This window comes from Glycine soja, chromosome 11, assembly GCF_004193775.1.
Source record: "Glycine soja cultivar W05 chromosome 11, ASM419377v2, whole genome shotgun sequence".
NCBI classification, from domain to species: Eukaryota; Viridiplantae; Streptophyta; class Magnoliopsida; order Fabales; family Fabaceae; genus Glycine; species Glycine soja.
The window spans coordinates 6,782,504-6,850,997 of record NC_041012.1 but is presented as its reverse complement, the minus strand read 5'-3'; the positions used below and the strand labels follow the sequence as shown (position 1 = coordinate 6,850,997).

The following is a 68,494-nucleotide window of genomic DNA, read 5'->3' as shown; positions in this document are numbered from 1 at the left end:
AGTTGATGCAATTTTGTCAAATAGTAGCTCTGCATCTTCTTCACTGGTCTGTTCTTACTCCTTCTCTTTTTGAGTTTTACAGATATTTTCTGCTTTAAAGATTTTAGTTTTTTTTTTCTGCTTTTGCTATGAACTTTATTTCTCTGCGTTTTAATAAACTTTTATTCCCATTTTATTAAAAATAGAGAGAGGGGAGAGAGAGAGAATGCTATTTAGCGCCCTTAAGGCACTAGTTAAGAAAACAAAAGTGGAAAGTATTCAATGAAAAAGAGAAATTTTTGCATTGAAATTGCAAAAGTCATGTAATACTTCGCAAGTAATAAGAAACACTTAATAAAATATATTAAATATATCTTAATCAATAAATGTCCTTAAGATACTAATTAGTAAAACAAAATAAGTTTCAATGATCCGGGGTTGTGTGTGTGTGTGCGCCTGCACGTGCTTTTCATTTGCTCATGTTGGTGCACGAGTCTATGTTTACAACCTTTTAAAATCAGTCCTACAAGAAATTAAATGAAAACTTTATTTGGAATCTAGAGAATGAAATCGAAAAATTCTGTAATTTTACTGGAAATTTTCTCAGAAATTCTATGTCATGTTGTAAATGTGTAATCTTGTGGACCAACAAATAAAGTTCCATATTCCATTATTCCAGGTATGAAGTGGAAGGAATATGGGAGAACAACTTAAACATATATGTTGTAAATATAACAGGCAAATTTTGGATTTCTTTTATGAAAGTTTCTTTTATTTTATCCAATAGACTAGCTTTTGGTTTTGTACGACGTTTGCCTTAACTTATGCCATGTTTGTTTTGACAGACTAGTGAAACCCCTTCAAAGATTTTTCTCATTAACTGCTTGTGTGCCATTCAACAACCTCTATCTGGATACGAGGCTGTTGCTGATTACGTGAAAAGACTTGGAGCAATGATAGATAATCATTTGTGTGTTCTCGTGGAAAAAGAAGCTGATGCAATCTTAAGAAGATGTAATTTGTCAGAGAAGATGCCGCACTTCCAGAATTCAATCCACAAGGAAGGGGACAATGAAGTGGGTACCCCATTGGCTGAGATGGAGGACACTAGTCCAGCTGTTCTTTCGGAGTGTTTGAAAGCTCTGTTTGGCCTTATCTTGGGAAGTGAAAGTTCCCTGCCGGAATTTGAGCAGATGCAGGTTCCAAGGTTGCGTTCTGAAGCTACTATTGGCGTGGCCAGGTCACTGGCCGAAGCTTATGACCTTATTTATAAGGCTATTATGGATCCCAAGAATGGTTATCCGGACCCCAGGTCGTTGGCAAGGCATCCACCTAATCAGATAAGAACTATATTAGGAATTTAAGTTTTGTCGATTTGTTTAGCTCCGAGTCCGACCTCTTGCTCATTATGTTCATTATGTTTGTTAATTACGTATATAACCTCTCTCTTTCTCATTTGAGATTGTATTGATATACTTACAATAAATAATTCTGTTATCTATTAACTTTTGAGATGCTATATCGGAATTCTATTATTGTTGTTGTTAATGATTATAATTCATTGAAGTTAATCTTATAGTTTTATAAACTTCCCTACACAATATAATTTCTTAGAAAAAGTTATCAAACGTGTCATTTTATAAAATTTGATTGGCTTTTGTTAAATGCACTCCTTTTTTTATAATGTACAATTACGTAAATAACTTTATTCCTCACTCATGTTTCACAGCTCTCTCCCCTACTCTCTGGGTTTCTCGTATTCCCCCACTTGTAGTTTCGCTGCATCTAACGATAATCTTAATACTCAGCAACCTTCAGCAAATCAGAGTTTTGGTCTTCGTGAGATGAACTTTAATTACGTTCACGGTAAGACTAGAATTCAGTTATACATCATTGGTGTCAAATTTACTCGAATTACCGAGATATTCACCAATACTAGGTTCAACTATCAATTTATCCACCATTAGTCTCAAATTTTTATCCACTCAGTTATACAAATAATGAAATTGATATCGAATAGCCGGCATCAATATTTTTGCAATTTGAAACCTAAAAATTTGAACATGTTGGACCTTTCGTGATTTGTAATGATACCCGTTGTGTACATGCTACGCTCATTCCTCTTTTCTGCTCTGATAAATTAAGGAAGTTAAATTGTTCAATCAAACTCTTTGACGAGTGACGACGTGATAAGTTACGGCATTAATAACGTGATTGTTGTCGTTATGTTAATGCTGTTGCATGATAGATTAAAACTGTTAACAGGAGAAAAATGCTAAAACCCAATTTTAGGGGAAAACATGAAATTTGAAAAAAAAATATCAAACATAATTAACGCTTCTTATTTTTTTCATTTAAATAACCTTAAAATTTGCACATGTTTCAATTTCTCTCTTTTGACACTACTTTCGCGGTCGTTCTCACATGTTCCCCACATCAATTGATGCGTTGTCAGTCCTTTGTCGTTAATTCTTTCGGTTTCTGACTGTTGGTTGTTGTTTTGTGATCAATACCAGGTTTTTTTCTTTCGTTAGTCCCAGCCAGTCCTTTTTTTATTAGTGAAACATTGTTATCATGCCAGATTGTTGGCGTAAAATATGGCTCTTTTATCAAACGAGGAAATTTTTTTAGGCTTTTTACATATATATGATTGTTGACTTTAAATTATTACCGAATTAGAAGTGAAACATTTATTATTATTATTTTTAACTTACATTTTTTTACAATTTCAGATTTTTTTTTAATTTATGACTTTAAAATCATATTTTTATTTTATTTTACTACGTTGAAATTGTAAGTTTAATTTATTTATATATTTTACAATTTTGAAGTCGTATTTTTTTTTTCTTTTTTTATGTTTTTTGTTTTAAGATTTTTATTTACTTTTATTTTTTGTTTTGCTTTCAATTTTTTTTAAAATGTAAATAATTTTATTTATTTAATAATAAATAAAATTATTTATGATTTTTTTATAAAATTGAAAGTAAAATAAAAAATACAAGTAAAAATATCTTAAAAAAATAAAAATTTACAACTTCAAAATCGTTAAATATATAAAAAATAAATTAAAAAACTTACAACTTCAAAATCATAAAATAAAAAAAATATAATTTTAGAGTTATAAATTAAAAAAAATTAAACTAAAATTATAAAATTTACAACTTCAGAAAAAAAAATTTACCACTTTTAAGGCAACTCTTACAACTTATTTTATTTTTTATAATAATTCTAACAAATTTTCCCAAGAAAACCGTAAAATATTCATACAGAATTTTCACCAGGTAATCATAATCATTGATATATAATGGTGTAATAATAAGATATATTTAGATATAAAAAAACAATAATTTTTAAAACACTATTTTAATAAATAAATAATTTTAAAATAAATTAAAAAATTATATAATATAATATTTATATTTTATAATATTTTAAATAAAAAAAGAAAAAAATTAAGTAATGTATATTAAAAATTAAATTATAAAATAGTATAGATTGAAAAAAAGAAAAGTATATTTAGGAAAAAACGTGAGAAAGTGACTATATGTATTAATTGATTGTTAATATTAAAAACTCTAGGCAGGGTCCACGCCAGATAGTAGGATAAGACTTATTTGTGAAACTCAGAAAATTGATCAAACCAAACCAAAACAAGAATCAAGGAACCAACCAACCACCCCATTTCAGCTCTCTCTGGATATTGTAATGGAAGCAGGTTTAGAATCAATGGGAGTATCAGAGGCTTGGAAGGCTCATGTGGGCATGGCTCTGGTGCAGCTATTCTATGGTGGCTACCATGTCCTAACCAAAGTGGCACTTAATGTTGGGATCAACCAACTAGTTTTCTGCTTTTACCGCGATTTCCTTGCCTTCACTATTGTTGCTCCGCTCGCTTTTTTTCTTGAAAGGCATGCTCTTTTTTCCTCCCTCTTCCTTCAACCATTTCTGATTATAAGCTATATTTAATCACAAATCATCTTAGAAAATTTCTAATTGGTTGATCGTGTATAAATTTCTGTTTTTTTTTTACTGGTAGTGCATGACTATTAAATTAAAAAGAAAATTATAAAAAGGTCCGTTGTTTTTAATTATTTTTTCTTTCATCCGTTTGTTGCAAAATTTTAAAGATGCGGAACATCTTATATAATATAGAAATAAATATTCCTCGTTGGCATCTTGCCTTCAACTTTGGCAAGTTGATACAAGTTTGGATTTTGAGAAGTCTTTAACCAGTTGGATTGGATGCTCAGACACCTTTGTACGCGGGTCTTCTTTTTGGCACTTAGCAAATGCAGACAATTGGTACAATTCACTGAACATTCTAAGCCGGGTAGTAGCATGGTCCTAATTGTTAAAGATGTAATATAAAACCGTTTTTGTATGTCTTCATCTAAATGGTTAAGTTTTTGGCGAAATAGTTAGGTCATGAATAATTTGGACCTTTCATCTTAAGGGTGTAGTGTAGGGTACGGTACAATCTTACCTCCCTCATTTTTCTAATAAAAAGTTGAATTTGAGTGCAAATTGCGTGATAGAACATGCTAGAGATGCCATATAAAACCATTCATTAGTTTTCATATGAACACGTGCTAGAGATGTACTGTGTGTTTGGTTAACAATTAGAATGGGGCAAATAGACGTTTAACATCAATTTGTGCATGTTTGGTTTGCAGTTGGTAATGCTGTGGCGTACGCATAAAAACAAAATGAACGCAAAAACAAGGGTCTTAATCCGTTGACAAAATTACTTTTGCCTCAAACGTAATTTTGCAACGGATTCCCAAACATGCTCAAAATTTTGCTTCCCACTTTCATGCTTTGGAAAGTGTGAACTCCTGTTTGCAGTGATGCAAATGGTTACCAAACACACCTGTAATAGTTGCTTCATCATACTAATTTTATGAAAATGTACACTTGAGTTTATTGATCACTTTTTCTTCCTACTAATTGGCTTATCCTTGTTTGAGGTATATAATCGTCATCTAAAATCTTGTTTTAGAAATGTGCTACTTATGCTTGTTTGTTGCTATGGTAATGGTTCCAGAGACCTGGCTTATTGTATAAGATGATGACCTGCTTTGCACATTTAACTGGATTACACAGTCAAACTTTAGAAGTGGAATTTTAACCATAAACTTTTCTGTGCTCTTTTATGAGTTGTGCTGTTCTTCTCTTTATTTCGGATGTGCTAGTATCCTAATTATACATTTTTACCATTCTGGCTGTAGACGGACTAGACCACCCATTACCAAGAAGCTACTGATGTCATTCTTCTTTCTTGGATTGACTGGGTAAGATTTCTTGCTATAGTCACTTATTTCCCATTTTCGTGATTTTTTAATGCATACTCTAATTTTTTCTTCATGATTCATGATCAGGATATTTGGCAACCAGCTTTTGTTTCTTATTGGTTTAAGTTATACTAATCCAACTTATGCTGCTGCTGTACAGCCAGCCATTCCAGTCTTTACATTTCTGTTTACTGTGATCATGGGGTCAGTTTCACTCTTATCCATTTCTTCTTGAGTATTTTAAATGTCTATACTATTATATAAAATTTATTTATTAATCATTAATTCATCTTTTTTCTAGAACACAGAGACACAAATGCACAATCATTGGAAATGTGGATATTCTTGAAATTATTCAGACACACCAGGACATAAAATAATGTGTTGCTTAATAAATTTACTCTTGCAGCATAGAAAAAGTGAACTTGCTCAGATATGAAGGTGTGGCAAAGGTTGGAGGAACGCTTATTTGTGTTTCAGGTGCCATATTAATGGTTTTCTATCGTGGTCCAGCTTTGATAGGAGATACAGAAATGGATCAAGTTGCACAAATTAAAATAAGTGCTAGAGGCCAGCCAGAGGCTTCTCGATGGTTAATCAATGGTTTACTTGATCTTGGATTTGACAATTTTCAGCTTGGGGTTATTTTCTTGATAGGGAACTGCATCTGTATGGCTGCTTTTCTAGCCATTCAGGTATCTACTCTACATTTTTGTTATGTTCATTAAGGGAAAAAGTGATCTGTATCACTGCTTCCTCTATTACCCATTTACTAAGCTCCTGCTTCTATGTATTATTGACATGGGAGGTTGAAATGACTCTATTAGTTCTTATTTGGAATTCTCCTTTCCCCACCAATTATGATGATTTACATCAAGATTTACTTTAACGGTTTCTCATTGAGTCTTCTTAGGTATTCCTCTACCTCAAATTATGGGGGAAAGTAGGGTGAGGGCAGATAAGTTGTAATATATTGATTATGCATCCTAAAAACAAAAACCTTCAGAGCACACTTTGTAAACTCTTACTTTTGTTCCCATTTCCCTCCATTCAGAATACACTCTTTATAAATCACACACTTTGATATTGGACAACTTCACAAAGCTTTCACATTTTTCTTTCAATTCTTTGGATTAATATCATTTTGTATTTGTTATCACATGAAATTACTTATTGCCAGAAGCACCAATCTTAACATTAGGTCGTTTTATTAACTGATTTGTTGTGATCTTTGGTTCTTTTATTTGTGAGATTGTTGGCATATTTAATTTATTGCCATTCATTATTTTCAGGCACCATTATTAAAAGAGTATCCTGCAAATCTGTCTGTCACAGCATATTCATTCTTCTTTGGAGTTGCACTGATGGTGGTTGCATCATTATTCATGGTTAATGAGCCAACTGACTGGATTTTGACACAATCAGAAATACTAGCCGTTGTATATGCTGTGAGTCACTGCAATTTTTTACTTCATGCAACCGTATGTGTTTTCTTCTAAACCCTTTGTTTATTGTCTTGTGCAGTTGACAATATCTCAGACATGACACATCACAAACTTCATGCCATCATTCAAATATAATTATAGAAATTACTTTTTTCTACTTTTTTTTATGTCTGATATAAGTTTGAAATTTCAATTCTTGTGTCTATTTTGATTTACTAACATGTAGGTATTAAATAAAAGAAGCAAGCAAAGAACAAATTTTGAGATTAGATGAAAACAGATGTTTGTGTTGCATCTTCTAACTTTAGTTCTGTATTGCTAATATTTTTTTAGCCACTCTCACGCCTAGATGTTTAGAAAAAAGAGGAGAAAATTGTGTCCTAGTTTCTGTATAGCGACCAAGCTAGTTTGATCTCATCTGTATGAATCACATAGATAGGCTTTCCTAATAAACTCAACTTGGCAATTGACCTTATCGGCAAAAGCCACAATACTGCTTCTACCTCGAAGTAGCAATAGTTGAAACTTGAGAATAAGGCGGGATCTTGCTGTGATATTCAGCAATTTGTTCTATCTGGTGAAGCATGATTGATAAATGGAGGGCAAAAATGACTTACTGTCTGACACCAAAGACAAAGATCACGTCAATGTGTCACTGAAAATTGTATTTAAGTAATAGAGAAATGCAAACTACAGAAAAGATTGAAAGTTTATGTTGAGTTCCTACACAGATTTTAATTGATTCACCTTCTAATGGATTATTTGGTGGATTATTAACATGTAGATTTTGACAAAAAAAATATCCTTATTTGTTCAGGGAACTATTGCATCTGCCCTTAACTATGGAATCGTTACATGGAGCAATAAGATCTTGGGGCCAGCTTTGGTTGCCCTTTACAATCCACTTCAACCTGCATTTTCTGCCTTCCTGTCCCAAATTTTCCTTGGCACCCCAATTTACTTGGGAAGGTATAGCTCTCCTACCACTTCAAGTTATTGATGCATTATTTTCTAACTTGATCGCTACTCACCAACTTTAAAGGGTAAAACATTAAAAAAAAAGGAATAAATAATATATATACATTGACGGTATAAAGATTTTTTACACCGTCATTCAATGTTTGTTGACTTTACACCAAAGTTGGTTTCTGATTGGTTGAGTACATTGATAGGAAGTGAAAATAGAAGAATTGAAAGCTTAATAAAATGTCTTATCTAGTTGAACTTATAAAAGTTTCACCTTTTCTATAGTATTGCATTATGATATTATTGTATTTAGAAGCTTATTATTATTTTTATATTTTTATCCATGTGATGTGATGATAGCATCCTAGGGGGATCTTTAATCGTTGCCGGCCTATATATAGTTACTTGGGCATCTTACAAAGAAAGACAGAAAAGTTTTGGAGTTACTCCTAATGGCTCTTGGGTCACTGAACCACTTATTCATGAAAAGAGTGCATACCAGAAGATTGCGGGGTCCTCCAGCGTATCCTCAAACCCAAACTCATCAGATTAACAAAATGAGTTATAGAATGCAATGCGTCGTGCAAAATTGGTCTCATGGTTCTTCAATCTGTTGTTATAATTTTAAATGGTAGGTCTGTATTTGATCATGTAAATGTGAAATCTTGTTCAAGGACTAATTGTCAATGTAAAATGTAACGTTTAGTTTGAAATTTGAAATATGATAGTTATATCTTGACAATTTTGAAATGCAAATTTTTGTCCCCCCGACTAGCTGGATACATCCTCTGAAATTTGATGATTATAGTGTTGGAACTTGGAAGAATGGCCATCAAAAGTCAAATATGATATAGTCAACAATGCTTCTGGTAAACATAGACTACCATTCATTCAGTTGAGAACAATAACTAATAATATTGCTAATAGCCTAATATAGTAGTATGTCATAACAACGGTTTCCCCCCATTTTTAATGTGTTTTCACATTAAATCTTGCGATGCTGTTTTTTCTTCCCCATGAAAACCACTTTATTTAAAAAAGAAATTCACTTTTAAAATTGTAATGTGTTTAAGTTTTAGGATTTTTTTTCTTCTAAAAAATCATATTTCTGATTATTAATAAAACTGCAATTATTTATAACTACTTTTTAAAGTAGAGTGCTTATAAATGTAAAATAAGAAATAACTTTGAGTTTAATGTCAACATAAAATAATAGTTTTATTACCATTTAAATTACTTTAAGATAATTATTTTAAAAATTAACAAACTCACCGTTTGAAAAACATATTATTAGATAATTGTTAAAAATGATATAAAAATGAAAAACATATTATTAGATAATTGTTAAAAATGAAGACTTTTCAATGATCCATTAAACAATAATATCTAGATTAGGAAAATGTCTTCAAGCAATATTTTAAACAATAAAATATTATTTTTATTTTATTTTTTGCATTTGATATTATTATTTAAAAGTCAAATGATAATAAACAAGAAAAAATATTTTATTAAAATTATTATGAAAATTAATTAAAGAAATTTAATTTTACGTTAATACTTTAAATGTTAATGTAATTTCAAACAAATTATTTATTATTTTAGAGATTTCTTGAAAAGCAAAAGTTATTGTAATTAATGTATTCTATTTTTAACATTAGATTATATTACTCAATGCTTATAAATTTCAGTTATTGAAAAATCTTCAAAAATATACTACATTTAATCTTTCACAGAAAACTTGTGACCTTAACTAACTGTTGTCATATTTAAAATATTTTGAATATTAAAATATTAATAAAAATATTTAACTTTAATTTGAAATATGTTATTGTAATGCAATATTTTTTTGACTAATTTTGGTTCATTTTTTGTTTTTATAACATGTTGAATTAATTGTATTTTTTAAGTTTTATGTCCAATAAATAAGAATAATTTTTTTCTTCATATTTTATACTTATTATCTCTGTTTTTTTTAATAAAAAATTTAAAATATATTGGATATTTTTTGCAATTTATTTATTTATTCATTATACATTCTTCAGAGAAAATATTTATACTTTTTATCATATTATTTATATATTAAAATATAAGTTATAATTTAATTAATTATTATTTTTGTTTGTGACTGTGATATTTATACGAAATATTTATCCATTTTATTGGTAATTAATCTTTTGTTAAAAAAGACAATAATTATCTTTAATGAAATCTGTTATCCTAATTATATTTTTCTTATCTAAACTCAATAAAAGACAATACTTGTTTGAAGAGAGAATCCAATTTTACTAATAGCGTTGGTAAGTAATTAAAATTAAATATTACGGTTCACAGCCAATATAAAAAGGTGCATGTATCGGAGGGATAAAAGGTTTAGTATGCTAGCTAGAGTCCTCCACGTCACATACTAGGATAATCCATAAGATTGATCAAAACAAAAGCCAATTATCAAACCCCGCCGAACCAAAAGCAAAGTGCATATTTGAGTGAGTTTTATGGCAGAATCAATGGGGGGTGACACATGGAAGGCCCATGTGAGCATGGCATTGGCCCAGTTATTCTATGGTGGCTATACTGTAATCACTAAAGTGGCCCTTAATGTTGGGGTCAACCATCTAGTTTTCTGCTTCTACCGGAATTTCCTTGCCTTCTTTATTCTTGCTCCCCTCGCTTTTTTTATTGAAAGGCATGCTCTTTTTTACCTTTATCTAAGCTCGTGCTAGAGCTGTAATAGTTGGTTCAAGATATTCAGCCTGTTTGTTTCAGTTTATTTTTTAATAAAATAAACTATTGTTTTAGTTTTCTTATAAGATATGTTTGTCTAAATTACTTTTACAATAGTTTTATATTTTTTTAACAAACAAATTCTATCCGTTTCTTAAATATGCTAGCGTTTTTTTTTTTTGAATTACTATTGTATGAAAATAAACAACACTTTTGTTTATTAATCGCTTTTTTCTTCCTGCTAATTTACTGATATATCATTGGCTTATCTTTGTTTGAGGTACTTAATAATTATCATCTGAAAAATCTGGTTACAGAAATGTTCTACACATCTACTCATACTTGTTTGTTGATAATGGTTCCAGATACCTGACAGCCTGACTTATCGTATACAATGAATCAATAATGACCTGCTTTGCACATTTTAACTGAGTTATACATTCAAACTTTAGAAGTGGAACTTTAACATGAAACTTTTTTGTTCCCTCTTATGAGTTGTGATTTTCTTCTCTTCATTTCTGATATGTGATTATCCTAATTATACATTTTTACCATGCTGCCCTGTAGACGGACTAGACCACCCATTACCAAGAAGCTACTGATGTCATTCTTCTTTCTTGGATTGACAGGGTAAGATTTCTTGCTATAGTCACTTATTTCCTATTTTCGTGATACATGATATGAATGGGATAATATTTTATTGATGCATATTATATTTTTTTTCTTTATGATTCATGACCAGGATATTTGGCAACCAGCTTTTGTTTCTTATTGGTTTAAGTTATACTAATCCAACTTATGCTGCTGCTGCACAGCCAGCTATTCCAGTCTTTACATTTCTGTTAACTGTGATGATGGGGTCAGTTTCACTCTTATCCATTTCTACTCGAGTGTTTTATGAATGTGTATATTAATTTATAAAATTTATTTGTTTATCATTAATTCATCTTTTCTCTAGAACAAATAGGCACATATGCACAATCATAATAGACATGAAATGATGTGTTGGTTAATAAACTTATTCATGCAGCATAGAAAGAGTGAACTTGCTCAGATATGAAGGTCTGGCAAAGGTTGGAGGAACTCTTATCTGTGTTTCTGGTGCTATGTTGATGGTTTTGTATCGTGGTCCAGCTTTGATAGGAGATAAAGAAATGGATCATGTTCTACAAATTAAAAGAGGTGCCAGAGGTCAGCCAGAGCCCTCTGGATGGTTAATCAGTGGTTTACTGAATCTTGGATTTGACCATTTTCAGCTTGGGGTTATGTCCTTGATAGCAAACTGCTGCTGCATGACTGCTTTTCTAGCTATTCAGGTATCTACACCTTTGTTATGTTCATTGAAGGACATTTTTTAAAATAAAAATCCATTAAATGACTGTTGATTATAGGATGAAGCAAAAAAAAATGATCAGTCTCACTTCTTGCCTCTATTATCCATTGATGAGTGGTAACAACACACTCTTTGTCACATCTTTCTATTGATTAAAATTTATTAAAAAATAGAATGGTCATTAAGTGAGAAGTGAGACCCATCAAAATTTACAATTTCTAATAAACTTCAACCAATAATAGAGTGTGTTAGAGAATGTGTTGCTAGTATTTTTCATTACCCATTTACTAAGCCCTGCTTGTATTTATTATAGGTCTAGGGGGCTGGAATGGCTCTAATATTTCTTATTTGGATCTTTCCACAACAATTATGATGATTTACGTCATTCTCTTCTTTAATGGTTTCTCATTGAGTCTCCTCATGTATTCCTCTACACCCTAAATTGGGGGGGTATGGGCAGATCAGTTGTAATTTATTAATTTATGCATACTAAGAACAAAAACATTTGGAACACACTCTTCATAAACTCAGTCACTTATGCTCTCATTCTACTGGTGCTGGTGCTGGTGCTGGTGCTGGAATTAGCGTTATTGTCAGTACTAATGTTGGTCGTGATGCTGGTGCTCATTCTAGTGCTAATGGTAGTACTGGTGCTGGTACTTCACATAGCATTCACATTTTTATTTTGATTAAACCAATCCTTTTGAACTTGTTATCACGTTAAATGACTTATTGCCCGAAGCCCCAATCTTAACCTGATATTGATTAGTTTTTGTTCAGTGTTCACTTCTCAACTTTTGTTAACTGATTTGTTGTGATTTGCGATCTTTCGCTCTTTAATTTGTGAGAATGTTGGCATGTTTAATTTATTACCATTGGTTATTTTCAGGCACCATTATTAAAAAAGTATCCTGCCAATCTATCTGTCACAGCGTATTCATTCTTCTTTGGAGTTGTACTGACGTTGATTGTATCATTGTTCATGGTTAATGAGTCAACTAACTGGATTTTGAAGCAATCAGAAATACTAGCCGTTGTATACGCTGTGAGTCACTAGAATTTTAAATCAATCTCCAATCTCTTGAACCCTCATTAGTCATTGCCGACAATTTGATCCATTTTACTTCGTGAAATCATTTGTGTTTATTGTCTTGTGCAGTTGACAATGCTCACACATGACACATGACACATCACAAATTTTTAGTCACTGTCATGCCTAGCAGTTTAAAAGAAAAGGAGAAATTTTAGATCAAATTCTTTATATTCCCCCCTCCCCTCCAAATTCTGCAACATATTCTTGATGGGGGATTTTATTGTGGAAATAATAATCCAATTTTAGTTGTTTAATTTGAAAACTTGATATAAAGAACTTGGTGGAAGTTTCATCGTAAAAATTAGCCACAAAATCACTAAAGTAGTTTCTGTAAAGCATTTACACGCACATGTGCCCTAGTTTCGTCATAGATAGAAACCAAGCTAGTGTCCTCGTATCACTCCATTGCTGCCATTGTACACCAAAAAAAGAAGAAATATAGGCTTACCTAGTCAACTTTATCGGCATAAGCCAAAATACTGCTTCTACCTGGCAGTAGCAATAGTGAGACTTGAGAATAAGATGGGATTTTGCTGTGATGTTCAGCAATTTGTTCTGTCTGGTGAAGCAGGATTGTTAAATGGAGGCCAAAAATGACTTGCTGTGTAACACAGAAGTCAAAGAGGACGTCAATGAGTCCCTGAATAACAGTGAAATGCAAACTACTGAAATAAAGCAACAAGTGTTTTTTATTTTAAGGCCGGAAAAGATTGAAAGTATTCTATTTTGAGTTCTTACACATTTTTTAATTTATTCATCTTCTAACGGGTGATTTTGATGGATTTATTAACATTTAGATTTTTCACAAAGCAAAATTCCTTATTTGTTCAGGGAAGTATTACATCTGCCCTAAACTATGGACTCCTTATATGGAGCAATAAGATCTTGGGGCCAACTTTGGTTGCCCTTTACTATCCACTTCAACCTGGGTTTTCTGTCATTCTGTCCCAAATTTTCCTTGGCACTCCAATTTACTTGGGAAGGTATAGCTCCTAGAACTTAAAGTTATTGATGCATTCTTTTCTACATCCACTTCATTTTTTGGAACAATTTGACTAGTTAGTTCTTAATATATAAAATGCCTTGTCTAGTTGAACTTAACGAAGTTCCATATGTTTCTGTAGCATTGCATTCTGACATTATTGTATTTAGAAGCTTATTGTTATTATTCTTATTTATTTCATCCATGTGATGATAGCATCCTAGGGGGATCTTTAATCGTTGCCGGTCTATATATAGTTACTTGGGCATCTTATAGAGAAAGACAATCAACTCTTGGAGTTACTGCTCATGCATCTTCGGTCTCTGAACCACTCATTTAAGAATTAAGTGCTTACCAGAGCTGTCACATTTTTTCGGGGTCCTCCAGCGTATCCTCAAACCCAAACTCATTAAATTGGTCTCATCATGATTCTTGAATCAGTTATTGGTAGGTCTGCATTTGATCATGTAAATGTGAAATGTTGTCTGAGGACAGACTGCCAATGCAAAATGTAGGGTTACATCTGAATTTTGAATTATGATACTTATATATCTTCAAAACTATATCTTAATTTTTTAAATGCAATTTTTTGTCCATCGGCTAGATATATCCTCTGAAATATAAGTTCTTAGGATTACTAACTCACTATTTTTTTTTTTAAACTTGACAACGAAATATATTATACATTTTAAATTCTAATATTATTCAAAAAAATATGTATAATATTATTTATGTCTGACTTAACAACCATGTTGGTTTAGTGGTAAGCTATTGTGCTAAAGACACCAATGTTCTCGTTTGATCCATGGGTAGTGAATTTTTGCTATTTTCTGCTAAAAAATAGTGGGAGACCTTGGGGGCTTGGAACTAGTTTAATCCATTTTTTGGCTGGTTTGATGACCGATTTTTTGTATTGACGGATAATAACAAGTAAGGGGTGTTTACTTGTGTTTTTATTTCCTATTTTTTTTCTATATAAATATTTGAAAATAGAAAACAGATGGAAAACAAATTAACAATTTTGAAATTAGAAAATTAATGAAATAGAAGTGAAAACAGGAAAATAAAAGTTATTCACAAACATGAGATGAATTAAGTTTTGATCAAACTAACGAATCTAATTTTCTCTTTTAAGTTTGATTATTATTTTTTATATAAAACACATGTATGTTTCACTATAAACATATCTCAGATTTAAATTCACATTATCTTATTTTCTCTTCAATATATTTAGGATTCAAATTCAAAGACTTATAATTAAACTGAAATAATTATTTCATCTCCTGCTCAATGCACTTGATAATTTTCTAAGATTAATCAAAATATATTATACATTTTAAATTCTAATATTATCCAAAATTAGTCTTTAGATTCTTAAATCTAATACTAATATCTAAAATAGCAGACTGATTAATATTGTACAATTAAAATCTAATTAAGTAAAGAATCACCTAAAAGAGAATTTCCATCGTATTAATTTCTATCATGATATTCTATATAATTTCTCATTAAAATCTAAATCTGACATTTATAATCATCACACTCAGTATCCGATTAAGAAAAAGAAAGATTTAATTAGGATTTCTTTCTACATAAACCTATGTTATCTAAATCCGTTTATTATTAGTTTTCTAAAATTCCCTATTTGCTAATTAAATTCAGATTTGAAAATTTGATTCTAGATTGTTATTACTGATTATGGATCCCTAACTTAATTAGTATAAATTGCAAATTTGTTTAAAAATTAAAATTTTCACTATCTGTTTGACTTGTTATGCATTAAATCTTCAGAATTAAATTCTTTGACTGATAATTAATCTCATAATTTAAAAAAAATCAAAACTTATAAAAATCCCTCACTGTTTTCTTTCCCCCAAAACTGAATACCTCGTACCTTGAAGTCCCATGTAAGAACAATTTTGTAGAGTCCTTTTTATGTAAGAACAATTTTGTAGAGAAAGACTACTCTTTTACAGTTTACAGTTTATTCACAATCTATCCTTCAAAATTTCAACACAATTTACAATTAAAACTATTTATATATTTATTTTGTTTGTGGCTTCCAAACTAAGCATAAGGTTGTTGCCTTGTTGGCATCACTGTTTCAACGAACGAACGATAACCAACCACACCATTTGGTGTTTTTGAAGGTGTAGCAGTTGTTGTGTTGCAGATAGATTCCAATGGCAGCAGTGACAGTGGCAGTGGGAGGAGACATATGGAAGGCCCATGTAGCCATGGCGTTTGTTCAGCTATTCAATGGAGGTTACCATGTCATCACCAAAGTGGCCCTTAATGTTGGCATCAACCAGTTAGTTTTCTGTGTCTTCCGTGATCTCCTTGCCCTTTCCATCCTCGCACCCCTCGCTTATGTCCGTGAAAAGTATGCTCCTTTTTCCCTCTTGTTCTTTTTTTTTCTCTCCTTTGGATGCAATTGAAAGGGATTCCTCCCTCACACCTTCGCCTTTGGCTTTCACCATTTTTTTTTATTGATTCCCCTTTTATAAAGGTGGAATGTTGTGGATTCATTTCCATTTGGTTCTAGGAGACTTTAATCTGTTGGAATTGGATGCTTAAATACCTTTTTTTGTTGCACAATTTTGTTGGTTGGTGATGTTTGCAACACTCTATAAGTCTATGTTTTCGTGATTTACATTGGTTTGTTGAGGTATTTAATTTAATTATATTTTTAAATATGGTTCTAGAAATGCTGATGTGTGTTTGTGGCTAATGAATGGTGTTCCAGAGTTCCATTATTATTATAACATAAGAGAATGGTTGCTAATTTTGATTATGGGAGTAGCAGCATATATTCCTGCTCTGTAGAATTTTAACTTGCAACTTTTTTTGTTCCCTCTTATGTTTTGTCATATTACTCCCTTCCCTCTTTCTCTCTCTCTCTCTCTCAATTGAATGGATATCTTAATCATACCATGTTGACTGTAGACGGATTCGACCACCCACTACTAAGAACCTCCTGATTTCATTCTTCTTTCTTGGATTAACTGGGTGAGGCTCTTGATACTACTTATTTCCTATTTCCACTACATATGAAAGATACAGTGTTTTATTGATGCATGAGGTAACGTTACTTCTTGATTCATGATCAGGATATTTGGCAACCAGCTTTTGTTTCTTATTGGTTTAAGCTATACTAATCCAACTTATGCGGCTGCCATACAGCCATCCATTCCAGTCTTTACCTTTCTGTTGGCTGTAATGATGGGGTCAGTTTCATTTCACTTGTATCATTTATCAATTTCAAGTTGTATGTGCGTGCATCCTAGAACTCAAAACACAAAGGCATGCACTCACTTGCAGTGCAGAAATGTGTATATTAATAAACTTATTCAGATACACTGGGACATACAGTAATCTGTATCTGTATAAACCTTTTCATGCAGTACAGAAAGAGTGAACTTACTCAGATATGATGGTCTGGCAAAAGTTGGAGGAACTATTATCTGTGTCTCTGGTGCCATATTTATGGTTTTGTATCGTGGTCCAGCTTTGATAGGATATGCCGAACTCGGTCATGTAACACAAAATGAAATAAGTGCCAGAGGTCAGCCAGAGCCATCTGGATGGTTAATTGGTGGCTTACAGAACCTTGGGTTTGACAATTTTCATCTTGGAGTTTTGTGCTTGATAGGGAACTGCATTTGCATGGCTGCATTTCTAGCCATTCAGGTATGTATCTTTTTGTCATATGCATTAAGTGACTACCCATTTAGTGATCAATGTCACATTTTGCCTGTTACCCATTTACTATGGCCAACTTCTATGTGCCATTCACCTGGGAGGCTGGAATGACTGAACGTTCTTGCTTATTAGGAATCATCCTTTTCACTTACCCCAATGATAAAAAGCTTGTGATGCTGTTTCAGTTCTCGACACTCCAACTTCACCTTTGTCTCATGATTTAGATTGAAGAGTGTAGACCTTAGCTGTAATTTCCTAATGCTTCTATCGTAAACACTTCTTGCATATCCTAATTCTTTCAATGAACATGTTTCACTTCCCTATAATATCTGTTTCCAGTTAGGGGGGCCAATCAAGGTAAGGTTCCCTAATATTTTTGGTCAAGTGTGTTTGCAGAATTATGAATAACACCCCCCCCCCCCTCTTCCAAAAAACACCTTCCCTGCACCCAAACACACTCGACACTCGTAATAAACATACATACTTGGATAGGATGATTTCTCCATGCTTGTTATCACAGTAAATGACATTGTCACAAGCATCATTCTTCTTAAGTCTTAATTAACATTAGGTCATTACTCATTCCAAATCTCTTCATTGATCAGATTAGTAGTTCTTATTCCTAAACTTAACCAATTCATTCGTTGTTATCTTAGGTTGTTTAATATGTGAAATTTTTATTGTGTTGAATTTATTGCCATTAATTGTTTTCAGGCATCGGTATTAAAAAAATATCCTGCAAACCTATCTGTCACAGCGTGTTCATACTTCTTTGGAGCTTTACTGATGGTGACAGTATCATTATTCATGACTACTGAGTCAACTGACTGGAGTTTGACGTCATCAGAAATACTTGCTGTTATTTATGCTGTGAGTCACTAGAAATTTTAACCTATCTTCAGTCTCAAAAGTCCTTATTAGTTATTGCTGATGATTTTGGTCTACTTACTACATTGAATTATTGGAGCTGTCATCTAAACTTGACCCATTTTTATTGTTTGCATTTTTAAAATTCAACACATCAGTGATCCATTATTGACTGTTGTCTGTTTGATAAAGGAAAGCATTCTCACTTTGTTGAAGTGGGAGTCAATGTCGTAATGGCTCTACTTTGTTAACCAAATTTTTCAATGATTTGGGGCACTACTATTAGTATTATGGAATGTGGAAAATTTTGGAACAAAAGGTTGTTTCTTATATGTGATTAGAGGTGGCGTGTGAATCTCCCTCAAAAGTTTTTTAAAATTATAAGAGTTTATAAAGATTTTTTTTTATTTCTTTAGTACAGCCGCCTTGAAATGCTAAAAATGTTCTGTTTTAGCTTGCCATTGCATGTGGTTTTACAAAGTTATCTTAGTTTTGGGTTTTAATTTTGGATTTTATTTTGATACAAGTTTAACTATTTTTCAAAATTATTTGGTGTCACTTGTTTAAAAATTGTTAAAAAGGTTTCACAGGAAGAAAAACCTTTGTTTGGCATTATAAAGAGTTTTACACTGACAATGGATTATATTTACTCCATTCAACTTTAGTTTTTAATTTCAATTCTAAATCTATTTCTGTTGTAACTTGTAACTCATCTGCTACCTTCAACGAACAATACTTGTGCTTATTCTATGTTACATTTAATGATTGATGGGAATATTTAACTTCTTAAGTATTCCTCAATTTGTTTTATACTTTTACTAATTGTGAATTAAATCAGTTCAAATATTTGTTCATATTTTGTTAATTCATATTAAAAACCTTTTTTATTGACATCTTGTACAGTTGATATTGGCTCAAACGTGAGGCATCACAAATATTGTGCCATTGTTCATATATAATAATCAGTGCTACTTTATGCTATTTTATGTGTCTAATCTAAACTTGAAATTTTGGTTCTGGAGTCTTTGTTAAGTTACTAACATGTAGGTATTAATCGAAAAGCAAAGAATAAATATTCAGGGATTAGATGAGGACAAATGTTTGTGATGTATATGTGCTGATTACTGTTCTGTTTTGGTAATGATTTTTATGACAGTGTTAAAAGAAATCCACAAATCTGTAAGACATGTTCTAGTTTACTTCTTGAAATTTGTATGAACCATAGAAAGGCCACCATTTGTTACCTAAGCAACTAAAGTTGCCGTGTGGCTTTCCAGCATAAAGTCATAAACCACAAAACTGTTTTTACCTAGGGGTAGCAGTAGTTGAGAATAAGATGGATTTTGCTGTTATGGTTCAATGATTTGCTCTGTTTAGTGAAGCAACTGTTAATGGAGGGTAAGAATGACTTGCAATCATGCACTGAAGTACAAGAGGACATAAATATGTCATTGAAAATTGTATTTAGGTAATATGCTGGTAGGTGGTCAACAGAGGAAGGAAAACTACTGGAGTAAAGCAAAGAGTTTTTTTGTTTTTTTAAATGTTAAAACTTGAAATGATTGAAATATCCTATGTCCTTACAAATGTTTTAATAGATTTATCTTCTAGTAGATTATTTTGGTAGTTTTGTAACATGTAGATTTTGCCAAATATTTTCCTTATTTGTTCAGGGAAGTATTGCATCTGCCCTTAACTATGGACTCATTACATGGTGCAACAAGATCATAGGGCCAGCCATGGTTGCCCTTTACAATCCGCTTCAACCTGCGTTTTCTGCCATCCTGTCCCAAATTTTCCTTGGAAGTCCAATTTACTTGGGAAGGTAAAACTCCTATTATTGTTTCGAGTTGTTGATGCATTTCTATTCTAACTTCAAGTGACTACAATGGTACTCACCAAGAATTTGTTTTAAAAGAGAAAAAACTGCAATCCACCCCTTTTTGTTTTCGAACAAGTTATGTAGTGAGCTTAATGAAGTTCCTCCTCTTTCTTAAGCATGGCAGTTTGAAATTAATTTAGAAGTTTCTTATTAATCTTTTTTTGTTTTTTTTTACATCCATGTGAGGGCAGCATCATAGGAGGATCTTTTATCATTGCCGGTCTATATATGGTTACTTGGGCATCTTCTAGAGAAAGACAGGCAACTGTTGGAGTTACTCCTCATAGCTCTTGGGTCTCTGAACCACTTATTCATGAAAGAAGTGCACACCAGAGAGGTCTTGTTTTTTCGGTGTCCGCTAGCGTATCCCCAAAATCATCATCAGATTAAGGAAATGAGTTATTAGATGCCATTCAATTGTAAAAATTGGTCTCATGATTCTCAAATCTGTTTCTTCTATACTTTCAATAGGTAAATCTGTATTTGTGTTTGATCATGTCAATGTATTTCGGGACAAACTCTGAATGTTGTCATGTTATATCTGAATTTTTAAATACATTGTGTTGTATCTGAATTTGGAGAGCAATTTTGTAATGTGAGTCTATATATTTTATGTTCCTTCTCTTCCTGGAATTGTGATATAGCCCTCATACTTAAAGTTGAATTTAACATTAACCCCAAAGAAAGGTGAATTTCGTAAAACTTAATAACAAGCTGATCAATGAAAATAAAATAAGAAACATTTTAGCCCACCTCTCGTTTATTACTTTAATGTTAATGCTGCCAAAGCTAGTGACATGCCATACGCAAAAAGGAATAGACTCAGAGAACCGCAAAGGCAAATAGATTTTGATAAATGCATAAAACAAATTCAAACTAAAAAAATAGAAAGAAAAATTATAAAAAAAATTGCAGCAAAAGGATAGAGTCACATGTTGTACACGTGGCAGCTGATCCCATTAGTGAAAGATTGGTGAGTAATTCTATTAGGTGCAGTAACAGAATTAGGAAAATGCCATTATGGTTGAGGAACTGAGTGGAAAGTATATGTTACTGAAAATGAGGGGGTAAAAGGTGTGGATGCCATTAGTGGAATATTCTCCTCCTTTTCTGTTTTCTTCCCTGATATTCTTCTGCCGTTGTATTTTGCTGATTTTCTGTACTATTCTGACAATAACTGAAGGTTACTGCTATTTGTAGAATTATATCATACTCTATTGTGCAGTTTCTGATTGTGTAGGGATAACATAATATTATAATATTCTGCTGTATACTCACTAGTCAATCCCTAACTGGGTTTAAGCAACTTAAAATCCGCAAAGTAACAAAGCCTCTGCTGACATATAATTGAATTCTTTAACTTATATTGGCGTTAATTATTTTTCTTTAAAATTTTGATAATCAACATTTGAAGTCTTTAACTTAGTAATTTTTACGGGCTATGCTTTGATTTTTTTATATTCTAATTGTCAATTTAAAAAAAATGGTGCTTACTTTAATATACCTTTCAATTGTTAAGTTTTAAAGTAAGATAACTCATGTATATACACTCATTAATGGTTGTTAGTTACTACTTACATAACCACATGTCTTTATTACCATTTTGTAACACTTGATTTTTTAAGTTTCCATTTATATTAAAATTTAATTAATATTAAAATTATCGACATTATAAATTATCATTAAAAGTAATGAGATAGTAAAATAATGTAAAATGTCATTAGTTTATCATTAAAATACTAATATTCAATCAGAAAGTCCTGACTACTTTTTTTAATTTACATTTTTATCATGAACTACAATACTTATCAATCAAACTAATTTCACTGTACCCACGTTACTGTTTCTAAAGGGTGTGCAAGCAAGTTCAAGTTTAGCCGGTGATAACATAACTCCAGTGCCACCACCTTCCCGTGGATGCAGAAGTGGCAAATACGTTCTTCTGTTTTTTTAATTTCTAATCTTTGAAGTTTTGGTCATCAAAGTCGTCGCCAAATTCCACCTAACCAACGCCACGAGATTACGAGACTCAGATCCATTTCTCTCTCCTCTCATCAATGGCGATCAACCCAAACCCTTCCCCCTAAAATCTCACTCTCCGAAATGCCATGCTTGCTCCTCCCCCCCACCTAACCCCACTTTCTCCAATCCATCTGGGCATTCCCCAAACCGCAAAAAGCCATGGTCTTTGCCAAAATCGCATCACTCGTCGCCCCCAATTCACATTCCCTCCCCCACCCTCTCTCTCTCCAGGATCTCTCCTCCTACTGCCACCTCGAACCACCCCTCCACGGCGGAGCCACCACCATTACCACCTCTTCACGCCACAAATGCCTCAGACTCTCACTCTACCTCGCCTCCTTCCTCTTCCTAACCTACCTCCTCTTCCTCCTACTCTACTCCTACTGGAACCACGGCTCCGCCAAGTACTACGTTGTCCTCGACTGCGGCAGCACCGGCACCCGCGTCTACGTCTACCGCGCCTCCGTCCGCTTCAACCGCCACACCACTCTCCCAATCGCCGTCACCTCATTGAGAAACGCCTCGCCCAAGAATAATAAGAAGAAGCCGCCTACCGGCCGCGCCTATGATCGAATCGAAACCGAACCCGGAATCGATAAACTAGTAAACAACGTGTCTGGTTTGAACAATGCATTGAAACCTTTGCTGAGGTGGGCCAAGAAGCAGATACCAGTGCGTGCTCACAGGTCCACTTTTTTGTTCCTTTATGCCACTGCTGGTGTTAGGAGGCTTCCTGTTAGTGATTCTCGGTGGCTGCTTGATAATGCTTGGTCTGTGCTTAAAGACTCTCCCTTTGTGTGTCAAAGGAATTGGGTTAAGATTATTTCTGGTCCTGAAGAGGCTTATTTTGGGTGGATAGCTCTTAATTATGATAGTGGCATTTTGGGGGTTAGGCCTAGGAAGGCTACTTATGGTGCCCTTGACTTGGGTGGCTCTTCCCTGCAGGTCACGTTTGAGAGTGATCAGCAGCTTAATAGTGAGACTAGTTTGTATGTTAGGATTGGATCTGTGAGCCATCATCTTACCGCATATTCGCTACCAGGGTATGGACTCAACGAGGCATTTGGGAAGTCTGTGGTGTATCTATTTAGGAAGGAGTTTGGATCGGGTAATGTGGATGTGGGTAGTGGTGGGAATGCTGAGTTGAAACATCCTTGCTTGCAGGATGGGTATAGGGAGGAATACTCATGTTCTCGTTGTTCATCTAGTAAGAAAGGTGGGAATGGAGGGTTGGGAGGAACTCAATTGGTGCTTGTTGGTGCTCCCAATTGGGGGGAGTGCAGCGCCCTCGCTAAAGTTGCTGTGAATTTGTCTGAATGGACTGATCTTGGTGCCGGGCTTGATTGTGGAGCGCAGCCTTGCGCTTTGGGTGATAATCTGCCTCACCCGTATGGACACTTTTATGTGATTTCTGGATTTTATGTTGTGTATAGGTTTTTCAACTTGACTTCTGAGGCCACGCTTGATGATGTGCTGGCAAAGGGTAAGGGTTTTTGTGAGAAGAGGTGGGATGTTGCAAAGAGAAGTGTTGCTCCGCAGCCCTTTATTGAGCAGTACTGCTTCAGGGCACCCTATATTGCCTCTCTGCTGAGGGAGGGTTTGCACATTAATGATAACCAGATAACTGTTGGCTCTGGAAATATCACTTGGACGCTTGGTGTTGCCTTGTTGGAAGCTGGAAAGGCGTTTTCCACTAGATTTGGGCTTCGTGACTTGGAGTTTTTCCAGATGAAGATAAATCCTCTTGTTCTTGTGCCCATTTTGTTGCTTTCTTTTATTCTACTTCTTTGTGCTTTATCATGTGTTGGCAATTGGATGCCAAGGTTTTTCCGGAGGCAATATCTTCCCATTTCCAGGCATAACAGTGTTACTGGTGCTTCTGTTCTTAACATACCATCTCCTTTTCGGTTCCAGCGATGGAGTCCAATGTACTCTGGTAAGCTATTTATTTACACATGATTAGTACTTATCCAAAAACTTATTAGATGAACTGTCTTGTTTAAAGTTTTTCTGAGACACTTAGAAATTGGTCTGTTTTTGTTGTCCTTTTAGTTTTTACTATTAAATGTGGTATAGTGACCAACATCCATTTGTATATCTTGGATATCACTGTGACTTGTTTTTGTCATGTTCTCATCAATTCTCAAAGCTTGCTGTCATCACAAATGTGTATGTACTCAATTTTTCATTATTATGTGGATGATTTGTGCATATTTTGTAAATCATAACCAAGTTGTGCCTCAAAATAACTTGTGAATTCTGTATATAATTTACATGAATAATTATTTTAGACTGACTTTAAAATCCAATTTACACCTATGATACTGCAGGGGATGGAAGACTAAAGATGCCTCTGAGCCCAAAAATTGCAAGTTCACAACAAAGCCAATTTGGTCTAGGGCATAGTCTTGATGACAACAGTGGTGGCATCGAGCTTATGGAGTCTTCATTGTACCCATCAGCTAATAATGTCTCTCATAGTTATTCCTCAAACAATTTAGGGCAGATGCAGTTTGACAGTGGCAACATGGGTGCTTTCTGGTCCCCACATAGAAGTCAGATGCGTCTGCAGAGTAGGAGATCACAGTCTCGAGAAGACCTGAATTCCTCATTGGCTGAAGTTCATCTGATGAAGCCGTGAAGGTTTTCATGATTGGTTGTGAGTTGTTGGCCAATAAAATTGCAGTGCCCAAGATGAATTTTTTCATGGCATTGAGTCTAAACATCTTGCCATTGTACTGTCATCAGTAATGATGCTTCTACTAGCTAAAGGGGTATCTCAGTCTTTCTAATGTTTTTTTGTCCACCCTCAAACTGAAACTTCTGAAAGATATATATCTGTCCTAGCATTTCAGATATTTTTGTCATGGAGATACTGTAGCTAAAGGTGAAGCCAGATCAATTGATTCCAAATGAATTTGCATCTCCTGGAGATCACTTCTAAACTGGATTGCTCCACCAGTTGCATAGCACAAACAAGCACTCTTAATCTTGGTATCGGCTCATCTGAATTACTCTCCATAGTGTCTTCTTGATGTCTCCATGTTCTGCCTCAGCGGTTTAGTTTTTCTGGTGCCACTAAGCCTTCAGAAGTTAAGTCGAGCATCAAAGACTAACAAGCACAACAAAGGATTTGCTTCATAACATTGAGACTGTTCTTATACCATTCTTTAGAAAAGATGCTTCATTAACTACATTACTACAGAGAATGCCTTATTGTTTCATAGGTGACTCATGATGAGTTGGAAAATCAATTAGAAAAGATGAACATCACGGAGAAGTTGTAACATAGCACAATCCCTCACCCTCTTATACGTTAAAAAAGCTACTGAATTGACTTCACATGTTGCGAGTTACTGAATTGAGTTCACAAAAATGTATTTCGTGCTATTTACTAGGTGTTTAAACAAGTCGAATCATTTTTCCATAGTATAAGAAAAAAAAAAAAACAAGTCAAATCAAACCAAACACCTAAGTTCAAGCTTAGCTTCCATAAAAAAAATTATACTATTCAAGTTTGGTTCGTTTATATAAAGTTTGGACGGCTTGTTTAAAAAACCATAATGTTTAAGTTTGATTTGTTTATCTTATAGCTTTATTTTTTTATTTTCCAAATATATTCTTAATTTTTTTAAGTTTATTAATATACTTAATAGATATTTAAGAAAATAAATAGAATAAAAGAATATTTGAAAATAAAATATAACTTACACAACAGTGTTTGATAAAACTACCTTATAAGTTAATTGAAGTTTATAACTTATAAGTTAGAGCCTAAAAGAATTTAAAAGCTAAAAATTTATAAATTGATTGAATTAAAAGAGTTTGGTTACAGTCATTAATAAGCTAGCTAATGAATATAAATTGGTATAAAAGAATATATTTAATTATTTGAGGTAAAAAGAGATTTTAAATAAATTAGTGAGGATAAAAATGAAAAAAAAAAAAAAACAATGAGACAGGAGTGAACTCTTAATATGTCAACTCAACCTTTTGAATTTATATCTTTTAGTTACATAAATGAATTTTATATATTTCCACTCTTTTTAATGAGTGCCTTTCTAATTATCTTTTTAACGACTCTTAATTAACCTTACTATAAATGTCAATTAATAACCATAAAAAATAATACATCAATGTCATTTTTATTTATAAAAAACATAAAAATAGCTTAAAAATAAGATCAAAGATAATTTTTAATTGATTGTATGATTATTTACATTGAGAGAAGGACTACTAAAAAAGTTCGATACATAATATATTGTTTATGAATTTTATGATATAAAAAAATAATGTGGACAATTAAGATAAACGATATTACCTATTTATCTATTATGATTTAATATTTATTAATTTTATCTACTCTTCCTTTAATATATTTCCGGATCCATCCTGCTAAAAATGGAGTCCAATTCAATCATTGAAGAATGTCCCATGTCTAACAGAGATCGTGCACAATCCATTGAATTTTCCCACAGTCTAGTTGTCAGCAAGTAGGTGATTAAGCATGGAGAATTCCATTTATAATGTATTTAGTTTGATGGTAAAAAAAATCATGGTAATCACCACAAAAATAACTATTTGTTCCTTTAAACAATCATGTGAGTATCAAACCAAACATGCACTTAGTCTTTTTAATTGTTCTCAACTTCCACCCTCTAAATACAAGGCTTAACTCTATCAAATCATCTTATTAAATCAATAATGGAAGTTCATATGAACTCTTCTTTCCTCCATTAGACATGTTTTCTTCTCGCCGTTAGCGAGGCCTACATTATTAGACACCACCTTTTCATATTTTTACAGTAAATAGAAAGAGATAGATTCTGATAGAAAGAAGAATAAAAAAAAAAGTTGAGACAAAATGAGCTATGGGACATAAAGAAAAAGAAAACAGTCGTAAGAATGTGAAGTGAACATAATTCTTTTCTATCATTTTAGCAATTTCTACAGTTACTTATATTCTTTCTTCCAATGTTATTTACTTTTTAACTTGTTTCATGTCCAATGGGTGCGGGAAAGGGTAAAGCTTCCATCATGTGCAATATGTCAAAGGTTGTGGCCCCTTTCTCTTCTTTTTCTTCTTCGTGAAAGTAGTTGTTTGAGGATTAAGGGGTTGTGGGGAAGTGTGGTTTGGGAATTTCTGTATGGGATGGCGCAAGGGTGATCGAAGCTCAAGTTGATGGTTGGGAGAAGGCAAATTACGTAGGTTTTTGTTCCTTAAATCAACGCTTTCGTTGAAGAATATGTGGTGAGTTGGTACTTTTGGCACCGGTGCAGTTATGAGTACCATTTTTCACGTCCACCACAACCTACGATTCACACTATGTATGTTTTCTTCTAATATTCCTCTTGAACCCTGAATTCTAAACATTGAAACACCACCTATGTGTTTTCTTCTATGGCAATAGTAGTAAACCTTAAACCCTAACCGCCAGAACACCACCGTCTAGTTTCTGTTCTTCGAGTTTATTTTCTCTGCCTCTGTTATCCCTTCCTTTGCATCAAATTAAATAACATTACTCATAAAAAGAAAATAATAACACCAAAACACTTCAAAATGAATTTTATTTTAAATTGTTTGTCGTTTTACAACAACATAAATTCATATTTTCTTAAACTTTTCTAATTTCAACATTTTATGAGTTTTTATGTATTGGACAACCTTAAAAAACAATTATTTTAAATCAAATGAAATATTAATTGTATTGAAACCATTCTCTTGTATATTTTACAATAGAAAAATATTTCTATAAATAATGCTGACGAAATGAAGGTGAAAGTAAATAAAAGATTTTAAATGACTAAAATTAGATAAAATAATTAAAGATTAATATCGAATTTTAATTTTATGGAAAATAAAATCCAATTTTAAGAATTTTCTAGAAAGAAAATAAAGGAGGGATGGAGAATGGGTGAGATGTCTTGCAGAAACTAAAAGCAAGATTAAAAAATACCAAAATTTGCTCAACAAGACTAATACATACAGCACCCGCAGCAGAAAGAGGAAAAAAAGAAAATGGAAACGGGAAAATAGGCATCACATGATAAAAATGAAGAACAAGTAGCTGCACGTTTTGGGGAATAATGCTTTCTCACATTCCAAAAACTGTTTGATCAAGTACCCTTTACTTTTGGTATTATCATTCGCTTGAATTCATCAAATATGGTTGGCTGAGAGAAGAAATGAGAATTCATCAATGTTCATAATCATCAGAATCTGAATCTATCTCCTCAGACAATTTATCACTTATCATTGCACTAGGGGCAGATCGATATCGAATAGATTGTAAGAAGTTGAAATAAGCGTACTTAATGTCGAACTGCATATCGTACCCTGCATAAAGTATAACTATCATCAAATTTCTGATTAAAATTGGACATGGAACTGAAAAGAGAAGACTTGGTCCTTACAATAATTTACTGCAATAGTTAATCCTCCGTCATCCACACCCTGTCTAACATGATGGAACCACATACTAGGCCTACAGAAAGGATACTCAACAATAAGATGGTAGAGAATTGGAAGTCTGGGTTAATTCCCACTTAGAATACTCTTCTTTCAAGTAAAAAATTTGATACAATCAAATAAAGCAAAAACAAAAGTTCTCTAACAAGGTTGCCAAAATATTCCCATTAAGTTGAAAGTACCCCCTACATCAGGCCACTCGTGCAATGAGGATGCTTACTCGCTCCTTTGTTTTTTTTAGGGGTTGGGGGAGAAGGGCAGAAACACTTAACACAGAAAATATCAACAAAAATACCACCAAATTCATGCATTCACTCGTGTTGCATGGCAAAAATTTCTAGATAGCAAGCCTCAGTAAATGTTGTATGGTTGACTAGAAGTTTTTTTTTTCCTGATGATTGACCAGAAGTAATTTTATCAGGACATGGAAATACATTTGCTGCATCAAATGCAGAATTTTAATGTTTGTGCTACTGTGGCCATGAACCATTAGCCTATCAGCTATAATTCACTCATTTCATTAAATTGAAGCAATTGATTAGGCAACTGATTTTATTATAAAAAATGATGTGCAAATCATGGAATGCAGGAACTGTGTCAGAGTCAATAGCTCATCAGTTTGGTTCCCCTGATCCTCTCTCAACAACTAGAAGTCCTGTAACACTAAAAGAAACCAGAAAATCTATTATTGAATCATTCACTAAAGGTGATTAGTATGCATGGCAAGGATCTTTAAAAGAGATTATTCAAGTAAACTAGTAAAATGGATCACAATCACTGCATTCATAAAGTTCAGTAGGCATTAGAGAAAACGGATTAACCAAAAAGCATAACGAATGAACAACTAACTAGGAATATAACATAGTTATGTAATTTTAATTAACACCATATGCCCAGTGACCTAATCACAGGTTCAAATTTACTGTCTCAGATGATAAAGAATATCCAGCAGAAGAAAGAAAGCATAGCATTAAAACAAATGCATATGATGCATATACAAAACAAGGGAATCTTACAAATAGAGAACCTCGCCAGCCTTCACAGTACATTCAAACGGCCGAGGGCCATTGAAGTACAGGGGAAACTTGGTCATCTCATTATCCATGGTCTCCAGAGAAGGATAAGGATCCACACTGCACCAAGGCACATACCTTGTTGGCTTCTCAAGTTCCAGATCGAACTCTCCTGTATCCTACAAACCACAACACCCAAATGAAATCAACTCCAAAAGGCAGCACTTTTAATAGCAAAACCCACACCCCATCAACAAGAAAGAAGAAGAAAAAAAAGAAAGAAATACACAATTTGGTTCAAAGTAAATATGAATTATACTTGATATAGTCCTTTAAAATTTCAGTTTAAACAAACCAGTCTCCTAATGATTGATTTAATCAACAGCAGGCAACTTTGCTAAGATGAAACTGCTCGAGTTTCAATCTATACAAAATCAGTTCCAAAAGATGGAACTTATTAACAGATTGACAACTTCAAAACTTGTTAGTGATTTAACATATAAATGATGGAAACATATGGCATGAAAGTAACACTGAATTTATATTTTCTTGAATGAAAAAATGATGGGATGAAAATACCGAAGAATATGAGTAAGTGGCAGCAGGGTAGTCACGAATATACAAGCGATGAACATCAGTAGGTGGCAACAACAGGAAGTGTTTTTCTCCAGTGACAACAGCGTAGAGATTCTCGTAGTGATCCTTATGGAAGGAGGTTCGGGAATGCTGATTACCGATCCAGAGGTTCACAGCTTCGGGTTCGGAGCCAATAGCTTCGGTGGCCCAACCAAAGTGAGGGTCACAGTCATCAGCAAGAGACGAATATTCAGAGCGAAAGCAATCATTTTGTTGCTGCGCGTAAGCGACTAGCTTGGAAGGCTCGGAAAAGGAGATGAGGTCAAGGGCGTGGGGGAAGGGCACGCGCTGCACGTGCGCGGAGGCGAAGCAGAGGGAGGAGCGGAGAGGGGCGAGGGCGTCGGCGGCGCCGGTGGGGGTGAGGTGGACGGAGACGGTGGCGCCGGAGAGGGATTGGGAGAGGTGGGAAGGGTTGGTCCAGGAAGAGAGTGCGGGCCAGTGCGTAATGGCGTTGGAGATTATGCATGGCTTGTTTGGTGTGATGAAGTCTCTCAGGAACTGAACTGGGGTTGGTGGAGACTCTAGTCTCTCTACTCTTCCGCCGTTTCCCAAACTCAAATCCCTCACTTCCCTCCACAGTTCCTCTATCCCATTCTCCTCCTTCATCTTAATTAACAACTCTCACTTTTTTCAGGAACAGGTTTCTCGAGCTTTTTATATGTAACATGATGCGTAAATGTTGTAAACCTTCTTCTTGTGCTGTTTTAGAATCTTTCGAACCCCACCACAATACGTCCATTCTAAACTCTATGGGCTCGTTTTTTTTGAGAGATTAAAGGAGACAAGTATTAAATAGAGTGCAAAAAATTAAATATAAGCCTAGTGTTGGTTCATGAAAAAATGTAAACCTTTTGCGGAGGTGATGGTCTTTAGTTTTAACAATTTTTGTGTGTGTTGTATTATTCCCTTTTAGCAAATTGCTAAATCAAATTTGTTATTTGGCAGAATATACAGACAATGGCATGAAAGCATTTGGGTCATTTGTTGGGGCAAAGACAATCTATAATGGATTGGAAACAACAAATTTGTGGAAGAAAATGTATTTTGTACGAGATTTTTGTCAGCTGCATGATGTACTAGATACAAGTTTGGCTGTGAAACAAGCAAAGGCTTGACATTTAGATGCACATCTTAATTTATCCGAGGAGTGCAATCTCTCAAGTAAAAGCTGTGTGTATTTCCCAGTTACTTGACCGTTTCAACATTCAAGGTCAGTAGGAGTCCATTCATTGACAATGACAAAGGGTGGCAGACCGGGGGTTTTGTCACACCATGTCGCCACATGGCTTCAAATTCAACTAGTTCGTGGTTATTTTGGTGCCATTCACTGAGTTGTTTGCTTTGCAGCGTGGGATGTGCTACTCACCAATGGATGGCAAAGAACCAACCAATGCCCTTGATCCCAAGACATCTTGAGTCCAACTAGCTTCCTCATGCAGCTATGTAATGCAAGTGGTCATGAATGAAAGCCACCAGTCTTTGGCCATGTCAGCTACTCACTGAGTTTGAGGGTGCAGTGTCGCCTATGCAAATCCTATTTGGCAATGGCCTTGCAATAAGCCCATCTGTGACCCAGCCTACCAATTCTCCATCATTTTTTACATGGTTGAATTCCCTTTCCACATAATCCAGAGATATATGCAGCCTCCCACCAGGTTTGGAATCATTGAGGGTTCCTCTTCCTTCAATTCCTGCGTTCTTTTCTAGCCAATAAAGGTAATTGACCTGGAACAATGCCTTGAGCATATCTAGCTGTGAACACTTTTCTTTGAGCACAACCTGAAAAACAGGAAGATGCATTATTAGATCCATATAACACAATGGCAAATATTTAATTTAAAATAACCTTTCAAATTGGGCAAAAAGTAAACTTGATGTACCAATTTGCTAATGCCTCAAGGGGAAAACCATTTGACAAATAAACCACAACAATTTTTCAGCCTCTATAGCTTTCCATTTTTACTTTTGGAGACAGAGAAGTTATAGCTTTCTGCCTCCAATCAATTAGCTTTGAAAAAGTCTCCCCCTCTTCCCCCCCCCCCCCAAAAAAAAAAAACTCTTAAGCATATACAGATACATCTAAACATGAATCAAATGAGAAAAGCGCATCATCCCCACCACACTTTATAGGATGAGAAAAAACAATTCAATGAAAAGGAAAGTCGGTTGTCAACTTACAGAGTATTTTCCCATGTGCTCTGACAAGATGTAGCCTTCATTTTTATAAAGCCCAAAGAGGGCAAGCACATCTTCCTTGCTGTTGACAATTTCACTGAGCTTGGATCCAAGCTGCAGACGATGTTCAATTTCTGCAGCTGCATCTTTTGCTTCAGATGATAAAGCAAATGATTGTGCCTATTACAAAAGTAAACAAGCCAAAATATATACAAATTAGATTGTGCAAAACATAATACCAACCATTCTGACACTTTGTCCATCCTTCTAGGCAGCCTAATTAATTGACGTTAGAAGGGCATATATGATATTATACTTGCAACAAATACTAGGAATTTATAGTGAGTTGAGAAGAGCAAATAACATTATCATAGATAGGGCAAGTCTCATATTTTAACTTTTATGTTTAATACTTCCAGGATTCAACCCACATTGACAAGAGTAGTGAAGAAGGAATGATAGTAGCATAAGAACAATGACCATATTAAAACCCTAAACAATTCCAAAAGTAACTTTCCAAACAAGTTATCATCATAGCAAGGGACAGAAGGACATGCGAACTGATACTCCCCAGCCTGAACTGAGAACTGAGAACTGAGAAGTACTATCAGAAGAAGCCAGAAAGAATCTTAAAATTACACAAACCATTATCAAAATAAATAAATCAGTCTAATTTTAGCAAGCAGCAAATTTTGAATAAGAAACACAGCATCTTTGCTTCAAAGGTTTAATTTCACAACTTCAACACAAGCAAGATTAACTCACTTTGCTTGCAAAAGTTGCATTTAATATGGGCACAGCTGGAAATAGTGGCTCCTCATCATTGACCTCTTTAACTGGAGGTGCCTGGCCACTCAGTAGATATTCACTAAAAACCAAACCTGTCAAAATAATCAACGAGACATAAAGGTTTGACCTTTCAACAAACAAATCAACCCCTAGTAGCATTTCAAGATTTCCAAGTCCCCATCCCCCAACCCAACAATAGATTGCAAAACCATTCCTAAGACTGCTGTTTAATTGCAGCATACAAGAACTTCCAATATTTTATAACAAACTTAAATCTACACAGAAGAGACAACATGTCAGAATCATCAACAGTATAAACTATAAAGTGAACTAATTTTCCCTAAGAAAAATAGAGCACAACTCCCACATGATTGAGTTTGAGTGGATGTGAGAGAGAGAACAGAAATTACTTGCACGGTAAGGATTTAAAGTCCGTAGTTGAATGGACTGATATGACTTCAGATTGCAGTACATGTGGATCCAGGTCAAGACAGTAAATGAAGCAAGAACAAGGGGTGTGGAGGAGCCTATGCAGTTACCCAATCCTATACCGAGCACTATACCAATAAACCTGCTTGCCATTCCTTGGACTTCCCCTTTAGCAATTACCTACAACTTACAATTATTTTCAGAGAAAAAACAGCATAAATAAGTGGAACGAATGTGTCAAATGCATACTCATGAATCATGCCTTTTATAGCACTAGATGGATTCCAAACTAAGAAAATGGAATGATTGTTGTGTTGCATCATTAACTTAATGCTCATATTTAATAAAGAAGAAAGGATCTACTTTTCACCTCAGCAAAATTCCTTTGAGCAGCAAAACCAGCAAAGAAACAGCTCCTGGTAGAAGCCTGTGAAGAAAAAATCAGTTCAAACTTTCAATCATAGTTATCAACCTCAGATAGCGAAACATAGCAATCAACTCTAAAAACACTATAGTGAGAAAGTAGGATGCAGGATGACTGTTATTTTAAATGGTATATAACACAAACTAAATGGTATAAACAACTGTGTTCCAGGGGAAAAATGGGTTTTTGAAGGTTATATCATGGTAACACCACTATAGCATGCGAAAAGCCACAATGGCCACAATTGAAAACTGCTCCGCTATTTGAATCCCATAGTGGTCTAAGACTACTCCACCATAACGTGCTATTGAAGCAGATGAAAAAAGAACCACTGAAGGGTAGGTTAGAACAATCACTTTACACAGATCATTATTATACTTATATATACTTAATTTCAATATGCATAGTATTCATTTAACTTTTGTACTCACCCTCACACCAGAAAAACCAAAATCGAATCATCATGTAAGCTACAGATTCTTCACAACACTCAACTGGCTTGTCCAACGCTATTTAATTCTAAACAAAAAGATTTAAACTTCAAAGACATTGCAAATTCTTCATACACTAAAAAACTTGCATCACCTGAATCAAAGAAGCAGCAGAGCGAGAGGCCCCAGCAACAGCACCGATGAGCACAAAAAACTGAGGGCAAGCAGGAGTAGACATCTCCAAGCCAAAGGCAGCATTCTCAAGAAGATCAGCGAACAATCTCCATCCTTTAGGGTTAACATCAAAATGGCGACCAAAGTTAGACAACATGATCTTACTAAGGTACCCAATTCCATCCTTGAGCACCCAATTGATCGCAGCAGCAGTGGGAATAGCCCCTTTTCCCAATCCAACGGCGTAAAGCAACGACTGCGTTGCGAGCACGCCACTAACCTGACACGCCACGCCCTGAACTGCTCTCCAGAGAGAATACTCCAAGTAATCGCTCGTCACGCTCTCGGGGAACCCTTCTGGAAGCATCAAGCGCGTGAAGATGTCGCTGCACTTGAGCCACACGAAGGTTGCCAGCTGTGAAGGTTTGAGAGATGATAGCTCCGACAAGAATCCCTGTTGTGCGGAGACAAAGACGTCGTCGGTGGGGTCAGGAACGAGTTTGGTCCACTTGCCGCCTTTGACTTCATAAACAGGTTCGGAGAAAAGTGAGGTGTCGGAGGAGGAGGAAGAAGACAAAGTTTTGGCCTTTGCGAGTTTGGCAAGGAGGAGGTGGCCGAAGAAACAGAGGGCGGAGGAGCAGAGCATGGAGAGGAAAAGGGTGTGATGGGAATTTGAATTCGAATCGAAGGAGTCAAAGGGGTTGTTGCCCCAACTACCACCGTTGTTGTTGTTGTTGTTGTTGTTGTTGTTGCCGCTGCCATGGGATAATAGTGGGAGGGCTGAAAGGCGAAAGGTGTGAGAAGGGGTTTGTTGTTTGGAACGAAAGGGGACCGCGGCGGCGAAATGTAGTGGCGGCGGCGGAGGAAGGCGGAGGCGAAGTGGAAGAGAAGTGAAGAGGGAGGCGGAGAAGGGCTTGCAAGTGCAGCCCATTTTGGTGGTTCCGCCGGCACGGGAACAGAAGAGGAAGAAAGGTCAAAACTTTGAAATCAGCGCAATATCAAACCAACATAACCGATTATGTTATGCTCACTGTTCACACTCACTAGCACTATGGAGCGGTACTTGTTAAACTAGTCAAACTACTCACGCACACTTTTTTTTCGAACGATTATAATAAATGAAAATTATTTTTAATGTGTTAATTTCTTTACTTAAAAATTATAACATAATAGTATAAGAGAGAAAAAAAGGTTATGTATTAAAAAAATTTACACAATCATTCAATTATAATTCACCATATTATATTTTGTAAATTTATATTATTTGATTTTTCATACGCAATTTATATTATTTGATTGAAATACTTGTTTAAAATTTATTTGGAAAAAAATTTACATATTAAAGTCATGGCATCCATGTCTAACTGCTTCTTTGCCTTAGGATTTGACTTATCTTTCTGGCGATGCCCAGTCTACTCAATTTAGTGTGAAATTGATTATTGAAAAAATAAAATAAAGTGTGAAATTAAGTTGAGTTGGGTTGGCACAATTTATTTTTGAACTGTATATATAAAATTTTAAATATATACACAATATGAAAAAAAAGAGTTAATAAGGTCAAGCCAAATAGAAATCAAATTGAATTAATAATCATGTCAAGAATTCTAAAAGGAATAAAATGAAACTTAATCTCAACACTTTTCCTCATTTCAATCAAACCAATTTCTTTTGCATTTTGTGTTTTCTTACAACTAAACAAAAAATGTTATTGTTTCTTTTTAACTTTAATTGCTAACAACTACAAAAAATAGATTATATCAATAATCAATTATATGTACAATTAATTATTTCTATAATTAATTGTAATCATAATTAATTTTTGTTTCATCAAATTTACTGAAAAATGATTTTAAGATTCATTTTCGTTTGGAAACAACATACAAAAAAAAATCATCCTTTAGATAGTAAATTACGGGGGAAGAAAAGTATGAAACTTTTGTGAAATATTGGATATCTTGGGGATAACACTTCTTAGGATAAAAAAAAAAGCTATTGAAAAATAATTATAAACTTCAAATTTTCAGATATACGAAAACAACTTATTTTTTAAGCAAAAAAAGTTTAGCAAATATCATCTATATTCTAAACGCACTTTCATATATATATATTCTAAACGAACTGATTATTTTTTAAATATTTTTTTATAAAAACAATTGACATAAAAAAAAAATTGTCCCACACAATAAAGACTGGGGGTGTCTTTGTTTCCTAAACTTATATCTTATTCAAATACATAACTTTCATTTTACTATTTTTCAGCTGTGAAATTGAAACTTTAATTTTAATCCAATCATTGATATGATTTAAAATTAATGAAAAATTATTAACTTTAAGAGTAATGGTTTATTATTATTATAATTACCATCTTTTATATATATTTATTAAATAGAAATAGAGAAACTAATAAAATAAGAAATAATGTAGTATCAATTTAAAAAAAATATTATTTTTATAAATTAATCTATCTATTGTCAATAATGTGTATATATATATATATATATATATATATATATATATATATATATATTATTGATCAAAACTATATTATAATATATATTTATAAATACATTTAATACACTATTTATTTTTTTTATAGAATACACTATGTATTAAATCATACAATTAAGTTTTTGTATACCCTAAAAAAAACTGTAAAAAAAATCATAGGCATACATAAGTCTAATATATTAATTATTTGTCTTATTCAAATAATATGTTTTATTGATATATTGAATCAATCAGTATATTAATGCACTATTAATAGCGTAAAAATATTATAATATTTTAATGCAATATTAATTCAATCAATAATGTATAAAATATAAAATAATGTATAAAAATAAATTAATTTATATCATTTTTTAAACATGTGATTCAAAACATTTTAGAACAAAATAAAATATCCAAGTCCAAAGAGATGTTTTCTCTTACAAGAGGTCCAATGACAATTGGAAAGTTGGAATCAAAAGAAAAAAAACATTAAAAAATAATAAATATTTTTTTTACAAAATCATTAATTTTGGAATATATTTATGAGTCTTTCAAAAACTGTATACTCTCAATTCAATATGACATCTCTAGATTACTTCCAATATTTTTAATTCTCAAATTCTCTTCTTATTCCTGCATGGGAATCTTTCTCTCAAAAGAGAAAAAAGTAACCTTTTGTTTCAGATTTGTTCTTCTTTTAATAATCAAGGTTCATCTCTATGTCTTTTTTATATATTTTCAATCCTCTCTATTTTGCTTAGAATTTAAATTATATTTGTTTGGTTGAATGTAAACCTTTCACTTTAATATTTATTTTTTCTCTTATTGACATTGAAATTTATGATCCTCTTTTTACTTTCTTTCTATTTTAGATTGGTTATCCATCCTTTATCTTTCTCTTTTCAACACTTTACATGATTTATTCAGGTGCAAAATGTTTCAATTAATTTATTTGTATATATATTTTTCTTTTTTATGCACTTTTTCACATACTTTATTTTGGCTTATTTGTTCGTTGTATCGACCATTTCAATAATAGGCACGTGTGATAATTTTAATATTGAGAGCGTGTGTTTTTTTTCTCTCATTTTTTTTTTATTTTCGTTATGCCTCACATTAGTTTGGTCTAATATGAACCTTTCTCTTGAATATTTAGTTTTTCTCTTATTGGCATTGAAGTTTGTGATTTTTTTTTTCCACTTTTTTTTCTATTTCAAATTAGTTATTCATCCCTTATATTTCTCTTTTCAACACTTTGTATGATTTATTTAGGTGCAAAATATTTCAACTAATTTCTTTGATTTTTTTTTCATTTTTCTTTGTCTTTTTATGCACTTTTCACACACTTTATCTTGGCTTATTTGATTTGACCATTTCAATAATAGACATCCATGACAATTTTAGTATTGAGAATGTGTGGTTAGTTTTTTTTCTCTCTCTCATTTTTATTATTTTTGCATTGTCCCACATGAAGCATTTAAATCAATTTGGGCAAAAGATATTAAGAAGCTTTAAGGGTATGGAGTTGAACAAATCATCTTTTGACAAGTAACAAAAAAAAGTTGAACCAGAAAAATAAGTTAATAGTCCATTCCCTGCTTTCACTTGCTTTTATATGTTTTTTCTTTCTTCATCTACTTTGCAATCTTTTTCTTCGTCTTATAAACTTTTTTATTCCTCTTTTCCATATCACTTACAATTTAGGTATATATAGTAATAAATGTATTTTAGTTTTATTACTAAATCATAAGAATCAAATTTTATATGTTTATAAATAAATTTTGAATTATTTTTAAAAAATAAAATTCTAAAAGTAAATATCAAATCGAACCATCTATTATGATGTTTTCCCACTCTTTTTAACAATATGGGGTGTTGTTTATATTTATTAATATGAAATGAACTTCTCTTCCTAATATTTACAAATAAGTTCTGCACACGGCTTACTTTTTTATACTATTTAAATAAATTTCAAATAACAATGATTGTTTACTAATTTTTCATAGTATTTTTAAATAAGTTTAAATTTTCATTTTTTATCATAACATTTATTTATGCAAGCACGTTTGAAATACATTTTATACTTTCATTTTCTTTATTAGAATATTTATTTATACAAATAAGTTTGAAATACATTTTATACTAAATTTTAAATTTGTCATTTTATTTATTTAAATAAATATGTTTAAATAACTCTCTTACATGTGAAAATAATATACTCTTTTTTAAAGTATATGTTTACACAAATTAGTCTTAAAAATATTAACACTAATGGTTGTAAAAAAAAATATTATAACTAATTTGTGTATGAATATTTTGTGAATATATTTAATATTTTGATGTAATACATAAAATTAATTAAAATAAATGTTGTCATTCATTCGGCCATAAAAAAATCATTAGTGTATGCAACTTCTGTTTAATAACCTTTTTCATTTTAATGTAATTATATTTAATATACTATTAAATATTTTAAAATAGATGTAAAAATATATTTTAAAATTAAGTGCTTTTAATTATATACATTTTATTTTTTAAAATACTATTAAATATAAATATATAATTAATTATATACATTTTTTTTTGGTGAAATATGCCAAAACTCACAACATAGGACCATATTGCTCCGTTGAGTTTGGATGCCATAATTAAGTGCAGAATAAAGTTGAATGGAGTAGAAAAATAAAATCAAGTACCATAATATATAAATATAATAGTATATGGCTTTATGGAGATGGGCCAACTTGTTGTCCAAATTATGAAAAAGAATAATAAAACAAAGTTTTTCAATTTAGTACGAGATGGGCTAACTTAGTCTTCGTCGTCACCCCTCTCCCTTTTGTTCCAGTTATTTTTCCTTAATATTTCGGGGCTGCATGTGCTTATATATGTCTTCTGTTAGTTATGTTTTCTTGGGCCTTTAGGCCACCTTATTACTAAAAAAAAAAATACAATATAATAAGAATAATGAGAGATAAATCTATTATATTAAAAAAAGAGAATAGAGAGAGGAATAATAAGTGTGATTCATAAATAATAAGGTGATTCATAAACTATTTAAAAATAATAATGTGATGTGAGTGTAGTAAATAAGGGTGCGTGAAAAAAATAGTTACTGTTTCAGAAACTCTTCCAACACTGTATGTTCAAGAAGGAACATACACTCATTCTATGCAGAAATTGTAATATCACGGTCAAACCACTAAATATGTAGCTCGGGCACTTCAATTTATTAGCTGCATGTTTGGGTTCGTACCAAATATACGCTAAACATGTGAAATTAATAAGACATATATTTGATGCATAACGAAATATACGCTAAACATATGTGAAATTAACAAGACATATTTGATGCATAACCAAATATCCGCTAAAATTAGTATGGATTAGACAAATAATTCGTATATGAATTTGACAAACACTAAAACTGGTGGAGTTATGCACCTCTAAAGAGAGCATAATTTCACGCTACTTGTTTGAGTCACCAAAAAGCCGTGAATAGTGAACTACACATGCCATCTTACCAGCTACGTACTTTATTGTTTCAATTGTTTGCAACAAAACATACTGAAACTGGAAACTTCAACTCAGTAACCTTATATGGGCCAACATTGCACTTTGAAATTGACATATCATTGCTTCCTCAACCATACATATATAGTATACGACCTTTGAAAAATAATAATGAAGGTGGATCGAATAAGGGAAAACAATATCCGTAAAATGTTTATTACAATCTTTGCTGAGAATTTCCAACCCAAACCAACGAAATAAGAGTCTATTAGACAAAAATATGGAGCAAATCAGACCTTAAATTAATACTACGAAATTGAGTATACATCCATTTTGACTACACTTTTTTCCTCAAGGAATGCAAGTTAATTGAAATTCCTACATGACCCATTGTTTGTTGACAATTAATGCTATGCATGTTGTAAATTTTAATTAATTATCCTCACATGCTTCAATGGAATTTTTTTTTAATCATTTTCGGACATTTATCTTCTAGTGGTTGCCACAAGTTTTCCTTTACCAACTCCTTTCGTTCATTTTGATCATGCTTGGTTTGTTGTTGTGTGTTTATATCAATTTGGACCACTCAAAAGATCATTGCTAGCTCCTCAACTTTCTCATGTTTATCTTTATTGCCAGAGAGACTCTCCTAGCTAGCTTGCACTGATCTTGTTGGGTGTAGGGTAACTCATTAAGGTTGGTTTCCAGTAACTTCATTTTCTTTTTGTGGAAATGAGAACACTTTGCAGTTGCATAATGTAGCTAAAAATGGCTATATATGAAATATTCATTCAGTGACCAATCTCGTGAATCTTATAACTACACATTAATTGAACCATTGATTCCTTATCCCTTTGCAATCTCTAGAAACTCTTGTTTTTTTCATTTCCCCCCCTACTTTATTCAGGCCTTAGCCGGCACAATTGCCATATGGCGAGGTGCAACTTTGGCTATTAAGATCATACATACATATCTTTATTGGTTAATGATTTCGACTTTCTAACTCTGAACGGGCCCATTTTATTTTCTTATTTGTTTACATATCTATATATGGTTCTGTGTCATTTATTATTATTACAATTATTATAATGCACATTTGGAGACAAGTTGGCATTAAGATTTATCAACTAGTTTCTCTAATAGTGCACTCACAAGCAATGATAAGTGTGTGCTTCTCAGAAACATTTAAAATTTTACAGTGTGATATAATGTATCACTGGAAATGTTTAAAATTAAAAATTAACTTAAAATTTTAATATTATGAAATTTACTTTATTTGCACAAAGAAATATAACTTGGAAGGTAATATTGTGGGTGAAGTGTTAGTGCGAGTCATCTCAGAAAGATAAAATGTAGATACTAATGATTAAAATTTTAATAAGAAAGAGTTGGGGGAAGGGAGAGGTTGGGATTGCGAGTTCAATATTTTGTATATTTTAATAAATATTTAAATATTATTATTTTTTAACCTATTTGTTTTCCACTTCAAACACCGTTTGGAGTTGTTTTTGGAGTAAGATTTTTCCAAGGACAAAGGTTTTTCTTTGATAAACATTTTCGGGCTGTGTCACGTTTGTGTTGAAAAGGAAAATAAATAAATAAAATATATTAATACTCCACACTTTTGCAGATTGTACATGATACTACATTTTTTGTGCTACATAGACCATAGTACTACCTTTTTTTTTTTTTTTTTTTACTTACCACCCTTACAGTTACAGAGATTATTGTAGAAATTAAAAAAGACATAAATATATGGTATCCGCCGAATAAATAAATGAAACTAAAAAAAAAAAACTGTTTCTAATGAACTGTCTTTACTTTATCCTCAAATCAATGGTTTTGGCTTCGGTTACAGGATGCAGAAAGTCAATAATTGGGTGAAATAAATGATTTTAATTTATTTGGTATGATAAATTTTACTACTGCCATTATTGCTTAAATATACAAGTGAATATCTTTAATAAATTTAAATATTAAGATGAGACCCACACAGCCTTGTGCTAGAAAGTGAAATGTGAGAGAACCCAGCACGAATTTTTGGGTGGCTTCTTCCCGCCGGAGACTGACAGGGACGAATTTTGCACAATGCCTGTGGGGCCCACTCTGGCTTGTTCAAATTACGTATTCATTATTTCCACATTTTATATTGTCATAATCATACGGCACACATATATTAAAATAAAATATTCTTTAACACGAAAAATTAAAATATTAAGGTCATTATATACAGTGTTATAGCTTCACAGGGTAAAAAAAAAGGTTATCTTTCGTATGATTAATTTTGAATAAAAAAATACATATTGAGTTTATATTTGACAAATTTGATGAAAAAAAATATATTGAGTGTTAGCACTTAGCATTACTTTGATTAACAACATCAACAATCAGTAATCATATCACACGGATATATTTGAAATTATTACATCATTGCAGTTATATGATACGAAGAGTTTTAATTTTAATTTGCCCATATGGAGTGGCCATAACCATATGTTCAGCAATGGCATACTATATCATAGGAAATATTTTATGGCTTTTTTTTGGTCGAATTGATTATGGGTATTAGCTCTGCAAATTTTATAAAGATACTTCAATTTCAATTAAATAAACATAGGAAGCACGAATTATAGTAAATGTTAAATTATACGAATGTGGGTATGTGCATCATGTATGCATCTCATTCATCTCCCTCATCTCATAGATTCTGTGTTTTTTCCTTTATGTGAAGCTTGTTTTTTTGAGTGAAGAAGAAGAAAGTAGAAAGTGGTTCGAGTTCCCAAAAAGCCTTGGTGTTTAATAATGCTCTCGTGACTTTCTCTCACTTTTTTGTCTTTGCCCATCAGTATAAGCTTCGGTCTCAAATCAAAAACACTCCTTTCTTTCATTTACAACCAAAAATCCACTCTCATTGACTTCACCCCAGATCTCTGTCTCTCTCTTTCACACACAAAATCCCATATAGTCTCATGACTCTTTCAAAGGTTGGATTTTCCTTCTTCTTCTTTTTTGTTTGAGTTGGTGAATATGTGGGTAGTGAAACCAAGGTACTTGGAAATGCTCAAGCTTCTGACTTTTGCCCATCTTGTCTAGTTTAATGTTGAAGCATTTCGGTTTCTGGGGTTCTCTGTCTTTGCCCTTCATTACCTTCTGCATGTTTCTGAAAAATTTCAGGAATATCCATTTTTTCAATGCATTTGTTGTTGCTTTGATGGTTTGTTGGTGTCTGTTAATAGTTCAGACTGTTTTTTAGGCTGCAATTCATAGGCTCCATACTTGATTATGTTGCTAGTCTGTGGGAGGTTCTTCACTTATCAGTTGTCACACATTAACATTTCATATCTGATTCTATTTCTGAATAAATAGAGCTCAGGTAGTGTATCTGTGTATGTGGTGTAATTGTTACTTATGTTTCAGTTTTTATCATGCAGTGGAGATTGGAGGAGACTAAAGAGAAGCAAACTTTGTTGCTTTGACTAGTTTCACTTTGTTTGTTGGCAAGCAAAATGACACAAAGTGTGAGGACAAATAGATCTTCCTTTAGTTCTAGCAATGGCAATGAGGCTACCCCCGTTCACAACTATGCATCTGTTAGCAATGGTGATGGCTATGATAGTGAAGGCTCCAATTTCGCGCCACCGTGAGTATTATCATTTCTTTTGGATATATATTGGAGTTTATTCAAATAAGTATTTACAATCTTTTGTTTAGTAACCCCTGGTTTGATAGATATGAGCATCTTATGATTTGGGAGGCTCATGTTAGCAGATATTGAGCTCTGAAATGCTAGAGAAAGGCAAAATTTCTTAATTACGGAAGCAAATTTTACATATAAACCATTGCATTATTTTTACACTACTTCCTTTTTTATCTCTGCAAAAGTCGATCTCACACTGCATTTGAGACTTTATTTGTTGCAACTCTAAGAAAGTCATTATCATGTTTTGTTGTATGCAGTTGAACTTGATTCTGTTTTTAATTGGCAATACATATTATGCTTTTTCCCTTGAACTGAGTGGCTAGTTAATGACAAAGAATGAATTTTCTGTTCACCCATATGCAATTCTTCAATTTGTAATTTTGTATTTTATTTGTATGTTGCAGTACACCAACCACTCTATCAATGGCTATTCCATCAGAACTCGCTGGTGCTGTACCCTTGATTGATAGATTCCAGGTTGGACTATTCATAATTTTCTTAAATAGTTTTGCTTCCCTAGCAATATGTGTCTCAATGAGTTTTGTCCAAGTTCTTGCATCAATGGTAGTTTTTAGTTTCTAGGGTTAATTATGTGCATGATCATTTGTTATCTGAATGTTGTATGTTATAGGTGGAAGGATTCTTAAAATTGATGCATAAACAAATTCAATCTGCTGGAAAACGTGGATTTTTTTCTAAAAGATCCGTGGGCCCTCAAGTTCGAGAGAAATTTACATTTGAGGACATGCTTTGTTTCCAAAAGGTAACCAAATACCAATGTTTCAATAATAAATGATTAATTCTATTCTTAGATTCTAGAAAAGCTAATTCGCAAATTACTGCAGGATCCAATACCTACATCATTGCTTAAGCTGAATGGTGACTTGGCAAGCCGAGCAACAAAATTATTTCAAATAATTTTGAAATATATTGGAGTTGATTCATCTGATCATGTAACTCCAATAAGCTTAGAAGAACGAGTTGAGCTTGTTGGTAAACTATACAAGCAAAGTTTGAAGCGTTCAGAGCTCCGAGATGAACTCTTTCTCCAATTATCAAAACAAACGAGAAACAGCCCTGAGAGGTATCTAAGTTTCTTCAGTAGTGTGTGTCACACTTCATGTTTTCTTGGACTTTGTATTGAAGCTGAATATTTGCTGTGGTTTGCATGCTAGTGATTAATACTGTTTTGGTCTGAAAAGCAGGGAATACTTGATTAAAGCATGGGAGCTAATGTATTTATGTGCTTCATCCATGCCTCCTAGCAAAGACATTGGAGCTTATCTATCAGAGTATGTTCATAATATGGCATATGGTGTGACTGCTGATCCTGAGATCCGAGCCCTTGCATTAAATACATTAAATGCTTTGAAGCACTCTGTCAAGGCTGGTCCTAGACATATAATACCTGGGCCTGTTGAGATCGAAACTCTGTTGACAGGGAAAAAGCTTACAACTATAGTGTTCTTCCTGGATGAAACATTTGAAGAAATTACATATGACATGTCAACAACAGTTGCTGATGCTGTCGAGGTTCTTTGAAACCTTTGTATGCTTATATGATATATTTCCTATAGGCTGTAGCACACATTCTAACTGATGCAGATGTACTCATGTGCTTAACATCTATGGAAGAATGAGGAAATTGAAATATGTTAAGCAAATAAATTGCTGTAAAGTTTAAGCATGGCCCCAAAAATTTCCTTATCTTTTGGGAAAGTGAGGTTTTGCCAATACGTGACTTCCTGTGGTGGTTAAGATGTCATCTTTACTTTTTGTTGAAGAAATAATACAAATCAACTTAGTTTGCAAATGTGCCTTGTTTTTTGTTGGACTGTATGCTTTGTAAAACTATTATGGTTATATTTATGGATGTGTGATGCACAGAATGATTTATACCTTAATAGATGGAAGGGTTTCACTTAGTGAACTTTGCTTCATATACCACTAATAAGAAAATTTTGTTTGTAGCAGATCAATTTAATTATGATTATGACTTAATTGCCCTTCGGTTTTCTGTCTTAGACATAGGTTTAGTTTGGATAAACTTCTTAAATACTTATAGGAGAAGAAACAAGGGTAAATTGAATCAAACTTCTCCTATAAGTTGAAACTGATGTATACACTTTAAGTTAAAACAAGAGAGCTTCCAAATAGGGTAAAGTGTATAAGTTGATTTTAACCTATCACTGATGTTTTATTCCTTTTACTGCCTTATTTTCTTTTTCCATAAGTGCTTGTTAAGAAGTTTATCCAAACTTGGCCATAGTCATTTTTCTTTGTCTGAATTTTAAATCATTTTATTCATTAATTAACTTACATTTGCTTCAGGAACTTGCAGGGATCATTAAACTGTCAACATACTCAAGCTTTAGCTTGTTTGAATGTCGTAAAGTTGTTACCAGCTCTAAATCACCTGATTCTGGGAATGGCATGTCCTTTTCCACTCCTTTCTTGTTAATATCATTAACTTGCTGAGATGAGTAATCTAACAGCTCTTTTTTTGTTACTCAGAGGAGTACGTTGGGTTAGACGACAACAAATATATTGGGGATCTCCTGGCGGAATTTAAGGCAGTGAAGGATCGAAGTAAGGGAGAAATATTGCACTGCAAACTAATTTTCAAGAAAAAGTTATTTCGTGAATCAGATGAAGCTGTGACAGATCCAATGTTTTTGCAGTTGTCCTATGTACAAGTATGTCTTTTTGTTTCTGTTCTATCAATGAATAAGAGTATATCTTGTTATTGAATAAAACTGCAATTACCTTCAAGATATTACATCATTGGTGCATGGATGCTTTGTTACAGTTGCAGCATGACTATATTTTGGGTAATTACCCTATTGGAAGGAATGATGCAGCCCAGCTTTCTGCATTGCAAATCTTGGCTGAGATTGGATTTGTTAGAAGACCTGAATCATGCGCGTTAGTGATTTTCGATGTTCATCTTGTTATGAACTTTCTCTCAATAGTATTTAGCTTCTCTTGATTGATGTTCTGGTTAGGGAACTTGTCATTTTTTTCATTTTCTCTTGCAATTTTAAATAACTGAGATTTTTGTATTGATCAGTGACTGGAATTCATTTTTGGAGCGATTTCTGCCTAGACAAATAGCAATGACTCGAGCAAGACGGGAATGGGAGTTGGACATTCTTTCTTGTTATCATTCACTGGTATGGGTCTGGGTCTTGGATACTTTCCAAGAGCCCAAGCCTATCTGTTTATTTTTCTTTAACATTTGATCAGTGATAAATATGATTTGTTTATTCTTTTTGTAGCTTGTGTTATTCATTTTATTTCAAACCATTCACTGAGCATCTCACAAAGTCAGTTTCCACTCATGTATCAGACTATCAGTTTTAATCATGGAAATCAATATCTGCTTCAAGTATACCTATTATTACATATGATGAAATATGCCGATTTTCTGCCTTGTCTGATTTAAGATGTTCTCTTCACAGGCGCATGTGACGAAAGATGATGCTAGACAACAATTTCTTCATATATTGAGAACACTTCCCTATGGGTTTTCCGTTTTCTTCAATGTTCGCAAAATTGATGATCCTATTGGACTATTGCCTGGGCGAATAATATTAGGAATCAACAAGAGAGGGGTAAGACTAACATGATTTAAATTTTAAGATTATAAGGTTTAAAATTTCTTTTTAAAAACGAATTGTGCTTTTAATTGAATGTTTTTTTAATAAATTATTCCCAGGTCCATTTTTTCCGTCCCGTTCCAAAGGAATATATGCACTCTGCTGAATTGAGAGACATAATGCAATTTGGAAGCAGCAATACTGCAGTATTTTTTAAAATGCGGGTTGCAGGTGTTCTTCACATATTCCAGTTTGAAACAAAGCAGGTATTGGCATGTTCAGGGACACTGTACTCTTCCTAGTTCTTAATTTCGACCTTTGGACTTGACTCATATCTTCATTACTTTGAAGTTATTTTATTTTATTGGTATTTTATCATTCTTTGAAGGGAGAAGAAATTTGTGTAGCTCTTCAGACACACATAAATGACGTAATGTTGCGACGCTATTCCAAAGCTCGATCTGCTGTGGGTGAATCTTTGAATGAAGACACTTCTAATGATTTTAAGCCTTCTAATTTGGAACTATCTGAAAAACGTCTTCAAGAGTTATCAAAACTTGTTGAAGAATCTCAAACGAATGCTGATCAAGTAAGTCTAAGCTTCTAATGTATGTTTTTGGCTTGATTTGGATTTTGGATAAACTTCTCAATAAGTAATTATTGTTATAGGAGAAGAAAAGTGGAGATAAAATTAATTGAACTTCTCTCATAAGTTAAAATCAAGTTATGCACTTCAGCTTTTGGATAAGTTAGATGACGTAGCTTCTAAAAAAGGTAAGATGCATAAGTTGGTTTTAACTTTTGAGAAAAATTTGATTTATTTTATTGTTTTATTTTTTTTCTTTTATAAGTGCTTATCGATAAGTTTATCCAAAATGGATCATAGTATTTTATGTAGGACATAAATTCCAAACTGAACCATTAAACTTAAAGGTCATTTCTTTTATGAGTTATTGCTTAGTAAAAGAAACCAATTGGGTTTGTTTGCTTCCCTGTGAAGAGTAAAGAATGCTTTTCATCCTAATTTGGCTTTAGGCTAGAGCGCTAGCTACAAAGCTCAAAATTGAGTTTTATGCTAGATTTCTTTTTGTAGATAAAGAAACCAGTTTCTTGCATGAAATTATGTAAAGACATGGTATGTTAGATGCACCAACTTTTGATACGGGTGCCATGTTTGCTTCGGCTTAAACTTTGGGAAATAATCATCCTTTTTTTCCTCAATAGTGCCTCAGAAAGCTGTCAAAAAATGTGAATGTTTTTTCACTATAAGTCAACCAAACACACATACGTTCGGCCACCATTTTACTGTTGGACTGTAAAATGCTTATTTCTTAGTCATTAGTTGTAATATTTTTAAATCATGTTGAATTTAGTTGCTGGATAAATTGCGTGAGAAGCAAAAACAAGAAGAGGACATGCTACAAGAATTAGAGGGCTTACAAAGATCTTTAAGAGCTGACAAGCAGAGTCTTGCAGAAGTTACAAATGACCGTGACAAACTTAGGTCATTATGTGAAGAAAAAGATAAGGCACTTCAGGTAAAAGTCTTAACTCTTCATGGAATCATTCTTATTTTAATCTTTGCATTATTGACTTGTCTTAATGATTATGCAATCTACTAGGCTGAAATTCTAGAGAAAAGAAACATGGAAGCAAAGATGGCAGAGTTGAGTAATCTGGTTACAGAGAACACTACCAAAAAGGACCACACTCAAACAAATAACCAAGTAAGATGCCTTTTGAAACTGGCTATTCATTTGTTCATTCCTTCCTGATTAATATAGACATTTTTACTTTTAATTTATAAATTTTGGACTTTGGTTTGTGGTAAGGTGTCACAGAAACTCGAAGATGACCTAAAACTATGTAAAGGTGAGTTGCGTGTAGCTGAAGAAACTATCAAAAACCTGAGAAGTAATAAGTTGATTTTGGAACAGAAGCTATCTGAGCTTGAGAAGAAGAGTGCTGAAGAGGTAACATAGATTATTGGAACTCTGTATTTTAATTAAAATCCTATTTCTTAATCTAAAATGACTTGGTGGTGGTTATAATGCAGGCTAGTTCTCTTCAATGGAAACTTGAGCAAGAAGGCAAAACTCTGAACTCTAAAGTATATGACCTTGAACGAAAACTGGATGCGTTTAGACAAGAATTAAGTGTGGCTGAGTCTACAGTCTCGGTCAAAGACTCTGAATTGGCTGCATTGAAGAACAATTTAGATGAACTAGAAGAATTGAGAGAAATGAAAGAGGTTTTGATACTCTTGTTTTTATCATCACTTTTCGGTCAGCATGCTGTGTGCATTCACCTTAGGTGTATGAATTTTAAAAAAAATTTATAAATTTCTATTTGCTTCATGTAGGACATTGACAGAAAGAATGAGCAAACAGCTGCCATACTGAAGATGCAAGCAGTTCAACTAGCTGAAATGGAATTGCTTTATAAGGAAGAGCAGGTTCTCAGAAAGCGATATTTTAATACCATAGAAGGTGGTGGACAGAATTTATTTATACCAGAAATATTATGTATCTGTGAATTTGTAGATTTACATATATAACTGACATAATAACTACTTTGGATTATGATTCTTTATTTCAGATATGAAAGGCAAGATAAGAGTTTATTGTCGGTTAAGACCTCTTAGTGAAAAAGAGATTGCAAGCAAAGAAAGAGATTCTCTTACTACTGTAGATGAGTTTACAGTTGAGCATCCGTGGAAAGATGATAAACCAAAACAACACATATATGACCGTGTGTTTGATGGTGATGCCACTCAAGAAGATGTATTTGAGGATACAAGGGCAAGTCTTAGTATAACAAATTAAAGATCCTAGTTTTTTGCTTTAGATAATATGTACATTGAAATAGATTTAATATTTTTCTATACTTATTACTAATGTTTTTCTTTTGGACATTTGCAATGCAGTACTTAGTGCAATCTGCTGTAGATGGTTATAATGTTTGCATATTTGCTTACGGTCAAACTGGTTCTGGGAAGACTTTTACAATCTATGGAGCTGAAAACAATCTTGGACTTACCCCTCGTGGTACTGCAGAACTTTTTAGAATTTTAAGGAGAGATAGTAACAAGTATTCTTTCTCGTTGAAGGTAACGATTGTGAAATGGCAATTATTGAATATTTCTCTCTACATTTTATAAATTTGATGTCATTAAACCCACTGAATGTACAAATAATTATTTTGGATAGCTAAATGATAGATTATTAGTTTTTCCCTTTGTCTTTCAATGGGTATAATGTTGAGCGACTTAACCAGAACAAATCACGAGATTTGCAGTAGCATGTGTTTGTTGTCTGATCTAGACTTCTTTTTGTATGTATGATGCAGGCATATATGTTGGAATTATATCAAGATACACTTGTAGATCTTCTGTTACCGAAGAATGCAAAGCGTTTAAAATTGGATATTAAGAAGGATTCCAAGGTGATTATTCTATTTTGTGGATGTACATTTCCATTTCTAGATATTTTGTTCAAGTAGAATTAACATAGTTTATTTATTATATTCATGAAATGCACTTTCTGGTTGCAATTGTTTTATTTTACTCTTATTTTAGGGAATGGTAGCAGTAGAAAACGTAACAATTGTGCCAATTTCCACCGTGGAGGAGTTAAATAGCATGATACAGAGGGGGTCTGAGCAGCGACATACATCAGGGACACAAATGAACGACGAGAGTTCAAGATCTCATCTCATACTATCAATTGTCATTGAAAGTACCAACCTTCAAAGCCAATCAACTGCAAGGGGAAAGGTATTATTGTACATTACTTGTATTTTACCTTTGAATATCAGTATGAATGTTAGTATACCATATTCTTCCTTTATTATGTAGCAATTCGAAACATAAGTATTGTATGACCTCGAGGCAATGTGGATTTTAACTTTTTATGTTGGATTTGTCATTTGTCATACAGTTAAGTTTTGTGGATCTTGCTGGCTCAGAAAGAGTAAAAAAGTCTGGTTCTTCAGGTAGTCAACTTAAAGAAGCTCAAAGTATCAACAAATCATTATCAGCACTAGGAGATGTTATTAGTGCTTTGTCTTCTGGTGGTCAACACATACCTTACAGAAACCACAAGTTAACTATGTTGATGAGTGATTCACTTGGGGGTAATGCCAAAACCCTCATGTTTGTGAATGTATCTCCAGTAGAATCAAGCTTGGATGAAACACATAACTCTCTAATGTATGTTTTTCTTATCCTTGTTTTCTTGAACTCTACAAAGTTCACTTCCAAATCTTTTAATAGTTTTTTTTTTTTTTGGCTAGTATGTATTCTCTTAGTGTTCTAATAATCTTTATATTTTATGCTAATTCAGGTATGCGTCACGAGTGAGATCAATTGTGAACGATCCGAGCAAAAATGTTTCTTCCAAAGAGATAGCTCGACTAAAGAAATTGATTGCATATTGGAAGGAGCAAGCAGGTAGGAGAGGAGACGATGAAGATTTGGAAGAAATCCAAGAAGAAAGACAAACTAAAGAGAGGACTGATGGTAGGCATTCTATGTAGTAACTCTAGGCAAATAGGAACACTCACAAATAGCCCACAAAACAGGATTTTGAAATGTTGTGTGATCAGTTCCCACTCAACAAGATAGCACAGGCTTGATAGGTTGTAATTTTTCTGAGGGATGCAAGATGTATAGTTGAATTATGTACATATATTTTTAGTATTTTAACTCGTTCACATATAAATATGACTCTTGTTTAAAAAAAAGTATTAATGACATGTTATTTTATATTTTTTTTAAAAATATGTTTCTACATAAAAAGAGTCAAATAGAAAGAAGAAAGCTAAATAAAATACGAGAATGTGCAGTCGAGAGGTAAAACTTGAGTTATGATATACAGAAACTTGAATTAGTAATTGCGTGCAATTGAGAAAATAAAATATATCTTTGGGTCAGTTCAGAAGAGAAGAAAAAAAGAAAAGAAAGTGACCTGAGGTGAAAATTTTGAATTAAAATAGAATCTAAAAATATGGATCTCATTTTATTTTACTATTTATTTCTTTTCATTTTTACTCTTTTTCCACACAAAGGAAAACACCAAGTAGAGATAAAAATATGTAGCCTTTCTCTATTATATATTATATATTATATTGTTTTTGACAGCATATATTATATATTGTTATAAATTAGTGTTATATGCTAACTTACCTTTTTATAATTTAAATAATGAAAGCGATGGATAAATATACAGGAGACAAGGGTTTACTTTTGAATTTCCTGTCGGAGTAAAACCGGAACAATTTCCCCTTTGCACGTGCTACATGTATTGAATTTGTTTACGCATCTTAACAACTTTACACGCAAACGCAACAAATAAAAATCCTGATTTTTTAAAGATATCATTTTTTTTCGTTTTCTATTAAAATTACACATTTCAATATAAACATGTAATAATCAATACAATTTTCACTATATTGTTCACATTCCATTGTTTAAAATAATTTGTTTAAATTATTTTTTATCAAAGAACACAATACATATCAAGTAAATTAGCCAAAAATCTAATGGAGACGTTTGTTTCATAGATAATTTTTTTTTTGCTTTGAAATTTTTTTTTGGACATGTAACATCATAATATTATTAAAAATGTGTTTGATTAACTATTAAAATTGGTTAAAATTATTTTCATATTTACATGTTTAGTTGAATTATTTTTTCCTAGAAATATATATTATAATTATTAAAATATCTTTATTATAAAAGCTCTCTTACGCCGTCCCTTGTTTTATCCCCATGTATTCGACGATGAGAAATAAGAATTTCCTATTAAAAAATGAGCATGGGAGGAGAAGGAAAAATTATCCTAAAATATAGAAATTGAAGTGACGGTAAATCATTGCAGAACATTAATTTAACATGAAAAAAATTTAAGCACGAAGAAATAATAAGAAAGTAGTGGGATAGTAGTTAATAAAATGGTATATATGAATTTTTACTCAGGAAAAAATATTCATGTCACATGGAAATAATTTTTCTTCACCTCGTTTGTCGGAACTAAATATAGATAGAAGCGTGAGATTATATCTTTCTCAAGAGTAAAATATACTCAAAATTAAATTTTTTATGATCTTACAACAAACTGAGATAATTTTTTTATCATCTATTTCCAAAAATAACTAAATAGTTCATGAAATAAAGCTCTCAAAATAATTGTACTAGCAAAAATAAATTGGTTTGACGGTGAAAAAAAACAAAAAAAAGAAGTTATTAGCATCTACTAACAATCTAATAAATTGACAATTAATATTTGTGAATAAAAAGAAATATGCTTCCAACTCAAGATTAAGAAGATTAAAAAAATAGAAAAAGGAAAGATTCTATCAGGACGGTCAAAGTCATTTTCCCCCATCTTTAATTAAGCACACACATGCTAATCAAATCAAAATTAAAATTAGTTACAACAAGAAAAAGAAAAAAGCAATAGAGATAGAAGTAGAACTATGGAGGAGACCATTCCAGTGATTGATGTGGAGAAGATTAATTCTGATGAAGGAGAATGCAAGAAGCTAAGAGAAGCATGTGAAAGATGGGGTTGTTTCAGGATCATTAACCACTCTATTCCTGCAACCCTCATGGCTGACATGAAAAAAGTCATTGAAGCTCTTCTTGATCTTCCTATGGAGATCAAGAAGCGCAACACAGAAGTCATTGCTGGCAGTGGTTACATGGCACCAAGCAAAGTCAACCCTTTCTATGAAGCCTTGGGCCTCTATGACTTGGGTTCATCACAGGCTATGCACAATTTCTGCTCTCAGCTTGATGCTTCACACCACCAGAGGTTTGTTTCACTTCCTCTATGCCTCGATCTCTCTCATCTTCTTTTCTGGATTTACTTGGTGGTAATGTTAGATTTAATCAACATGATTAAAAAAAATAACTCATGATTTGGGTAAAATTTATTTGAATAGAGCTTATAATTAAATCCATTACATAAATATTCATGTAATAAACGTCTATTAAGTATGTATTTAATGGAAGCAACAGACGTGATCCCTCATTTCTTTTGCCGTCCATGGTTTTGATATAGCACACTGTATAGTACACAAAGGGACAACTTGAACTTGGTATTGGCTTTTTTGGGTTGATTTTGACAGGCAAATATTGGAGGCATATGGCCAAGCCATTCATGGTTTGGCAGTGAAAATAGGACAAAAAATGGCTGAATCTCTAGGCGTACTAGTTGCTGATTTTGAGGACTGGCCATGCCAGTTCAGAATTAACAAATATAACTTCGCCCCAGAAGCGGTAGGGTCCACTGGTGTTCAAATACACACTGATTCAGGCTTCCTAACTATTCTTCAAGATGATGAAAATGTTGGAGGCCTTGAAGTGCTCCACAGTTCTACTTCTTTTGTGCCAATCCCTCTTTTCCCTGGATCCCTTCTAGTCAATCTTGGAGATATTGCTCGTGTAAGTATATGACAATCAGTTTAGATTAAAGGCCGGTTCAATACACACTCAAGAAATGAAAATAAAGTAAATCATGATGAAATTTTTTAATTAAACTTGTGTGTAAACAAATATGAATTTTATATTATTTTATTATTTACTTTTTTTTCTTTTCACTTTCTTTCTATGCAAATGAACACACCTTAAAGGCTGCAAAATGCTACATGGCATTCTGATTAATTAAGAAATTTAAAATAAATTTTTTTTATTGAGATGCATGTAATTATACTACTTATAATATTTTTTACATTTCCTTATGATTTTTATAATTTTTATTTATTTCTTAATTAATACTCTTATGAGACTGGTTAGCCATAGATTATAAAAACAATTGCACTTGTGGTATTATTGAAATTTTAATAAATGTATGCATATGCATATGCAGGTGTGGAGCAATGGAAGGTTTTGCAATTTGACACACCGGGTACAATGCAAGGAAGCGACCAAACGTTTTTCAATTGCTACATTTATGATAGCACCCAGGAATAGGAATGTTGAGGCCCCAGCAGAATTGGTGGACCATGATCACCCACGTTTGTATCAACCTTTTATTTATGAAGACTACAGGAAGCTCAGAATTAGCAATAAGATGCACACTGGTGAAGCCCTGGAGTTATTACGCTTGGCCTAGTCATAGCAACTAGGATTTATTTAATTGGGAAAATAATACCCCCACTTTTCAGATATTTATGTCTTTTTTTGCCAATTAATGGGGGAAATAAGTGACCAACTGCTAAATAACTCAACGACACCTTATGAGGGAGGAATGGTTAGGTAAACTTTCGAATTCAAATGAACTTATAAAGATATTCCCATTGAATTTCATTGATAAAAAAAATGACCCCATGCCCGCCTAGCACAATTGACAATTCAATCCAGTTTTCATCAACAATAGTATGATCAATTCTAACATTTAAAATTCGATCCCATATATGTTCTAAAATGTTTATAGATTATTGATTGATGTAATAACTAATTTTCTCGTGGACAAGGATGAACGTGTCAGGTAACCATCACTGATTCACTGTACGTAGTGTATTTTTTGAACTAGACTAAAACTGATGAAATAAAGAAAGAGACAAGCACGAGTGGTAGTGTATTTTTTAAACAAGAAAAACAGAAGAAAGAGAATAAAGATTAGCTCTACTGGTATGGCGGTGGCAAGCACACACAAGACATATAGCGTCTTTCCCGCACACAAAAATCGTTAACTGGTTAAGTCTGTCTTCATTGGTGTGGGGTCAAAGGTCAAGGAAGCATATCAATTAAATTTAATTATCTCTTTAATTAGTTCGAATCACTTTCAGGACATAAATTAAGAAAAAAAATCAGTTATACAGTTTGAGAATATATATTAAGTACTTCTTGTGGGCTTTTTTCTTCTTTTCTTTAAATGTGTGATCATTTTATTCCGCACAAGTCATTAATATTAAAACTGTTTTTAAGTTTTACATAAAACGTTGCATCTCACCTAATGAGTTTTTTTTCTTTCTGTATTTTCTAGTAAATAGTTGTTTTTAAATATTTACGTGATAAAAAGAGAAAAAATATTGAGAGAAATAACCAACTTTAATGATAATTGCTTATTTTACGTTATGATGTGTATGGAGGAGGAGTACCATGAAAATTTAAGATGCTATTATTTCTTCAAACAAGGTTATTTGTCTTAATGTTCCTTGTCTAACTTAAAGAAGAAAGGTGAAGTAACGTAAGAGATTAATTAAGAGAGAAAGTGCGAATCATAATTTAAGTAAAGTTACATTAACTAAAAAATATATATAATAATTACATGCATTATAAAATATTAACTCAATTTTTTATATTCAAATAATGAAAGGGAGGGATAAATTGGAAGACAGAAAAGGAGTCCTTTTGAATTTCCTGTCAGGTGTCAACAGTAAAAAAAAAAGGAACAATTTCCCTTTTGCACTTGCTAATGATCGATTGATAGGCCTTGGCCTCTTGGGTTGAATTTGTAACCCCGTATTGATAAATGATAGCGTAGACCCATACGCAACAAATAATAGTCCTAATCTTTTGAAGATATCATCCTTTTGCATTTTCTAATAAAACTACACATTCGAAAATAAACATGTACTTTGCACTATATTGAGTACATGGCTTCCAGAATTTGAAATTAATTTTGCCAAAAATATTTCCAAACTTTACACTAAGCAGACACAATATATCAAAGTACTTAGATTAGCCAGAGATCTGAAATCCAAAACAATTGTTCTAGCATGTATCAATTATCAGGATTAAGAGTGCAGAAAAGGAAAGATGCTACCAGACAGACCCTCCCTTATGTCATTGTCCCCCGATTTTTACAATTAAGAGCAGACAATTCAAAATTGGCTCCAAAAGGAATGTATTAATAAAGGCGATCTCTAAAATGGTATATTAACATCCATGAATATAATAAATGAAATATAAAAGAAAAACTAATAGAAAAAAAAAAGATGGATTCGATTAGTAAGAAACAACAATATGAATTTGACTTCCGTTCCTTATGTTAGAACCTTAGTATTAATATAGGTAATTTCTAAAATAGCAAATTAATATCTATGTTAGGTAATCTCTAAATTAGCATATTAACATTTATGAATAACTTATATTGACAAATGGTGTAAGACTCCGTTATATTTCATTTAATTCTCATAATGGTGTAAGATTTTGTTATATTTAATTCTCATATTTAATTTTTTTTATTAATATAATAAATGAAATATAAAAGAAAAAAAAGACTTATAGAAAACAAAGGTTGATTCGGTTACTATTTGAAGGATTCAAGTAACCTAAATTTTCTTTTATAAAAAAAAGAAGAAGAAAACTTTTAATTAAAATTGTTTAGATAGATGTGTGAATTGATTGCCCTGTATCTATAAATGTGTAGTAGTGCAAGTCTTTTCCCTTCATCCTTGCCACATCCACAAGAACAAAAAACAATAGCTAGAGATAGAAGAAGAAATATGGAGGATACTTTTCCAGTGATTGATGCGGAGAAGATTAATTGTGAGGAAGGGGAATGCAAGAAGCTAAGAGAAGCATGTGAAAGATGGGGTTGTTTCATGGCTGACATGAAGAAGGTCGTTGAAGCTCTGGTGGTTACGTGGGACAAAATGCATTCAGCACTTTATATGAGGCCTTGGGTCTCTATGACTTGTGTTCCTCACAAGCTATGCAGATTTTCTGTTCTCAACTTGATGACTCGCTCCACCAGAGGTTCATTTCCTATGTCCCACTCTAGTCTCTTCTTGTCTCTCATTTTTCTCTATCTCTTCTTTTACTGTTTCTTTTCTAATTGTAAAATATGAAAATAGTCTCTCATTTTAATTTAATTTATACTTTTAGTCTCTAAAAAAAAGTTTAACTGATGTTAATCTCTTTGTGGCTACTAATGTGACTGTCACATAAGTTTAACTATTAGAGTTAAATAGGAGAGACAAAAATATGATTAATTTTTTTAAGGAACTAAAAGTGATAAAATAATATATAAAAACATATTTTATCCTCCAACTATAGTAATTTGTTGTACATGACTGCATTACATGTAGTTGTTAGGTTTATGATACATCATACATGTGTTCATTCAACTTAGCTTGGATCACTTTAACATGATGTAACAATTTACAAAATCATGCCATGCAAAACACACACACATACACACAATATAAGAATAATTTTAGTTTTCTCTTTTCTAACTAGAATAACTGCACTTTTACAGGCGTGTACTGGTCAGCCTTCAATTCTAACTAGAATGGTGGGTGTGGTAAAAAAAAATCTAAATTGAATGGATTAGATCAATTGATCTCCAATTTTCAAATTAGCTTTAAGTATAAAAAAAATCAACATGTATATATACACCATGTGTATAGTGTAACGTTGATTTTGGAGGTGTCTGAAAGAACCTATAAAAAAAACTTATTTAAATATATAAAATAAATAAATTTATTTTATTGAAGATCTATCCGTCACTCTATTTACTTACAGTCCATGGTTAGGATATTTGGTATAGTTTATATATCTTACTTTGTTCCCACAAACGGACAACTTCACGTATATATTGACTTTTTTGAAGTGTGAACGGTTGTTGATTTTGACCATTAATTAAGATTCATCGTTTAGCAGTGAACATAGGACAAAAGATGGCTGAATCTCTTGGCCTAGTTGTTGCTGATTTCGAGGACTGGTTATGCGAGTTTAAATTTAACAAATATAAACTTCAACCCAGAAACAATCGGAGTTCCAATACACACAGATTCAGGGTTCTTAACCATTCTCAAAGATGACGAAAATGCTGGTGGTCTTCAAGTGATGAACGGTTCTGGCTCATTTCTGCCAATCCTTCCTTTCCCCGGGACCTTCAATGCAAGGAAGGGAGCAAACGTCTTTCAATTGCTACATTTATGTTGAGGCAACAGGCGAATTGGTGGACCATGATCACCCACGTCTGTATCAAGCTTTTAATTATGAAGATTATAAGGAAACTCAGAGTTAGCAACAAGGGGATGCCCACTAATGAAGCCCTGGAGTTGTTCCGCTTGGCCTAATGATAGGAACTAGGTTAGGACTTAGGAAGGGGAAATGTATGTCTTTGTTTTGCGTAGAAAGGGCAAATTAATGGTCATATTTTAAGTAACCAACAAACTATGCTAAATAACTCGACAAGACTTCCGAGTGAGGAATGAGTGGGTAAACGTTTGAATGAGTATTTAAATGGTAAATTTAACTATATGTGAATTTTTTAAATCTCGACCTTAATTGTCTTGTTTCTATGTATTCGATGATATATAGATTTCTTACTTCTTAATGGACATTGAATGAAGATCTTACTTTCACAAAGGATTAACTTGAACGGAATGGATTTCTTACTAATGCACGTTGAATGGAAAGTCTACTTTCACAAAGGATTTACAACCCGGCCTCTTCATTAAAAGAAAAATATAAAAAAATAAAGCCAAATTATATTTTGTTTGGTCTTTAAAATATCACTTTTTTTTTATTTGAATTTCATATTTTTAAAAGGTTAAAATCATTCATTGTGAAATTGTTTCATTTTTATGTAATCTTTTTGTCAACTTTATTTGTGATTAGAGATGAAAGCAATTTGGTAAAGTAAAGTTTGACCGCAAAATCTTTATTTTGTAGTAGTAAAGTAAAGACACCCTTTTCATTTCTTTCACATCATATCTCGTAAAAATTTATCATTTTTCTTCTTTATTTCTTCATCTCTCTAACTGTGACGAACATTTGATCGTCCAACACCAAACATTGTCCCTTATAAAAGCCAGATACCTTACAAGAAATTTTAAAAAAAAATAGTGAAACTAAAACATGATTTAACAAAAAATTATAAGAATGTAAAAAAATACCGAATATCTTATTTCATCAAAATTTACAGATATATGCACCCCGATTTCATTCCTTTCCAATCAAAATTAGAGGGAAAAAAAAGAAATTACAAGAGAATCTATACTTGATTACTTAAAAATCAAAATCAAATTAAGAATTAAAAAAAGGAAAAAGTCTGAATAAATTTTCTTCCGTTTTTGTTTTCAGAGGAAGAAAATTTAACTTAGTGGAAGGGCTGACCAACATAAACACAAAAAACAAAAAGAAAAAGAAAAGGTTGTTTTCAAAGAGGGGATCAAGTTGTTTTAGATCAGAGAGTTGCTATCAGAGAATTGAACATGCATAGAATGTGTGTCACTGCTCATGGGTGTGTACTCAGTTGTTGTAGTTGGTGTTGTGAGGTCACTTGCAGGGCTTGAAAGATCCATAGCTGGCCACACAAAAGCTGGCTTGAAAGGTGGGACATGAGGCACATTCACTGAACCAGATATGATCTGAACAATTGTTTGCATCTTTGGTCTCTCACTTGCAATGGGGTGAGAGCATGCCAGTCCCAATTTCAGAACCCTCTCTGCCTCTTCAACCACACAACCATTCCCAAGTCTCGGATCCACTGCATCCAGTATCCTTTGCTCACGATGCAGGTGCCATACCCAATCCACCAAGCACTCATACCCCTCATTCTTTGTCCATGGTCTCTGACCACACACCACCTCAAGAAGCACTGCTCCAAAACCATAAACATCTGATTCCCTTGTCGCCCTCCCCGTGTGAAAGCACTCGGGCGCAATGTACCCCATTGTGCCATGCACTCCTTCCATCTCTGCATAGGATGTTTTGTCGTTCTCCAATGCCCGCGCCAAGCCGAAGTCGCCTAACCGGGCATTGAAGTCCGAATCCAGCATGATGTTGCTGGCCTTGAGGTCTCTGTGGACCACTTTCTGATCATACTCATTGTGTAGGTAGTTCAATGCAGAAGCCACCCCTGTTATGATCTTGTACCTTAGAGGCCAACTTAGTGGGGTTGTGCTGCTACCTTCCTCACAGAAAATGTGGTTGTCCAAACTACCATTAGGCATGTAATCGTATACTAAGAGCAGGACCCCATTTCTGTGACACCATCCTGCATTAATTTTTTTTAATCAAAGTCAGATGCTTAAACAGAACATTATATAAATTATAATAAGATTACAAGAGTACGTAGAGAAACTATTGCAATTGACCTCTTGTTTGATTTGTATTACATTAGTTGGCAATGCTTGTAAGTCAAGGCAAGGTATATGGGTAATGCCTTATCATTATGGAATTGAAGATAAGATAATGACTTCCGGATTTTATCTTACTATTAAAAGATTTAGGCCGGCCGGATGGTTAATAATTAATTTACTTGTGACTTGGACCTCAACTAGAAGATAGTAAATTTCAGTTGACCGTATAATAAGATAAGATTATGTTAGAAAATTCATCTTATACAAAAAGTTGAAAATTAAGTTGGCACTTTTGGGTAGGTGAAGGAAGCCTCAAGGCTCTATGAATCATCATTATCATCTTTGGCTGGGACCAAAAGGCAGAGAAAGAGAAAGGTTATCTGCCAGGAGCAGTTAATGTTGACTACGGCACAATTTAAGGTCACTTCCGAAACAAAACGAATCCGTGACCCAAATACGGAATCATATATACCTACGGTACTGTACTCTGGATCAAACACCACAAGAAAAAGGGCATTTTTGAACTAGTCTTACTCTTCGGCTTTGTGCATCAGAGCATGTGCAAGTGCAACCACGTTCAGTATTTGAATGCACAAGGATGGATGATCAAGAAAACCATAGCTGGTCAACGTTGTCAGCGAATACGTGCCCGACACTACAGAATTTAGCAATAATTGCCCCTAACTAATGTAATGCTGTAGATTGGTTTCAAAGATTCCTTAAGGATGACGATGATGATCTGGACAGAACCACTAACGGATCTAGATCCTAAATTCCTAATAACTCGAATTTAGGACGCGTTCATGAAAGTGATAACCAAATCCAACCTAAACCAAATTATAAATGTTCATTACGAAAATAAAATGCAAGCATTAATTGGAAATAATTAAAAAGAGAGAGAGAGAGAGAGAGAGAGAAATTAAATGAACTAACCCAGTAAGCGAACAAGGTTTTTGTGACGGAGGCGATTGATAATGGTGAGTTCAGCCAAGAAATCATCAGTGCTTTTCATCTTATCTCTGGAGAACATCTTAACCGCCACTTCCAAATTCTCCTTGGGAAGTGTCCCTCTGTAAACGACGCCGTATCCACCCTGTCCAAGCTTATGCTTCTCATCGAACTTATTAGTCGCTTTCTTCAGTTCCTGATACCTAAACTCTCTGGGAGTTCCAGGTAGACTCTTGAGAGTTCCCAAAATCTGAGACTCATTTCCCCTTTTCTTCTTTTTCAACCAACAAACCCACCCAACAACACCCGCCACAATAAGAACCACCATAGTCAACCCTACACTTAAACCAATCTTCAACGCTTTTCCAATTCCATTCTTTTTAGGAAAAACCTCAATGGTAATGTTCCACCTCAGCACGCAGTTTAGTTCAACGTTGTCACCGGTGGAAGCAGAGAACCCAAAATAAGAAACCTTGTTAACAACTTGTTTAAGATCTAGAGGGGAACTCAAAACCGGCTTAGCCGGTTTCGCAACTATGGGAGCATCCTTATCAGGCTGCTCCGCGATGTACACGTCAATCTCCTTCCGGTCACCGTCGTAATCCACCCACAGCACGTGGAAGCGCGTGACGTTAGGCGCGATCTCGAACCCCAAGGGAGTCAGAGAAACACTAACGTTGGACCTGACGCTGTTAATGTCTAACCCGATGTGGTTGTCGTCGGGGTCGAAGTCCTGCTTCACGGTGTCAAGTTCGACGGCGACGAATTTGTTTGTGGCGTTACCGTCGGTGGCGGCGTTGGTGAGGCCGAGGAACTGGCCGTGGCTGTTGTTAGGGACGGTGGTAGAAGCCGTGATGAGGAAGGTGATGCCTTCGCCGGGAGGGTTGTTTTGGGGACGGAAAACGTTGATGAGAAAGGAGGTGTTGAAGGAAACGAGTTTTCCGTTTAAGTTGTCGTCGTTATCCCAGAGGGTGAAGGGGTTGTTGAAGAAGATTCTGCCGGAGTGGTTGGCGAGGGAGACGTTACCGGTGCTGTCCGGAGTTACTTGGAGGGCGCCGAGGTTGATGGCGGCGCTGGGCAGCACCGTCAAGGTGGTGAAGTCGGACTGGTTGAAGGGACCGAAAAAGTAGGTTTCCTTTTTGAGAATCTGGGCCTGGGAAGTCGCCGCCGGGAACAGGAGGAGGATGGCGGTGACGGCGGAGAAAGCGCACATGGGGTGGTTGCTGCATTGAAGGGGAAACATGGCGAAATATATTTTCTTAAATCTTACTAATTGATGCTGATTTATTTAACTGTTGCTAATTGTCTCCCCTCGAGTGAAATGAAGGATGGGAACTATGAAGGTGCTAAGTGATAACTATTGTGTTTAGATTTGAATTAGGGGCTTTCTAGCTTTGTCTTCTTTATACGCAAAAGAATATAAAATTCAGAATCAACCTTCTATATATAGTCTTACTTTTGGAAAATATTGACAAATAACATTGAATGAAGAAAAAAAAAATCATCCACCATACAATTATCTTTGCCAAAATCTATAACATTTGATTAAGAGGTATAAATTATTATTATTTATCTTAATCTTTATTAGTATATTGATTAAATCTGAGTCATGCTATACAATTATCTTAAATAAAACTATTTTCAAATATTTTTTTATTATGCAGGAGGAGAAAATATTCACTAATTTTTGTGGAAGACTAATTTTCATAATATCATCTTTTTTTTTTCTATTTAACATATCTGACTCTGATATTAATTTAAGAGAGTTGAATTCAATTTTGCTTACACTAATATAAGATTAGTTATTAACAAATATTTTGGTTTGAATAGAATTTTTGGTGTCTCAGTTTATTTTTTTTAGTTTTAATTTTTCTTTTTTACTTTTTGAAGTGTCTAATAAACTTTCACTAAGAAAGATATTTTAAGGGATAAAAGTGAGAATTTTTAAACTTAAGAAACTAAATCAAAACCAGAAATTAAAAAGAGGATTAAAATTATATTTTATTGAATAAATAAATATTGTAAAGTATTATTTATTATATTTTACATATAATTATTAATTGATGTTTTAAGTTAATATCTTTACAACGCTTATTAGTAAGATTGTTTGTCTAATTTATGACAATTGTGTCTTTAATTTGAAGACCTGTAATCCAATGCGCACCGTGTGCTTCTTTTTAACTCTTCCTCTTTGGGGAAAAAAAATGCCTTTGTTGACAGAAAGAGCCATTTGAATTTTGAAGATAATAATATCATAACATATATAACCACTGCTCCAACGTTGATGTTATGATGTATTATTGTATTTGCATGTGGTCTTTTAGCTTTAGCATGTGGCCTAATACAGTTGTTTCCGATTCGTGATAAGCTTTAGAATTAATTTCATTTTCTTTTAGGCTTTTGGCACAACTTGGTCATAGTTTAATATTTAGTGGGACCGTTGACGCTTTAATACGCTTTCTTATACATAGAAATATATTTTTTGACAAAATAAAGATTAATATTACATTGATTAATAGTTTATTTCCATTAAATAAAAAAATCACATTTAAAATAAAATTATAATTTTAATTAGATAAAAAAATAAAAACACTCAAACTCTCTTAAAAAAATCTAGTAATAGATAGATTAAACAAAATAGATACTATTAGAATAAAAAGAAGATAGATTATTAATTATCTTGTAATAAAATTATTAATTAATTCTATATAAATACAAGGCCGTATCTAAAAATATTAGAACATGAGGTAAAATCTATAAAAAAAAATTAATGGAATATTAATTATTATTTTTTATATGAATAAATTATAATGATCATTTTCATGGTTTCTTTGTTATTACAGAGGACACTCTTATTCTTTTAAACCCTGTATGAAATATCATAATTGTTGATTTTTCAATTTATCGGTCATTCTTTCATGTTTTTTTTTTAAGTTGATTACATTGACCATTATGTGATTTGTTTTATTATATTTGTCATCCTTCTTTTTTTAGGTGTTGCTTTAAAAGTAAATTATAATGACCCCTCTTTATGATTTGTTTTTATTATAGTGGGCATCGTTGCTTTTTTTTAACCTACAAAAAATATCTTAATTGTTGATTTTTTGTTTCATTAACCATCTTTTGATGTTTTTTTTAAACTACCCTTTGATGTTTTAGACATGAGGAGCATTAGTTCGAGACCGTCACGTGAGGAGCAAATGGTTTTAAATGATTTTTGTTTTTTGAAATGTTCTTTTTAACTTTATAATTGTTTTATATTAAAATGACTATCAAGAAATACATATCCGTAAAATAGTTCACATTACATTTCAACAAGCTGAATCAATATTTAAAAATTAATTAAATAAACCCAAAAAATTACATGTAATTAAGTATTCAAATGTGTACCAACAAAATTCTTCATGTCACTATTTAAAAATCATTTTATTTTGCCTTTGTTTTTCTTTCATAAATAAATGTCTTTTTTTCCTTCTTTTATTAAATTTACTAGCAAAAGTTTCATTAAGTTAACAAATGAGATTAAAAGTAATGTCAAAAAAGAAAAAGGTGACTAGTATAATAAAAGCAAAACATAGAAATAATCATTGTAATTAACTAAAAAAACATTAAAGGGTGGTCAGTGAAACGAAAAATCAACAATTATGATATATATCTTGGAGGATTAAAAAAATAAGGATGTCCAGTGTAATAAAAATAAATCATAAGAACGATCATTGTAATTTATTATTTTATATTAATCAACTAACCTTGTGAGTGTAAAAATAATTTAGCAATAATTTATAATTATGTAATTATAATATTTCCCTCTCCATTGATAAAATAGGTAATATATTTGATATAAATTATAAATAAAAATAAAAATTAAATAAGAGAAAATGTTGAACAATAGAACCTATAAATAAAGACACAATTACTTGTTAATATTTTTTATTGTAACAACTTGATATAAGTCTTTTTCAAAAAAAGAAAACTTGATACAAGTCACATGTTATTTATTTTTTCAATTCACTTCAAGTCTTTATAAAATAATAAAAATAAAAGGGAAAAAAAGAAAAAAATTAAGTATGAAATAGTGAAGATAATTTGAAGCTTCACATGAGTCCGTGGGTGAATAAACCTCTGCTCATGGTCACTCCACTTAAGCCAAACATGATCGAAAGGCAAGTTGACCTTGTTGGCCGAGATGTTGTACTCGTATTGTGGTTTTTTTTATGTATGCCACATGAAACAATATTTTTGACTTAAAGTTATCAAATTCATGAGTTTAATTTATTAAACTCGTGAGAGTTCCATAAACTCGACTCGTAAACTTAACTCATAAACTCGTAAGAATCCACTTTAAATAAAAATAATAACAAAATGTTTATAAGTAGCATACCAATTAAACATTTAAACAATATAGTAAAGTAAAATAGTAAATCATAAATTTCACAATACTTAAATAACCAAGTCTAGTAATGCATCACTATTAGATAATAACTTGCAAATGTTAAAGTAGTAGTAGATCATTCTCATTGAGGGTTTGATGTTATTAGAGAACAAAAGTTTAATTTTATTAAATGTGAGAATTTTTTTATTCAGGAATTTTTTTAACTTGCTGACTCGTTGACTCGGTGGTAAACTCGAGAGTCTACCGAGTTTACTTAGAGTTTATAAAGTCTACTAAAAAGAGAGTGTGCACACGAGTCAACTCGCAGAGGGTAAGTGGACTCGTAAACTCTCAAGAATTAGCGAGTTAACTCGAGAATTTGATAACCGTGGTCATCATTATCGCTCACTCTGCGTTTTATTTGATGAACGATGAATGATGGAAGAATGGAGAGTGAAAACAAAACGAGTGAACCAATAATCAATAATGAAGAAGGACAAAAAAATGAAGTATTAACACAATAAGAATCAATGAATGGAGTGAGAGCCAAGACAACTATATATTTATAGCTTACGCTATAAGACACCCATATGCACATGCATACACGCATGTGCATATATATATATATATATATATATATATATATATAGAGAGAGAGAGAGAGAGAGAGAGAGAGAGAGAGAGAGAGAGAGAGAGAGAGGCATGCATGAGTTGGATGACATCTAAAATTTAATTGATGCAATCTCATTGATGGTTTCACATTGAAAATTATACAAAAAATTAACATATATGCAATTTAGCCGTATAGTGGTGGGACCCAATCATGATTTAACCACTCGCGGTAGAGCATGAGTTGTTCCTTGGAAAAGACCAATTGCTCCTTGGGCACTGTGAAATACATCGCAAATCTTTCATTCTCCAATTCATAGGTTACGTGGCCCTCCCACCAGCCGTTGTTGTGGAACTAGTTGCCAAATTTGAATTCACAATTAGTCTTCGTTGG

The 68,494-nt window shown here is 32.9% G+C and overlaps 10 protein-coding genes and 1 pseudogene across 16 annotated transcripts in view; 8 read left to right on the top strand and 3 right to left on the bottom strand.

Annotated features, from left to right (window-relative positions):
• LOC114373924 (conserved oligomeric Golgi complex subunit 6-like) overlaps positions 1–1,545 on the top strand; it is a 6,248-nt gene extending 4,703 nt beyond the window's left edge. Inside the window, exons 10-11 of the mRNA XM_028331503.1 lie at positions 1–46; positions 825–1,545. The exon at positions 1–46 is cut by the window's left edge and continues 101 nt beyond it. Of these exons, the coding sequence (XP_028187304.1) occupies positions 1–46; positions 825–1,343 (565 nt within the window). The 3' untranslated portion in view covers positions 1,344–1,545. The remainder of the gene's footprint in view (positions 47–824) is intronic.
• A 2,040-nt stretch (positions 1,546–3,585) lies between these two features.
• LOC114373925 (WAT1-related protein At4g19185-like) lies at positions 3,586–8,463 on the top strand. 2 transcript variants are annotated; one of them, XM_028331504.1, is made up of 7 exons: positions 3,586–3,887; positions 5,208–5,270; positions 5,358–5,474; positions 5,680–5,965; positions 6,563–6,751; positions 7,533–7,684; positions 8,042–8,463. In XM_028331504.1, exons 1-7 carry the CDS (start codon positions 3,685–3,687, stop codon positions 8,232–8,234), a joined length of 1,203 nt encoding a protein of 400 aa, XP_028187305.1. In that variant the 5' UTR covers positions 3,586–3,684; the 3' UTR covers positions 8,235–8,463. The 2 variants fall into 2 exon arrangements, with proteins under 2 accessions (XP_028187305.1, XP_028187306.1); XM_028331505.1 differs by having other exon boundaries at positions 3,590–3,887; positions 6,563–6,718.
• A 1,616-nt stretch (positions 8,464–10,079) lies between these two features.
• Positions 10,080–16,092, top strand: LOC114373923 (WAT1-related protein At4g19185-like). Of its 2 annotated transcripts, none has more exons than XM_028331502.1 (7): positions 10,080–10,364; positions 10,970–11,032; positions 11,145–11,261; positions 11,433–11,718; positions 12,625–12,780; positions 13,660–13,811; positions 15,984–16,092. In XM_028331502.1, exons 1-7 carry the CDS (start codon positions 10,174–10,176, stop codon positions 15,985–15,987), a joined length of 969 nt encoding a protein of 322 aa, XP_028187303.1. In that variant the 5' UTR covers positions 10,080–10,173; the 3' UTR covers positions 15,988–16,092. The 2 variants fall into 2 exon arrangements, with proteins under 2 accessions (XP_028187303.1, XP_028187302.1); XM_028331501.1 differs by lacking the exon at positions 15,984–16,092 and adding an exon at positions 14,027–14,417.
• LOC114373922 (WAT1-related protein At4g19185-like) lies at positions 13,720–20,889 on the top strand. Of its 4 annotated transcripts, none has more exons than XM_028331500.1 (8): positions 13,720–13,811; positions 15,984–16,193; positions 16,757–16,819; positions 16,921–17,037; positions 17,215–17,500; positions 18,227–18,382; positions 20,053–20,204; positions 20,453–20,889. In XM_028331500.1, the coding sequence occupies exons 2-8, from the start codon at positions 15,994–15,996 to the stop codon at positions 20,649–20,651; spliced, it is 1,173 nt and encodes a 390-aa protein (XP_028187301.1). In that variant the 5' UTR covers positions 13,720–13,811; positions 15,984–15,993; the 3' UTR covers positions 20,652–20,889. The 4 variants fall into 4 exon arrangements, with proteins under 4 accessions (XP_028187301.1, XP_028187300.1, XP_028187299.1 ...); XM_028331499.1 differs by having other exon boundaries at positions 13,795–13,811; positions 15,961–16,193; XM_028331498.1 differs by lacking the exon at positions 13,720–13,811 and adding an exon at positions 14,241–14,257 and having other exon boundaries at positions 15,961–16,193.
• Positions 20,890–22,078: 1,189 nt separating this feature from the next.
• LOC114373921 (probable apyrase 7) lies at positions 22,079–25,693 on the top strand. Its single transcript, XM_028331496.1, has 2 exons — positions 22,079–24,219; positions 24,614–25,693. The coding sequence occupies exons 1-2, from the start codon at positions 22,443–22,445 to the stop codon at positions 24,922–24,924; spliced, it is 2,088 nt and encodes a 695-aa protein (XP_028187297.1). The 5' UTR covers positions 22,079–22,442; the 3' UTR covers positions 24,925–25,693.
• Positions 25,694–28,204: 2,511 nt separating this feature from the next.
• On the bottom strand, positions 28,205–31,141 carry LOC114375930 (bifunctional peptidase and (3S)-lysyl hydroxylase Jmjd7). Its single transcript, XM_028333796.1, has 4 exons — positions 30,345–31,141; positions 29,769–29,944; positions 28,698–28,768; positions 28,205–28,620 (listed from the first exon to the last, which is right to left on the bottom strand). Exons 1-4 carry the CDS (start codon positions 31,005–31,007, stop codon positions 28,481–28,483), a joined length of 1,050 nt encoding a protein of 349 aa, XP_028189597.1. The 5' UTR covers positions 31,008–31,141; the 3' UTR covers positions 28,205–28,480.
• Positions 31,142–31,274: 133 nt separating this feature from the next.
• On the bottom strand, positions 31,275–35,889 carry LOC114375929 (protein root UVB sensitive 1, chloroplastic-like). Its single transcript, XM_028333795.1, has 6 exons — positions 34,804–35,889; positions 34,165–34,221; positions 33,776–33,974; positions 33,342–33,457; positions 32,580–32,756; positions 31,275–32,180 (listed from the first exon to the last, which is right to left on the bottom strand). The coding sequence occupies exons 1-6, from the start codon at positions 35,752–35,754 to the stop codon at positions 31,890–31,892; spliced, it is 1,791 nt and encodes a 596-aa protein (XP_028189596.1). The 5' UTR covers positions 35,755–35,889; the 3' UTR covers positions 31,275–31,889.
• Positions 35,890–43,499: 7,610 nt separating this feature from the next.
• LOC114377226 (kinesin-like protein KIN-14I) lies at positions 43,500–52,868 on the top strand. Of its 2 annotated transcripts, none has more exons than XM_028335656.1 (24): positions 43,500–43,810; positions 44,258–44,466; positions 44,931–45,003; positions 45,158–45,289; positions 45,372–45,610; positions 45,729–46,059; positions 46,858–46,957; positions 47,041–47,222; positions 47,336–47,451; positions 47,597–47,699; positions 47,988–48,140; positions 48,245–48,391; positions 48,514–48,714; positions 49,499–49,663; positions 49,748–49,852; positions 49,958–50,098; positions 50,182–50,376; positions 50,488–50,614; positions 50,724–50,926; positions 51,052–51,234; positions 51,474–51,569; positions 51,703–51,900; positions 52,064–52,335; positions 52,469–52,868. In XM_028335656.1, the coding sequence occupies exons 2-24, from the start codon at positions 44,333–44,335 to the stop codon at positions 52,659–52,661; spliced, it is 3,789 nt and encodes a 1,262-aa protein (XP_028191457.1). In that variant the 5' UTR covers positions 43,500–43,810; positions 44,258–44,332; the 3' UTR covers positions 52,662–52,868. The 2 variants fall into 2 exon arrangements, with proteins under 2 accessions (XP_028191457.1, XP_028191458.1); XM_028335657.1 differs by having other exon boundaries at positions 43,501–43,810; positions 45,732–46,059.
• A 1,622-nt stretch (positions 52,869–54,490) lies between these two features.
• On the top strand, positions 54,491–56,457 carry LOC114374510 (2-oxoglutarate-dependent dioxygenase DAO-like). The gene is made up of 3 exons (XM_028332168.1): positions 54,491–54,940; positions 55,257–55,572; positions 55,997–56,457. Exons 1-3 carry the CDS (start codon positions 54,603–54,605, stop codon positions 56,240–56,242), a joined length of 900 nt encoding a protein of 299 aa, XP_028187969.1. The 5' UTR covers positions 54,491–54,602; the 3' UTR covers positions 56,243–56,457.
• A 2,035-nt stretch (positions 56,458–58,492) lies between these two features.
• Positions 58,493–60,360, top strand: LOC114373558 (annotated as a pseudogene).
• A 612-nt stretch (positions 60,361–60,972) lies between these two features.
• On the bottom strand, positions 60,973–64,537 carry LOC114376792 (probable L-type lectin-domain containing receptor kinase S.5). The gene is made up of 2 exons (XM_028335068.1): positions 63,105–64,537; positions 60,973–62,086 (listed from the first exon to the last, which is right to left on the bottom strand). The coding sequence occupies exons 1-2, from the start codon at positions 64,360–64,362 to the stop codon at positions 61,269–61,271; spliced, it is 2,076 nt and encodes a 691-aa protein (XP_028190869.1). The 5' UTR covers positions 64,363–64,537; the 3' UTR covers positions 60,973–61,268.
• Positions 64,538–68,494: the final 3,957 nt, after the last annotated feature.

What these genes read in the sequence shown, in the direction of transcription:
- LOC114373925 (XM_028331504.1), top strand. Translation starts at nt 3,685, where the DNA reads ATGGAAGCAGGTTTAGAATCAATGGGAGTATCAGAGGCTTGGAAGGCT. An exon ending in CTGTTTACTGTGATCATGGG is followed by an intron (nt 5,475 to 5,679) that starts GTCAGTTTCACT and finishes TTACTCTTGCAG; the next exon opens with CATAGAAAAAGTGAACTTGC. An exon ending in CTGCTTTTCTAGCCATTCAG is followed by an intron (nt 5,966 to 6,562) that starts GTATCTACTCTA and finishes CATTATTTTCAG; the next exon opens with GCACCATTATTAAAAGAGTA.
- LOC114373923 (XM_028331501.1), top strand. Translation starts at nt 10,174, where the DNA reads ATGGCAGAATCAATGGGGGGTGACACATGGAAGGCCCATGTGAGCATG. An exon ending in TTCTTTCTTGGATTGACAGG is followed by an intron (nt 11,033 to 11,144) that starts GTAAGATTTCTT and finishes ATTCATGACCAG; the next exon opens with GATATTTGGCAACCAGCTTT. An exon ending in TACTAGCCGTTGTATACGCT is followed by an intron (nt 12,781 to 13,659) that starts GTGAGTCACTAG and finishes TTATTTGTTCAG; the next exon opens with GGAAGTATTACATCTGCCCT.
- LOC114373922 (XM_028331500.1), top strand. Translation starts at nt 15,994, where the DNA reads ATGGCAGCAGTGACAGTGGCAGTGGGAGGAGACATATGGAAGGCCCAT. An exon ending in CTGCATTTCTAGCCATTCAG is followed by an intron (nt 17,501 to 18,226) that starts GTATGTATCTTT and finishes AATTGTTTTCAG; the next exon opens with GCATCGGTATTAAAAAAATA. An exon ending in AGTCCAATTTACTTGGGAAG is followed by an intron (nt 20,205 to 20,452) that starts GTAAAACTCCTA and finishes ATGTGAGGGCAG; the next exon opens with CATCATAGGAGGATCTTTTA.
- LOC114373921 (XM_028331496.1), top strand. Translation starts at nt 22,443, where the DNA reads ATGGTCTTTGCCAAAATCGCATCACTCGTCGCCCCCAATTCACATTCC. An exon ending in ATGGAGTCCAATGTACTCTG is followed by an intron (nt 24,220 to 24,613) that starts GTAAGCTATTTA and finishes ATGATACTGCAG; the next exon opens with GGGATGGAAGACTAAAGATG.
- LOC114375930 (XM_028333796.1), bottom strand. Translation starts at nt 31,007, where the DNA reads ATGAAGGAGGAGAATGGGATAGAGGAACTGTGGAGGGAAGTGAGGGAT. An exon ending in CCACTTACTCATATTCTTCG is followed by an intron (nt 29,945 to 30,344) that starts GTATTTTCATCC and finishes TGTGGTTTGTAG; the next exon opens with GATACAGGAGAGTTCGATCT. An exon ending in GCTGGCGAGGTTCTCTATTT is followed by an intron (nt 28,769 to 29,768) that starts GTAAGATTCCCT and finishes TCCTTTCTGTAG; the next exon opens with GCCTAGTATGTGGTTCCATC.
- LOC114375929 (XM_028333795.1), bottom strand. Translation starts at nt 35,754, where the DNA reads ATGGGCTGCACTTGCAAGCCCTTCTCCGCCTCCCTCTTCACTTCTCTT. An exon ending in CTGCTGCTTCTTTGATTCAG is followed by an intron (nt 34,222 to 34,803) that starts GTGATGCAAGTT and finishes TTTTCTTCACAG; the next exon opens with GCTTCTACCAGGAGCTGTTT. An exon ending in TTTAAATCCTTACCGTGCAA is followed by an intron (nt 33,458 to 33,775) that starts GTAATTTCTGTT and finishes TTATTTTGACAG; the next exon opens with GTTTGGTTTTTAGTGAATAT.
- LOC114377226 (XM_028335656.1), top strand. Translation starts at nt 44,333, where the DNA reads ATGACACAAAGTGTGAGGACAAATAGATCTTCCTTTAGTTCTAGCAAT. An exon ending in ACGAGAAACAGCCCTGAGAG is followed by an intron (nt 45,611 to 45,728) that starts GTATCTAAGTTT and finishes TGGTCTGAAAAG; the next exon opens with CAGGGAATACTTGATTAAAG. An exon ending in ATGTATTTGAGGATACAAGG is followed by an intron (nt 50,927 to 51,051) that starts GCAAGTCTTAGT and finishes TTTGCAATGCAG; the next exon opens with TACTTAGTGCAATCTGCTGT.
- LOC114374510 (XM_028332168.1), top strand. Translation starts at nt 54,603, where the DNA reads ATGGAGGAGACCATTCCAGTGATTGATGTGGAGAAGATTAATTCTGAT. An exon ending in GATGCTTCACACCACCAGAG is followed by an intron (nt 54,941 to 55,256) that starts GTTTGTTTCACT and finishes TGATTTTGACAG; the next exon opens with GCAAATATTGGAGGCATATG. An exon ending in ATCTTGGAGATATTGCTCGT is followed by an intron (nt 55,573 to 55,996) that starts GTAAGTATATGA and finishes ATGCATATGCAG; the next exon opens with GTGTGGAGCAATGGAAGGTT.
- LOC114376792 (XM_028335068.1), bottom strand. Translation starts at nt 64,362, where the DNA reads ATGTTTCCCCTTCAATGCAGCAACCACCCCATGTGCGCTTTCTCCGCC. An exon ending in AAACCTTGTTCGCTTACTGG is followed by an intron (nt 62,087 to 63,104) that starts GTTAGTTCATTT and finishes AAATTAATGCAG; the next exon opens with GATGGTGTCACAGAAATGGG.